The sequence below is a fragment of the Schistocerca nitens genome, chromosome 6 (assembly GCF_023898315.1).
Source record: "Schistocerca nitens isolate TAMUIC-IGC-003100 chromosome 6, iqSchNite1.1, whole genome shotgun sequence".
Taxonomy (NCBI): Eukaryota; Metazoa; Arthropoda; class Insecta; order Orthoptera; family Acrididae; genus Schistocerca; species Schistocerca nitens.
Window position 1 is genome coordinate 691,792,183 of NC_064619.1, and position 72,089 is coordinate 691,864,271.

The following is a 72,089-nucleotide window of genomic DNA, read 5'->3' on the forward strand; positions in this document are numbered from 1 at the left end:
AGATTCTGTTTACAGCATCATGATGGTCCCATCAGTGTTTGGCGACATCTCGGTGAACGCACGTTGGAAGCGTGTATTTGTCATCGCCATACTGGCGTATCACCCTTCGTGATGGTATGGTGTGCCACTGGTTACACGTCTCGGTCACCTCTTGTTCGCATTGACGGCACTTGGAACAGTGGTCGTTACATTTCAGATGTGATACGACCCGTAGCTCTACCCTTCATTCGATCCCTGCGAAACCCTAAATTTCAGCAGGATATTGCACGACCGCATGTTGCAGGTCCTGTACGGGCCTTTCTGGATACAGAAAATGTTCGACCGCTGCCCTGGCCAGCACATTCTCCAGATCTCTCACCAATTGAAAACGTCTGGTCAATGGCTTCTCACAATACGCCAGTCATTACTCTTGATGAACTACGGTATCGTGGTGGAGCTGCATGGACAGCTGTACATGTACACGCTATCCACGCTCTTCTTGACTCAATGTCCAGGCGTATCAAGGTCGTTATTACGGCCAGAGGTGGTTGTTCTGGTTACTGATTTCTCAGGATCTATGCACCGAAATTGCGTGAAAATGTAATCACATGTCAGTTCCAGTATAATATACACTCCTGGAAATTGAAATAAGAACACCGTGAATTCATTGTCCCGGGAAGGGGAAACTTTATTGACACATTCCTGGGGTCAGATACATCACATGATCACACTGACAGAACCACAGGCACATAGACACAGGCAACAGAGCATGCACAATGTCGGCACTAGTACAGTGTATATCCACCTTTCGCAGCAATGCAGGCTGCTATTCTCCCATGGAGACGATCGTAGAGATGCTGGATGTAGTCCTGTGGAACGGCTTGCCATGCCATTTCCACCTGGCGCCTCAGTTGGACCAGCGTTCGTGCTGGACGTGCAGACCGCGTGAGACGACGCTTCATCCAGTCCCAAACATGCTCAATGGGGGACAGATCCGGAGATCTTGCTGGCCAGGGTAGTTGACTTACACCTTCTAGAGCACGTTGGGTGGCACGGAATACATGCGGACGTGCATCGTCCTGTTGGAACAGCAAGTTCCCTTGCCGGTCTAGGAATGGTAGAACGATGGGTTCGATGACGGTTTGGATGTACCGTGCATTATTCAGTGTCCCCGCGACGATCACCAGTGGTGTACGGCCAGTGTAGGAGATCGCTCCCCACACCATGATGCCGGGTGTTGGCCTGTGTGCCTCGGTCGTATGCAGTCCTGATAGTCCTGATTGTGGCGCTCACCTGCACGGCGCCAAACACGCATACGACCATCATTGGCACCACGGCAGAAGCGACTGTCATCGCTGAAGACGACACGTCTTCATTCGTCCCTCCATTCACGCCTGTCGCGACACCACTGGAGGCGGGCTGCACGATGTTGGGGCGTGAGCGGAAGACGGCCTAACGGTGTGCGGGACCGTAGCCCAGCTTCATGGAGACGGTTGCGAATGGTCCTCGCCGATACCCCAGGAGCAACAGTGTCCCTAATTTGCTGGGAAGTGGCGGTGCGTTCCCCTACGGCACTGCGTAGGATCCTATGGTCTTGGCGTGCATCCGTGCGTCGCTGCGGTCCGGTCCCAGGTCGACGGGCACGTGCACCTTCCGCCGACCACTGGCGACAACATCGATGTACTGTGGAGACCTCACGCCCCACGTGTTGAGTAATTCGGCGGTACGTCCACCCGGCCTCCCGCATGCCCACTATACGCCCTCGCTCAAAGTCCGTCAACTGCACATACGGTTCACGTCCACGCTGTCGCGGCATGCTACCAGTGTTAAAGACTGCGATGGAGCTCCGTATGCCACGGCAAACTGGCTGACACTGACGGCGGCGGTGCACAAATGCTGCGCAGCTAGCGCCATTCGACGGCCAACGCCGCGGTTCCTGGTGTGTCCGCTGTGCCGTGCGTGTGATCATTGCTTGTACAGCCGTCTCGCAGTGTCCGGAGCAAGTATGGTGGGTCTGACACACCGGTGTCAATGTGTTCTTTTTTCCATTTCCAGGAGTGTATTTGTCCAATGAATGCCCGTTTATCATCTGCATTTCTTCTTGGTGTAGCAGTTTGAATGGACAGTAGTGTATATCTGAAGATGCTCGCGTAGAGTGGTTTTTAACAGTAACCAGTAAAACAAAACAAGGGGTTTGACAGTTTGTCTGTAGTACATTAAATACGTAAGAAGGAATTACATAAGAGACACTCAACATGTCAAAGTAGTAAGGTGTACACAGCGCTGGCTGCAACTGCATTCAAACCAACCACTCACTCCACGGCTGTCTTAATTCGACATGATGCTGTGTGGCAGAACGGAGCAGGTCTGTTTCGGCGCCCTCTATGCTCAGGTGGGATGATACGTCTAGAAGGCGGAGACAGAGGACACGCAGCTGCGCCGCCACAACCCTCTTCTTCACCCCACCCCCCTCCCAACACTCACTCACACCCCTCTGCCCCCTTACTCAGAGCGCGTGACGGGAAGAAAAGTTTGTGTTCACCGTTGCCTGAGATGAGATCTCCGATTCGCCGAAGTTCTTCTATAAATGAGTTTTCCAGCGACACTGCTTAGGCCGAATCGATGTTCTCGTCGCCCTGTTTCCTCTTCCTGTGCTCTGTGGAACGCTACGGAAGCTTCTTCCTTGCAGACCTGCCACATTTGCATATTTCAGAAAATATTCTCTGGGCTGTTTTTGGTGAACAGAAGAATCAGTTCCTAAACTACGTAAGAAAGTGTATTTTATTTATTCAGTGACAGACGATACATCGTAACAGCAAGATTACCAGACTGATTCCAGTCACAAAAATTCTCCATACCATATTGTGCAACTAGAGTTTGACTTGGCGTACAGAACGTTCAACAACTTACGGAACGCACTTCCAGCTATTGAGGTAGTACGGATTGAAAATACCGCATGAATTATAAGATATATTTTATTTTTCAATGGTTAAACGATGACCAGTTTCGGGGTATTACTTGCCCATCAACACATGTGATACTGAAAGTAAACAAGAGCCCGAAGCTAATAATTTTCACACGAACAAGCGGAAACAACGAAAAAGTACCAAATAACATATAGAAAACAGAGGTCGGGATAGGTGCAGTAAAGCATGAGTCAATGCCAAAGCGATACCGGACAGTAAACGGGTGAGTGCTTGGGTAAAGAAGTTTGGAATGATCACCAGGACAGTTACATATTGTGCTGCGATCCCGAGCGCTGAGATGGAGAGTGTAGGATACAGTGTACCACCACGTAGTGCGCACGAAGGAGGAAGTATACTGGTAAATCAGACTGGCAACAGTACTATTAGTTTTAGTACTACTGCCAGTCTAGTTTATCAGTTTACTTTCACCTCCATGCACCCTACTCTGTGGTGCTACACCACATCCTACACTCTCCAGCGCAGCGCTAGGGATCGCAGCACAAAATCTTTAGTATCACACCTGATGATGGTTACATAATAGCTCGAAACCTATCGTGGTCTAAGCACTGAAAAATTGAAAAAATGTCTTACAACTGAAGCAGTACTTTCAATCTTTACTATAATATTAAGTTGCTGGTGTTTCTCTGATAACATACTTTATATTAGGATATTATTATTGTAGAAGCTTTTGAGATTAAATCAGTAAATAACCTTATGAATAGAGACGTAAGATTTGCGTAAGTTATGTTTTGAATCCTACTGCCCCCCACCCCCTCCCGGGTAAGAAAACAGAGTTAATGGTACTTGCTCACTTGTAGGTCTTTGATATTGACTATCGACAAGCGAAAACAAAGAAGAAGTGCCAAATAACATATCTAGAGAACAGAGGTCGGGAGTCGAAAATTTAATAGTCATGGGTGACTGGAATTCGAGAATAGGAAAAGGGAGAGAAGGAAACATAGCAGGTGAATATGGATTGGAGCTAATAAATGAAAGAGGAAGCCGCCAGGTAGAATTTTGCGCAGAGCATAACGTAATCATAGCTAACACTTGGTTCAAGAATCATGAAAGAAGGTTGTATACATGGAAAAACCCTGGAGATACTATAAGGTATCAGATAGATTATATAATGGTAAGACAGAGATTTAGGAACCAGGTTTTAAATTGTAAGACATTTCCAGGGGCAGATGTGGACTCTGAACACAATCTATTGGTTATGAACTGTAGATTAAAACAGAAGAAACTGCAGAAAGGTGAAAATTTAAGGAGTTGGGACCTGGATAAACTGAAGGAGCCAGAGGTTGTACAGAGTTTTAGGGAGAGCATAAGGGAGCAATTGACAGGAATGGGGGAAAGAAATACAGTAGAAGAAGAATGGATAGCTTTGAGGGATGAAATAGTGAAAGCAGCAGAGGATCAAATAGGTAAAAAGACGAGGACTAGTAGAAACCCTTGGGTAACAGAAGAAATATCAAATTTAATTGATGAAAAGAGAAAATATAAAAATGCAGTAAATGAAGCAGGCAAAAAGGAATACAAACGTCTCAAAAATGATATCGACAGGAAGTGCAAAATGGCTAAGCAGGGATGGCTAGAGGACAAATGTAAGGATGTAGACGCTTATCTCACTAGGGGTAAGATAGATACTGCCTACAGGAAAATTAAAGAGACCTTTGGAGAAAGGAGAACCACTTGCATGAATATCAAGAGCTTTCATGGAAACCCAGTTCTAAGCAAAGAAGGGAAAGCAGAAAGGTGGAAGAAGTATATAGAGGGTCTATACAAGGGCGATGTACTTGAGGACAATATTATGGAAATGGAAGAGGATGTAGATGAAGATGAAATGGGAAATATGATACTGTTTGAAGAGTTCGATAGAGCACTGAAGGACCTGACTCGAAACAAGGCCCCAGGTGTAGACAACATTCGATTAGAACTACTGACAGCCTTTGGAGATCCAGTCCTGACAAAACTCTACCATCTGGTGAGCAAGATGTATGAGACAGGCGAAATTTCCTCAGACATCAAGAAGAATATAATAATTCCAATCCCAAAGAAAGCAGGTGTTGACAGATGTGAAAATTACCGAACTATCAATTTAATAAGTCACAGCTGCAAAATACTAACGCGAATTCTTTACAGACTAATGGCAATGTTGACTGGAATACTCTCTTTCAAATTCTGAAGGTGGTAGGGGTAAAATACAGGGAGCGAAAGGCTATTTACAATTTGTACAGAAACCGGATGGCAGTTATAAGAGTCGAGGGACATCAAGGGGAAGCAGTGGTTGGGAAGGGAGTGAGACAGGGTTGTAGCCTATCCTCGATGTTATTCAATCTGTATATTAAGCAAGCAATAAAGGAAAGAAAAGAAAAGTTCTGAGTATGTATTAAAGTCCATGGAGAAGAAATAAATACTTTGAGGTTCGCCGATGACATTGTAATTCTGCCAGATACAGCAAAGGACTTGGAAGAGCAGTTGAACGGAACGGACCGTGTCTTGAAAGGAGGGTGTAAGATGAACATCAACAAAACCAAAACGAGGATAATGGAATGTAGCCGAATTAAGTCGGTTGATGCTGATGGAATTAGATTAGGAAATGAGATACTTAAAGTAGTAAAGGAGTTTTGCTATTGGGGGGAGCAAAATAACTGATGATGGTCGAATTTGAGAGGATATAAAATGTAGAACGGCAATGGCAAGGAAAGCGTTTCTGAAGAAGAATAATTTGTTAAGATCGAGCGTAGATTTAAATGTCAGGAAGTCGTTTCTGAAAGTATTTGTATGGAGTGTAGCCGTGTATGGAAGTGAAACGTGGACGATAAATAGTTTAGACAAGAAGAGAATAGAAGCTTTCGAAACGTGGTGCTACAGAAGAATGCTGAAGATTAGATGGGTAGATCACATAACTAATGAGGAGGTATTGAATAGAATTGGGGAGAAGAGGAGCTTGTGGCACAACTTGACTAGAAGAAGGGATCGGTTGGTAGGACATGTTCTGAGACATCGAGGGATCACCAATTTAGTATTGGAGGGTAGCGTGGAAGGTAAAAATCGTTGAGGGAGACCAAGAGATGAATACACTAAGCAGATTAAGGAGGATGTAGGCTGCAGTAGGTACTGGGAGATGAAGAAGCTTGCACAGGATCGAGTAGCATGGAAAGTTGCATCATACCAGTCTCAGGACTGAAGATCACAACAACAACATCGACAACTTTTGGTACCAGTCATCTTTAATTCCGTAGCGACCGTAGTTGTTTACGGCGGGTGTTTTTACTTCTGCATATGTCTTTCTTGGCCGGCAAAGTCCCGCCTACTGTAGGTTTAAATTTAACGCACAGCACACTCTCGCTGCGTTTGTGCCTCGGAAATGACGGTGTTTTTCACCTGTAGAAATATTGGTCGATGTCTACAATGTCACCCGGCTGCTTCCCTGTAAGTTGTTTCAACATTCTAATCTTGCCAGTTCAGGTTGTACGCCAGCAATGAAGAGTGTGGATTTGTAAGTTTTGTACAAAATATTTTATTCTTTTTTCTACTGTTAAAGGATACAAAATTTTCACCACTGTCGTTTCGAAAACAAATTTCGTTTCAATAATTGAGGATATTCCACAAATTAGTTACAATCCTCGTCGTTATGTAACTGAAGCTATAAATTCAAAATGGCTCTGAGTACTATGCGACTTAACTTCTGAGGTCATCAGTCGCCTAAACCTTATAACTAATTAAACGTAACTAACATAAGGACATCACACCCATCCATGCCCGAGGCAGGATTCGAACCTGCGACCGTAGCGGTCGCTCGGGTCCAGACTGCAGCGCCTAGAACCGCACGGCCACTACGGTCGGCCTATAAATGCAAAAAAATTGCTTTAGATTGAGGTTGATGGCAGTTCTGAAACGTTGTTAGATATTCCCTATCTGGAAATTGTGTTCTCGTCCTGCTTCTTATTCAGGTACAAGCGAAAGTTGTGATAGGTACATATTTATTAAATACGTCCATCCACTTTAGCGGCTCAGTTACGCTACATTACGACTGAGTTTTCCTTTAGTCCTCACACATGATTCTAATGAGGAAGTTAAAAGTGATGCATTAGTGTTTGCTTCACTGTCACGTCCTACTGCTAAGAATCAATCGTGTGACTTCCTTGCAGATAGACCACCGATACGACTATCAGCGCATTACTTTGCTAAATAAACACCATAAAAATTTCCAAGGAGAAATGAAGTTACAACGAGAAATTAGATCATCAGTACCCTTTCAGTGGAACCGCACAAATGGATAACTGTGACCGACATATTTCCGTCGCAGAACCTCACAAATTACGAAACAGCTTTCAAAAATCTCAGTTCGTTCCTTATTAAATTTCTTCGAAAACCGACCAGCTTGAAAATATTCTGTTGGAGTCGCGAAATTAAAAACTTGTCAAATTTAATTAAATTGGGGTGAAAGCAGGCTGCGACGCACGAAACTGACGGCTAGTTATATGAAAATCAGGGGAGGCGGCGGAGGCTGGCGTGACAGCCTTCCGCTGAAAGGCGGCGTTGCGCCCCGGACAAGTACTGACATTTACAACTGACCTCACTCTGGCGTTTCTCTCTGTATCTGTAGACACACACACTGGTATGCCATCTCCATATAACGTCCCCGCTTGTATCAAGCACCCCACATCCATTTCCATTTCCAAAATTGAACACTTTTAGCTGATATTCTATTCCGTGATCACTTATCTTAATATACGTCGTTTACGCATTACCAAGTAATGGCAATATCTACCATCACGCATTCCCAAGAGGCAATAATAAGTATGAACGACTAAGAACGAAGTGCTCGGATTAAAAAGGCTAAAGGACAGGAATGTAGTCTTTCGACCCTACTGTTCAATCTGTACATGGAAGAAGCAATGATGGAACTAAAATAATGTTTCACGAGTGGAATTAAAATTGAAGGTGAAAGGTTATCAGTGATACCATTCGCTGATGACATTGCTATCTTGAGTGAAATTGAAGGATAATTACACGGCCTGCTTAATGGAATGAACGATCTAATGAGTACGGAATATGGACTGATGGTAAATCGAAGAAAGATGAATGTAATGAGAAGTAGTAGAAGTGAGATCAGCAAGAAACTTGACGTCGGGATTGATGGTCACGAAGTAGATGAAGTTCAGGAATTTTGCTACCTGGGCAGCAAAATAACCAATGACGGACGGAGCAAGGGTGATATGAAAAGCAGAACAGAAATGGCAAAAAGGTCTTTCCCGGCCAAGAGAAGTCTACTAATATCGAACATAGGCCTTGATTTCAAGAAGAAAGGTCTAAGAATGTACGTCTGGAGTACAGTATTGTGTGGTAGTGAAACGTGGACTGAGGAAAACTGGAACAGAAGAGATTGGTTCAAATGGCTCTGAGCACTATGGGACTTAACAGCTGTGGTCATCAGTCTTCTAGAACTTAGAACTACTTAAACCTAACTAACCTAAGGACATCACACACATCCATGCCCGAAGCAGGATTCGAACCTGCGACCGTAGCGGTCGCGCAGTTTCAGACTGAAGCGCCTAGAACCGCTCGGCCACGCCGGCCGGCTTGGCTTCATTCAGGCGTTGTTTGTCAACAGGGATTTCACTTCGATTAAGTCGGCTATTGAACATGGGATCTTTCACATATCTCACAATCTTGATTCATACGTACTGAATGATGTTTATGAATTTCATCCATTTGCGCTCCATTTGTTAGTCCAGAAAATAGAATATTTGCCGTTGGCTACTCAGACACTTTGCGGTTTGACTACTGTCACTCGTGCTAACCATAATATTATCCTACCTTTCTAAACACTCATGGTAACAGCAGTAGCCAGTGATGCTGTCACAGTCTTATGGTCACCTGCTCCATTCTCGACATCAACTGATTCGCAAACGGGTAGGTAAATTACCAGGAGGTCAAAGACATTGCCCACACAATTTTGTCGTTTAACTATCGGCTTGAAATAATATTCACATTGTACATTCAGAGCAATCACGTACGGGTCCTTTTCTCTGGTACCAGTTGTAGTTCCGTGACAGCCCCATGCACAGAGGACAAGTTGTAGCCTGTCCCTGTTACAATAATGTGATCAGGAACCTCATTCACGACATCTTCCAAATTGTCCCTGAAGCTCTCTACTACTACAGCACTTGACGCAACTTTTACACTTATTTTTACATAGGCATTTCACATTAGGAATTTGTAATAACATCACAGATATTATTATATTCTTTACCGCAATAATTACACCTCCTCGATTGGCATCTAGCGTATCCTTTCGATATATGTGGAAACTTCAAAAAGTAAGCTAAAATTATGGCAGGCTAAGTAATTTCTACTGAATGCTGCACTACAAAGTGATGCAAGTACATGACACTATTTTTCAACATAATCACTCTGCAAATAGCGGTTGGAACGTCCTACCGACTGTTCGGTTCCTCGACGATAGAAATCCGCTCCTTGGTCAGAGAGTTATTCGAGAACCGCTGTTTGAACGTCTTCATCTTTGGAAAATCTCTTTCCACGTTTTCCTGCTTGCTGAAAAGATGGAAAGAGCAGGATGGAATTTCTGGACTGTATGGCGGATCATCATCACCCGCGTCTGTCTAGCTTTGGCCAAATTGTTGGCACAATTTCACTTCGGCTGGGCACGAGATTGCAATTGACCCATATAATGCCAGAACTTCACGATGAATGTGTACAATCTTAGCTACAAGAACCGTACAGTGTCACGTACTTCAGCTTCGGATTGCATTTCCAGCTGCCACGCCATTTTGTTCTCTCGCTGTGATCCATACGTCATACGTACTGCAGCAGAACTGAGTCTACACAAAACTCGGAACATGTACGCTGTTCTGACAATGCGTAAGTTTAGTTGCGCAATGGTCGTAATGTGGGACGACATGTGTAACTTACTTTCTGATGACCTTATGTAGGTGCTAATCTGAATTTAGGATTTCGGTACTGTTTACACCCGGTTTCAAACAACTTTCGTTTCCTAGTACTCTCTCAGCATTATTACCTTAAATAGATGACACTAATTCTGGGACCTTACTATAGATGCTACTGCAAGTTTACTGATACCATATAAAACTTTTCTTTTTCCCATCTGTGAAAATGAACGTTTTCTGTGAACAATGTACCTGATCCCTGTTATTTTTCCGCAGGTAATTCATCGCTGATCATAAGGAGGGATCCCTCTAATTTAAAAAAGTGCTTGTGGACATCACACGTTCTCCGCTACCTTAGCAGCCGTTTCCTGCGTGTGGTTCACGCCTGACCTATTAAGAGTGATACAATATCGTCGCAGAACGGTCTGAGCCACTGGTTTAGACCTTCGATTCTGCTCTACAGGACAACTATCGACTCTGAATACAATATCCAGCATGCGTTGCTAGAAACCTTCACCAAATCAGCCAACCGCCGAAGGAAACCAAGAATTGCCTGAAAACGCAAGCGGCAGGCGTCATTCGTGCCGACACGAGCAACTGTCAGTAGATGATTGTTCGCACTGCGCACAAATTTAGTTGACTTAACACAAATGATCGAAAAATACGAAAAGTCTTACAGCTAAATAAATAGCACTACCAAACACAGACAAATAAACAGCTACTGCTGACTTCTACTCAAAATCAGGTAAGAATACTACTAGACTAAATGACGCGTACAGTCTGTGTAGAAAAATATGACCTGCGATATACGGCTACATACAGCCATATTCTTACATAAATTATTCACATAATATTAACTCTTTATCAGACAGTAACTCGATATTTTTGAAGCCATAAACCTCGTCTTTGCAGATCGACAACTTTAATTAGACCTATGTGGTAAAGACCTACAAAAAATAATTTTTCCTCGTTTGACGCATTACGATTTGTGTCTGTACTAGGAACAGTCATTAACTATTGCTGTTGTTCTAAACAAATGCGAAAAAAACAGGGAAATTAGTGTAAAATTCGAGTCTACGTCTTCGCTCAATGTGTAAACGAACAGCATCATACTCAATTTATGTGCCAATTACGACATGATGTTGACAACATGCTCAGTACGCTATCTCCATAAATATTTCTACTCGTGGGTGTTGTCAAAGATGGTTCCTCCCACGACTCAGGTAGCAATTGTCAGAGGCGGGCTGAATGCTCGTGAAGTTCGTTCGCGACTCGTAACTTTGACCGCTGCTCGGGACTGGGGAAGAGGAAAAGGTCTTGACTAGAGTACAAGAGGTGATGAGCGAGCTGACTTGCTCATAGTCGGATCGGAAGTTTGATAGTGGATTACTGTCAGTGGAAAGTTCACGCATGAGAGTACAGTTCTCATGTATTTCGATAGTTGAGTTTTCTTTCTGTATTGCTTAAAAATATTGTAGTATCGGAAAATAGCGTCAGTTTTCGTTCGTTGAACGTGGGCCTATTCATACTTTTCTATGAAGCCAAAGCAAAGATTTTTAAAAAATTTAGTATAAAAATTTATTTTACATTGAAGCTTCCGTTTTAAAATTTTTCTATATTCTTGAACCGTCCTCCATAACGAAGTTTTTAGCTTTATATGAAAACGAGATAACTTTAACAAGACTTTAAGAAAATAAATGCATCCGTTTCTACAATTTTAGCTGACCATTATTCATAAACTACAAGAGATGTGGAAATAAACTTGGGGGCTCCCGTTTAAATAAACTTACACTCCATCTTGCCATTATGTAGTGTAGGACTACGGCTGGTCTCCAAATTGTAATAATAGTTGCGCAACAGTCATTATTTTTATAACTTTATTTAAGTTAACAGCTTTGACTACTCAGTAGATTAATCGTCACGTCCTTTAGCACGAACGACAAAAAGCTTCCAGTCGTACATGTACATAAAAAGAAATCAATATTCGCGCCTTTTTTCCGTAGAGGACTTCTCGAGCAGTGTGTGCTTTTCTTACATGTAACAGCAACTGTTTGTTGTTGTTACTTTTGTGAAGAGTAGACACTGCTCGTGAAATCACAACAACTGTCTGTTGTTACATATGTGAAAACCACACGCCGCTCATGAAGTCTTCTACAAAAACAGGGCACTTTTATTGGTTCCCTGTTCTGTAGATGTACGACTGGACACTTTTTGTCGTTCAGACGACGCTCGGGATTAGCCGAGCGGTCTTAGGTGGTGCAGTCATCGACTGTGCGACTGGTCCTGGCGGATGTTCGAGACCTCCCTCGGGCATGGGTGTGTGTGTGTTTGTCCTTAGGATAATTTAGGTTAAGTAGTGTGTAAGCTTAGGGACTGATGACCTTAGCAGTTAAGTCCCATAAGATTTCACAAACATTTAAACATTTGAACTTTCAGAAATGAAAAATATTTCATGACTGTCTTCCGGGAAAATGGTGGTAACCTTTGTAGCACATCATCATCGGGTATTTTTTTCTTATTTGTTTAATAATACTGCGAGGAGGATGGAGGAGATTAGTGTTTAACGTCTCGTTGACAACGAGATCGTTAGATTCGGAGCACAAGCTCGGGTTAGGGATGGATGAAGAAGGAAAGCGGTCGTGCCCTTTCGAAGGAAACATCCCGGCATTCACCTTAAGCGATACAGGGAAATCAGGGAAAACCTAAATTAGGATGGCCGCACGCGGGTTTGAACTGTCATCTTTCCGAATGCTGTAATCCTGCAAACAGTTTATATTTGTTTCATACTGCTTCCATGTCTAGGGATATTTATGTTTAGGTACGTTTTGACAACCATTATACCATGATATGTGTTGGAATTCCTCCATTAGTCGAATAAGGTAATATGTAAGACGCCTTCTGCTCTTAAGTTTTTAATTTCCTTCTTCTGCACAATCCACTGCAGTTTTCTCTCACTTTGAAGTAAAGTTTATATTTACTGTATGACAATAAATGTTTAACATTATAAAAACGTGCGTGCTAATTTCGTAGGTCATACAACAATGTTTTTTTCTTTGTTATATCTCAAAACACTACCTCTGACCCTTAGCACGTATAGAATGTTAGGTCTACACATTTCCTTGGGCACGTCGTTCATTTACAATGAATGACACAAGCTGCCAACAAAATTAAATACCTTGTAGCTTGAAATTATCCTAGCTGCAAACATCCCGGCTTATTATCCGCCTGTCTATTGAGATGTGCGTGACACCTGTTAGCTTTCGTAGAACGTTCGCGTTCGTCGTCATAGCAGTGTGACATGAAGGACTCTGCTGTGGAGGCGGGCTCCCGCAGTCTCGCTGCGCCAGGTGCCCGCACCTCGTGGCCGCTCGTGTACGGCACTGCGACGGCGAGTCTGAGAGCTGTGGTGGCCGGCTCTAGTTATTACAGTCTCTGGTGCAGCGCTTGTCGAGGCATGACTCGGAGGAAGGCGAGGGTCAAGCGCTTATTAGCAGGGCGACGAGCCGCACCGCCGATGGCCGGGGTCGCACTGGTTGCCCCAGCTGCGGGGGCGGCGCGCTGCAGAACTCGGTGGCGACAGGTGGCGCGCCAGACAGGTGACGTCGCGTGGCGTGGCGTGGCGTGGCGTGGCGTGGCGTGCTGATCAATACGATGCCGTAGCACGGATGGGGGCAGCCTCCCTCCGTCCATCCCGTCTTAGCAGCCGCCCACGTCTGTCTCCTCAGCTACCCAACGCCACGCTTACCCTGTACCACTGCGCGACAACTCTGTCCCCTGGGTAAACATTAGACTCTGCGGAACGTTTCACTTCCGATCTCTGCAAGACCGTTTTGTTGTGTTCGCAGAAGAGCCAACACCGTGTTACTAGAGGAGGCCGAAAAGCATGTGTTTTAGCTCACGCAGGCTGGCGTGAGGAGGGAAGAACTATACTGACGTGAGGTCTGGAACATGACAAGGAATTAGAATTCAGAAAGCGGACGTAATTAGTTTGATACTTAACTTTGATCCATTAATGATGAACGTCGCTCTTGACGGTACATGATTCACAATATTTTCTGTTCAGAATACATAGTAACAGAATATGGCGCCTTGCTAGGTCGTAGCAAATGACGTTGCTGAAGATTACGCTAAACTGACGTCTCTGCAAATGTGAGCGTATGTAGGCAGTGAACCATCGCTAGCAAAGTCGGCTGTACAACTGGGTCGAGTGCTAGGGAGTCTAGACTAGACCTGCCGTGTGGCGGCGCTCGGTCTGCAATCACTGATAGTGGCGACACGCGGGTCCGACGTATACTAACGGACCGCGGCCATTTTAAAGGCTACCACCTAGCAAGTGTGGTGTCTGGCGGTGACGCCACATTCCTCCCCCGCAAATCGGAGGACGGTTGTGGTGTAAGGTCTCCGCCCCCCGTGGGGAGGACCCCATGTTGACGTATGCGTGGGGAGCCTAACAACAGGCCAAGCTGTGCCATCCGCACCCTGCCATTCGAACCGCGGGGAGCTAGGGAACGCCTGAAAACCTGCTCCAGGGTGCACGCCAACATGCGGTGTATGCGCCCGTAGAGAGACAGGAGGGACCGAAGGGTCGACCTCCATCGGGCCGAGGCACCCGGCGAGCGAATATTACATATGGTCCGGAGCGGGCAAGAGTTCCATGTCGGAGGACAACTGGTCACGGGAAGCGATCGGGGCACGTGACACATGGGGTCGCCCGGCGGCTACAGCGACGCGTCCACTGCGAGCGCCGGCACACGGCAGGTCTAGTCTAGAGAGACTCCCTAGCACTCGCCCCAGTTGTACAGCCGACTTTGCTAGCGATGGTTCACTGTCTACATACGCTCTCATTTGCCGAGACGACAGTTTAGCATAGCCTTCAGCTACGTCATTTGCTACGACCTAGCAAGGCGCCATATTCAGTTACTATTCTGAACAGATAATATTGTGAATCATGTACCGTCAAGAGCGACGTTCATCATTAATGGATTAAAGTTAAGTATGAAACAAATTACGTCCGCTTTCTGAATTCTAATTCCTTGTCATGTTCCAGACCTCACGTCAGTAGAGTCCTTCCCTCCTCACGCCAGCCTGCGTGAGCTAAAACGCGTGCATTTCGGCCCCCACTTGTAACACGGTGTTGGCTCTTCTGCCAACACAACACGTTTGACGACTGGCGAACGATATTTACAAGGTGCGTTCAGTAAATAATGACACAGTTTTTTTTTCTGAAAGCATACTGATTTTATGCAAGATTCAAACACACCATATTATTCCCCACACTTTTGGTTACGACACCGTATTTTTCAACATTATCTCCATTCAACTGGACGGCCTTACGACACTTTACTGGGAAGGCTTGTATGCCCGCGTGGTACCACACTGGTGGTCGACGGCGGAGTCAGCGTCTTGCTGCATCAGTAACATCTCCATTACCCACACTCTGCTTCCCGCAGAGTGCATCCTTCACTCTACCGAACTCATTGCTCATTATGGTCTTCTGTTAGGCGGCGAGCAATCCAGCGAGCACATACCTTTGAGTAACCCAACTTGTCGACGAGTAGGTCAGCATTACCAACAGAGACGTCCAATTTTGTTGATCACCTTGAATGACAGTGTCCACACGTTCCAACATTGCAGGAGTAACAGCTGTGTGCGTCCGGCTGGTACGCAGGAGGCTGGACAGATTTGCGCGACCTTGTTAAGACGATAACAAGTGCCTAGCCCAACGACTCGCCGTGATTTTGTTCACTGGCAGGTCTCCGTATACATTCTGCATGCTCCTATGAATATCTGCGATGCTATGGTTTTGCGGCGAAAGAACTTCTCAATGACAACTCTCTGCTTGGATCGCCCCTCCGCTACAGACGCCAGTTGGAAGGGTACATACAGCGCAGTCATCTATCTGAACTTCATAAAATGATAGGGGCTGGAGCCGGAGGAAGGGTACCTTTGGAGAAGCTAGAAAAGCCTGTGATTCGTGAAGAAGGAAGCAGCCTTATCAATAGTTACAGGAGCAGCAGTCTGAATGATGTACTGATGTAGCCTTGTAAAAAAAAATGGTTCAAATGGTTCTGAGCACTATGGGACTTAACATCTGTGGTCATCAGTCCCCTAGAACTTAGAACTACTTAAACCTAACCAACCTAAGGACATCACACACATCCACGCCCGAGGCAGGATTCGAACCTGCGACCGTAGCAGTCGCGCGGTTCCGGACTGCGCGCCTAGAACCGCTAGACCACCGCGGCCGGCTGTAGCCTTGTAACATAAGCCAATACGGTGTTCTTTGATGGTACTATAGACGGCTGAAAGCAGAGCCAGTGGTCTCTGTTGTCAGACTCCCTCGTAAGCTTGTCGCCACATTGTCGCATTCTCCCAGACACGAGGTGTTTTTCGGGGCAGAGTATTTCAGACGAAGGCCTAGGGGTGATCACGTCATGGGGAACAACTACTGTTTCAGATAAAATGTTTGCTTGCGTTTCCCGGTGAGACAAGGCGCAGTTTTATTATATTCGCCATTCCTGGAACGACAACATTTCACTAAACTAGCAGTGTCTACTAAGCAAATAAACTGAATCTGCGTACTGCCTACGCTAGTAAATGGGTAGAGCGATATTCAGCAAGAAGACCTTAAGAATGGATCTAAGAGGAGAAACACACTAAAGTGCTCAGGTTTGCGAAACCCTGTAATTGACTCCCATTGACTCCCATTGCAAAGCATAAGCTTGAAATTCGGCTCAATAGTGCCTACAAATTTCCTTTGTAGTGGTGCAAAAGCGTGGTGCCCTGCGACGTTACTCTCGGGCTGGACAACGCTTCAAGCAGCAAGGTGTCAAAACTACCTAAAAAAAAAAAAAAAGAAAGACACAGCTCTGAACTTCATTGAAATGTAAGGTAAGTTAATGATATCACATTGGCACCACATTTTTCCACAATTCTGTCCAAGGCCATCGTGGACGTATCACACGATTGGAAGTTCGTCACACTTCCTCTTAACCACGTCGTTTTATCAGGTTTGGCCGAGAACGTTTCACACACATCTCCGGTGAGAATTGACACGCAAAGCTGTCAGGAGGTGACATACAAGACGTCCTCGAAACTAGCCCTCCACTTCGGGCGTTGACTTCCACGTATTTCACGCCTGCAAACATCAAATCGATGTTCAGTAAGAAACAGTACGACATTCTTGACAACATTCGGCAATCCTTAGGTAGGTTCTCTGCCCTCAGGCGCTAGAGCAGCCACGAGGTACCACTCAGCTGAATGGGTGTCGAAATCTCTGACAGGTGATTTTTGAACGTGCTCACCAAAAGTGTGCGTGTGTGGCATCGCTTGTGTTACTTAACTACTGGATCATATAGGGGACCCTTTGCTGTTTTATTCACGTACGTCTCACTGTCGCATCTTACCTTGATGATGCCACAGAGGGGTGCGAAACATAATGGTTGAAGAAGCATTAAAATCCTTTTGTGCTTTGTATCACATCAACTGCTTTTCAGTGGCCCCTAGTGGTTCCAGCCTTTATGCCAGGCCAAACAATTATGGTCGCACTACACAACAAGGGGGGTGAGATCACTTCCTATGGTGTTGGTGCCTCACGATGTCCTTAGAGCAGGGTTCAATCGTCCGGGGAGCCGGGGGGAGGCGGGGGGGGGGGGGCGTCAGCAGTATCAAACGTTGGCAAGAATGTCGTACTGTCGTTTCCGACCGCGAAATGTGCGGGAATCAACGCCCTAAGGGAACGGGTGTTTTCATTGACTATGTCATCTCCTGAAGGCTTTTCGCGTTGCTTCTTAGCGGCGGTGGCTCTGATATATTTTTCTCTTCCAATCACAATAAAATCGCATGATTCCAACATTCGGGGTCGCTTTTCTGACCTCCATAGCACAGGCGTTAAAAGAAGGGGTGAAATGTGGATAAGGGGAGGTGTGACAGCCTTGCAATCGTGTGCCGTGTCCGCGACGGTTTTGGGCAGAGTTGTGTTAAAATTTAGTGCCATGCGACATTATTAAGCAACCTTGCAGCTCCCATAAGCTGTAGCCTTTTTTCTGCATGCTGGACACCGTGCTGTTTCAAGCCTTGCAAGCCAGAGGGGTCGTTGTTGGGCGCCACGATTTTGAACCATCATAGAGGAAGGTTGTAGGCAGCGTCGAGACAAATTTCAAACTTAGGATTCGCATTGGGGGACAATTACATGGTTTCGCAAAAGTTACGTTTAGTTTTGAGAAGTGTATTTCAAAAGCTCGGCCTACTGCCTTTCACGCGGAGCAGATGAATGGCTTATAGGCAACACACGTTACATACGGAAGCCACAGAGCGATTGCTCCGTGACGGATCTCAGTGGCATAATTACACTACTGGCCATTAAAATTGCTACACCACGAAGATGACGTGCTACACACGCGAAATTTAAACTACAGGAAGAAGATGCTGTGATATGCAAATGATTAGCTTTTCAGAGCATTCACACAAGCTTGGCGCCAGTGGCGACACCTACAACATGCTCACATGAGGAAAGTTTCCAACCGATTTCTCATACACAAACAGCAGTTGACCGGCGTTGCCTCGTGAAACGTTGTTGTGATGCCTCATGTAAGGAGGACAAATGCGTACCATCATCTTTCCGACTTTGATAAAGGTCGTATTGTAGCCTATCGCGATTGCGGTTTATGGTATCGCGACATTGCTGATCGCGTTGGTCGAGATCCAATGACTGTTAGCAGAATATGGAAATGGTGGGTTCAAGAGGGTAATACGGAACACCGTACTGGATCCCAACGGCCTCGTATCACTTGCAGTCGAGACGACAGGCATCTTATCCGCTGTAACGGATCGTGCAGCCACGTCTCGATCCCTGAGCCAACAGATGGGGACGTTTGCAAGACAACAACCATCTGCACGAACAGTTCATTGTCCAAATCTCTCACGAATTGAAAACGTCTGGTCAATGGTGGCCGAGCAACTGACTCGTCACAATACGCCAGTCACTACTCCTGATGAACTATGGTATCGTGTTGAAGCTGCATGGGCAGCTGTACCTGTACACGCCATCCAAGCTCTGTTTGACTCAATGCCCAGGCGTATCAAGGCCGTTCCTACGGCCAGAGGTGGTTATTCTGGATACTGATTTCTCGGGATCTATGTACCCAAACAGCGTGAAAATGTAATCACATGTCAGTTGTAGTATAATATATTTGTCCAATGAATACCCCTTTATCATTTGCATTTCTTCTTGGTGTAGCAACTTTAATGGTCTGTAGTGTAATTATTAAAGACGTCCAACGTCACCGAGAAGTATCGGCGAACATTTTGGTTTGTAACAGTAGCTATTCCCCATTATGTGATCAAGGATAGGTAGACTTTTCCTCGCAATGACTTCCAAATGCCTGTGGATCTGGCGTAGCGAGTTGCCAGTTCCCACTGTGCTCATATTGCTTTTTAGACCCATCGACAGTCGAACGCTGTTTGTCACAGCGTTATGACGACTAAGGAGGGCGTTTCGACTGTGCTCTTCCTGCTTTTCACTCTTATTGGCAATGGTGTGCTGTTAGTGACAGCGCTATGACGAAGAAAGTGAACTTTCTGCGAAAGTTAACACACGACACGTGCATTCTACTGGGCAGACACGAAATAATCCAGGTGGCTCACTCTACCTGCATATCTACAATATTCTGTAAACCACTGTAAAGTGCATGGCGATTGACAGCTCATTGTATGAGTTGTTACAGCTTCTTCTTGTTACATTCACGTATACAGTGCGGGAAATATTGCAGACCTTACGTTCTACACTCCTGGAAATTGAAATAAGAACACCGTGAATTCATTGTCCCAGGAAGGGGAAACTTTATTGACACATTCCTGGGGTCAGATACATCACATGATCACACTGACAGAACCACAGGCACATAGACACAGGCAACAGAGCATGCACAATGTCGGCACTAGTACAGTGTATATCCAACTTTCGCAGCAATGCAGGCTGCTATTCTCCCATGGAGACGATCGTAGAGATGCTGGATGTAGTCCTGTGGAACGGCTTGCCATGCCATTTCCACCTGGCGCCTCAGTTGGACCAGCGTTCGTGCTGGACGTGCAGACCGCGTGAGACGACGCTTCATCCAGTCCCAAACATGCTCAATGGGGGACAGATCCGGAGATCTTGCTGGCCAGGGTAGTTGACTTACACCTTCTAGAGCACGTTGGGTGGCACGGGATACATGCGGACGTGCATTGTCCTGTTGGAACAGCAAGTTCCCTTGCCGGTCTAGGAATGGTAGAACGATGGGTTCGATGACGGTTTGGATGTACCGTGCACTATTCAGTGTCCCCTCGACGATCACCAGTGGTGTACGGCCAGTGTAGGAGATCGCTCCCCACACCATGATGCCGGGTGTTGGCCCTGTGTGCCTCGGTCGTATGCAGTCCTGATTGTGGCGCTCACCTGCACGGCGCCAAACACGCATACGACCATCATTGGCACCAAGGCAGAAGCGACTCTCATCGCTGAAGACGACACGTCTCCATTCGTCCCTCCATTCACGCCTGTCGCGACACCACTGGAGGCGGGCTGCACGATGTTGGGGCGTGAGCGGAAGACGGCCTAACGGTGTGCGGGACCGTAGCCCAGCTTCATGGAGACGGTTGCGAATGGTCCTCGCCGATACCCCAGGAGCAACAGTGCCCCTAATTTGCTGGGAAGTGGCGGTGCGGTCCCCTACGGCACTGCGTAGGATCCTACGGTCTTGGCGTGCATCCGTGCGTCGCTGCGGTCCGGTCCCAGGTCGACGGGCACGTGCACCTTCCGCCGACCACTGGCGACAACATCGATGTACTGTGGAGACCTCACGCCCCACGTGTTGAGCAATTCGGCGGTACGTCCACCCGGCCTCCCGCATGCCCACTGTACGCCCTCGCTCAAAGTCCGTCAACTGCACATACGGTTCACGTCCACGCTGTCGCGGCATGCTACCAGTGTTAAAGACTGCGATGGAGCTCCGTATGCCACGGCAAACTGGCTGACACTGACGGCGGCGGTGCACAAATGCTGCGCAGCTAGCGCCATTCGACGGCCAACACCGCGGTTCCTGGTGTGTCCGCTGTGCCGTGCGTGTGATCATTGCTTGTACAGCCCTCTCGCAGTGTCCGGAGCAAGTATGGTGGGTCTGACACACCGGTGTCAATGTGTTCTTTTTTCCATTTCCAGGAGTGTAACGCGCAAAGGGTCAAAGGTAGTGTTTTGAGATATAAAAAAGAAAAAAACGTATGATGTACGAAATTAGCACGCACGTTTTTATAACTTAAGCATTTATTGTCATCCAGAAAATATAAACGTTACTTCAAAGTGAGAAAATTGCACTGGATTGTGCAGAAGAAGAAAATTAAAAACTTGAGAGCAGAAGGCGTCTTACATATTACCTTATTCGACTAATGGAGGAATTCCAACATAGATATCATGGTATAATGGTTGTCAAAACGTACGTAAACATAAATATCCTAAGACATGTAAGCAATATGAAACAAATATAATCAATTTGCAGGATTATTGCATTCGGAAGGATGATAGTTCAAACCCGCGTGCGGCCATCCTGATTTAGGTTTTCCCTGATTTCCCTGAATCGCTTATGGCAAATGCCGGGATGGTTCCTTCGAAAGGGCCGCTTTCCTTCCTCATCAATACCTAATCCGAGCTTGCGCTCCGAATGAAATTCAAATGGTTCAAATGGCTCTGAGCACTATGGGACTCAACTGCTGAGGTCATTAGTTCCCTAGAACTTAGAACTAGTTAAACCTAACTAACCTAAGGACATCACAAACATCCATGCCCGAGGCAGTATTCGAACCCGCGACCGTAGCGGTCTTGCGGTTCGAGACTGCAGCGCCTTTAACCGCACGGCCACTTCGGCCGGCTCGCTCCGAATCTAACGATCTCGTTGTCAATGGGTCGTTAAACACTAATCTCCTCTCTCCTCCTAGCAGTATTATTAAAAAATAAGCAAAAAAATACCTGATGCTGATGTGCTGCAATATATATAATTTCGTAGTGTCTTGTGTCCTATATGACTGCATATAAGTACACCGGTTTCTTTTTGTTAGCAATTCTATTGACGGTACTTTTAATAAATTTCAGAAGACTGGACAAAGATGATGCTATGTTGCTAGCTCCATGAGACCCTTCCCCCTCATGCCACAAATTATTGTCTCAATGAATGCTGAAGTTGTAAGATAAAAGCTGTCGTAAACAACACTTATTGCAGATCGACTGATAATGTACAAGTGTTACTTCCACAACACGGCAACAAAGTGGCACAATATCTCGCGTTAAACTGATGCGATTCTACGCTGATCGCCAATCACGTTTAGAATCAAGAAGGCCTTGTAGCTAGCACCGACACCTTCTGTTCGTCACTGTTATGACCTTCGTCATATGAATAAACACTGTTAGTATAATATACTCGTATGAATGTAGCATCGTTAGGGCCAATAAAACATTTTTTTAACGGGACTTAGCAAGTTTAGAATGTTAGGTCTTCAATTGCTGCTTTAAATGAATTTGTGCGTGCTCTAAGTAATCTAGTCTTGTCTTCAAGAAACCTGCGAAAGTCATACATAGGGGGTTTTAGCTTATTCCGAGAGTCATCATTTAAAGCCGGTTGTCGAAATGTTTAAGTATGATTTAGCCGGCCGCTGTGGCCGAGCGGATCTAGGCGCTTCAGTCTGGAACCGCGCTGGTGCTGCGATCGCAGATTCGAATCCTGCCTCAGGCGTGGATGTGTGTCATCTCCTTAGGTTATTTAGGTTTAACTAGTTCTAAGTCTAGGGGACTGATAATCTCAGATGTTAAGTCCCATGCTGCTTAGAGCCAAGAAGGATTTCTAGCGATTGCTCGCGTCTACCTTCAAGTGTCTGCCAGTTTAGTTTCTTCAGCACTCTGTGACACTCCCCACGGATCAAACTAACCTGTTGCCATTCGTGTTGCCCTTCTCAGTATACGTTAAGTATCCTCTGTCTTATTTGGTACAGGTCGCACACACGTGAGCAATAGTCTGCAACGGATCGCATGAGTGATTTGTAAGAATCTTCTTTGTAGTCTCCGCTACATACCATTGGGTAGCTTGCGAAATATAGGTGGGGGGGGGGGGGGCATGTAGATTGCATGTCTCTAGTGTTCTGACAATAAATAGAAGTCTCCCCCCCCCCCCCCTAGAGCTATTATACGTACGACTGATCCGCGCAGGGTAGCCGCGCCGTCTGAGGCGCCTTGCAACAGTTCGCGCGGCTCCCCCCGTCCGAGGTTCGAGTCCTCCCTCGGGCGTGGGTGTGTGTGATGTCCTTAGTTTAAGTTAGATTAAGTAGTGTGTAAGCCTAGGGACGAATGACCTCAGCAGTTTGGTCCCATAGGAACTTACCACCACCTACGATTGAGCTATGTGATTATTTATTTCTTATCCCTGCAAAATTTCATACCGTAGCAGATGTATGAGTTTACAAATTCAAACTATGACTCACTAATTTTATACTCGTAGGATACTACGTTTATTTGTTTTGTGCAGTGCTCAATTTTACATTTTTGCACATTTAATGGTAGATACCAATCCTTGCACGTTTGAAATCTTACCAGTTTCTAACTGTATATTTGTAGATATTTTATTTGACAGTGCATCTTTATAGGTAACTGACTCATCTGCGAGGAGTGTGAGGTTACTATTAATACTGTCTGCGATGTCATTCATACACAACTTGAACAGCAAGGGTCTCTAAACACTTTTCTGAGATGCACCTGAAGTTAGTTTCACATCTGTCGATGACTTTTATCGAAGATAATTCGCTGTGTCCTCCACACCAAGAGATATTCAACCCAGCCACAAATTTTACTTGATACCCCATAAGACAGCACTTTTGTTGATGAGTGTAGATGTGTTATTACCTACTATTCTTTTGGGAAATCGAGAAATACTGAGTCTACCTGGTAATTGTAATTTACTAGTTTCTTAATTTTATTGGCATTTTAATGTCTGATAGATGAGGTGCGTAAGCGAATTTTATTGGATTTTCCTGAAGTCTTCCTGCTTCACTCTCACAACCTTTGTAAATGAGACGGTTAGCACACTGGACTCGCATTCGGAAGGACGACGGTTCAATCCTGCGTCCGGCCATCCTGATTTACGTTTTCCGTGATTTCCCTAAATCGCTCCAGGCAAATGCCGGGATGGTTGCTTTGAAAGGGCACGGCCGACTTCCTTCCATAATCCGAAGAGACCGATGACCTCGCTGTTTGGTCTCTTCCCCCAAACAACCCAACCCCTCTAAATGTTAGTGCCTAAGTTTATTTGCACACTTCTTATAGTTTCTAAACGGGGCATACTAAAATTATGAAAGCTGGTGTATTTCTTTTATTCAATGTCTAATTAGAGGTATTTCTAATGCAATGAAGCTAAGAAGCTCAATTTTTGTCGAAGATTTGGGAATATCGCCACATGTCGGCTTGCAAAGAAGGCAGAACGGAAGCTGGTACCTAAAATAAACTTTGTTAGCAGATTTAGAAAAACCCTTGCTTTGAATTGGTAGGAATTCTAAACAGTATTTTTTTATTCACAGGAAGAACTTTCCAAGGTTCAGCATGGGATTATTATTTGAATTTTTTGCTTTCTAGTTTCCAGAAATTTTCTTCATTATTTTAATGTGATACGAGAACGACATAGGGAGTTGTATTCGACAGAGTGAATGTTTTTTAACAGTATTTTTATTTAATTTTAGATTGTAGCTGCAAGAAATACTTGCAGTCCTGTGGGTAGCTTTAGTTGGCAAAGAGACGGACGCGAAGCATTACTTGTATGTCACATCTTAAAGAGTATAGTTTCTTCCACTTGTCACGAAACAACTACATTTACTGAGTGTGACTATTTCAGACAAAAATTTTGGTTTCAGGCATCTGCTCAACGAACGAAAAGTGAGACTATTTTCTGATATTAGGGCAAGAAAATGCAAAGATCAAAATATTACTATGATGAATTGATGTGTTCATTATACTTGTACCCGTCAAGCAAGTTCCATTGCAGGTTAGTCATTATCTCATTTCACTGATTTCCCTTTGACTATGACTACTCTGGTGACGCGTCGGTCATGTACTGGTGCACTGGAACGAGGTAGTAGTTTCTGGCTGCGCCACTCCCCAGCATCTGCTGAGGTCATGGGCACCGTCCGAGCTTGACGCTCGCGCTAACCGCCTCTGGTTGAAAGCATAAGCAAACTACGGGCGTTCTATTTCTAAAGTAGACGCAGCTGTACTCTATGGTTTAGTGATTGGTCCAAGTAAACAAAAATTTTCTGCAGGTGTTCGCATCTCCGGATGGGAATTACTCAGAAGAATGTTGTCATGAGGAAAAACAAAGCTGGTGCTCTACGCGTCGAAGCGTGGAATGTTAGATCCGTTAAAAATGCAGGTATATTAAAGAACACAAAAGAGAGGAGCTAGTCTAAAGTTCTTCTACGTAGTAGGAATTATTGAAATGTGGCAGCACGAAGAACAATATTTCTTTTGAAAACAGGGTCACTAAGCTCAAAATATGGTACGGATAACGCAGGTTTACGACTAACAATGAAAAAGAAATGGTGAATACGGATGACACATCGTGACCTATAGAGGCCGAAGGCCATGATCCACCACATTAGAACAAGTGTACATGCCAAGTACTTTCGTAAAGGATGAAGAGCCTGAAAAAGTGTACGATGAGATCAAAGAAATGTGTACATTTATATTGATTGCAAAAGGTACAATAAGTCAACAACAATGGTCAGAGTCGTAACAGACATAAACTACATATACACTTACGTTGTACTTGTCCATAAATCCGTAACAGTACGAGTGGGTGGAGATCTCTTCTGTACAGCACGTTGCAAGGCATCCTAGATATGCTCAATAATGTTCATGTCTGGGGAGTTTGGTGGCCAGCGGAAGTGTTTTAAATCAGAAGAGTTTTCCTGGAGCCACTCTGTAGCAATTCTGGACGTATCGGGTGTCGCATTGTCCTGCTTCCAGCTGGACAATATACAATAGACATGAATGGATCTAGGTGATCAGACAGGATGCTTACGTGCGTAGTACCTATCAGAGTCATATGTAGACGTATCTGGGGTCCCATATCCCCCACAAGCCCCACACCATCACAGAGCCTCCACCAGCTTGATCAGTCCCCTGCTGACATGCAGGGTCCATGGATGAATGAGGTTGTGTCCACACCTGTACACGTCCGTCCGCTCGATACAATTTGAAACGAGACTCGTCCGACCAGGCAACATGTTTCCAGTCATCAACAGTCGAATGTCGGCGTTGACAGGCCCAGGGAGACAAAGCTTTGTGTCATGCAGTCATCGTGGGTACACGAGTAGGCGTTCGGCTCCGAAAGCTCATATCGATGAGGTTTCGTTGAATGGTTCGCACACTGACACCTGTTGATGGCCTGGATCGAAATCTGTAGCAATTTGCGGAAGGGTTGCACTTCTGTCACGTTGAACGATTATCTTCAGTCGTCGTTGGTACCGTTCTTGATGGATCTTTCTCCGGCGTCAGCAATGTCCGAGATCTGATTTTTTATCTGGTTCCTGATATTCACGGTACAGCCGTGAAATGGTCGTACGGGAAAATCCCCACCTCATGGCTACCTCTGGAATGCTGTGTCCCATCGCTCGTGCGCCGACTATAACGCTACGTTCAAACTCACTTACATGTTGATAACCTTCCATTGTAGCAGCAGTAACCGGTCTAACAACTGCGCCAGACATTTGTTCTCTTATATAGGCGTTGCCGACCGCAGCGCCGTGTTCTGCCTGTTTACTCGTCTTTGTACATGAATACGCATGCCTATATCAGTTCCTTTGGCGGTTTAGTGTACATAGTGAAAAGTATGTAGTTTGTATGAGTCAAGATGTTACAGTAACATGTAAAAATCTAACGTAAATCGGAAAGGTATGTTTTGAGAAATTTTTGTAAAAATGTTTTTCCTATGTTGTGTCAAAGCAATCGCCAAGAACTTTCGGAGATACACGATTCTGAACAAATGAACATTCAAAATTTTATTTGTATAGATTAAAAGGTACACAAGAAAAGGACTGCAAATAAAGAAATGTATTGCTTAACTTTTAAAAGACAAAGACCGTAACATTTTCCTATGAATACTGTACAAGTTGTAATCAGATACACCAGAGAGCTGGGATAGCGTTTCAATGTTTTTATACGTGTTGAAGGTTCTAAAAATAAATAACATTTCGATATGACATTCCGCTACCGTGTTATAAACCTTCCTAATCGTTGGTGCTAGTGTGGCACTAACAGCAGGCGGGAACGACCGTTTACTGTTTATTTGTGCGAGGTTAATAAATACGTTTTATGAATGGAAAAATGGTTGCCTTATCGAAACTTACGGGTAGGTAACCGACTTTTATGCAAAGTTCGTGAATTATGCTTCAGTGCTAAAATGATACATCATGTTTGACGGTAGACTAACGAATATTTGTGAAGAACGATTAGTCCTATCTGCAGTTGCGGTTGACGAACGCAGACCAAGGATTGACGAAAAAATTCTGCAGGAGAGACGTTTCGCTATCGGTGGACTGAGATTCTGCTTTCCTGCACTTTCCAGACCAGTTCTTTATTAAATCGACACAGATAATTTAGGCTATAGAAAAATGTGTACCTTGTGGTTTCCACCAATTTTGCCCCGTGAACACAGAAACAACGAATGGGAGCTGCACCAATTTTCCTCACTCGGAACAAGCATGTCGGGCAGTGTTTGAATAACACTGTTACTGTTGACGAGAAGAAAAAAATCCAGCAACAAAACGCCAGTCTATGGAATGGCGTCATTCATGATCCCACCGAAATAAAAAAGTCAAAATAAATTTTGAGCACCGAAGAGGTTATGCGCACAGTGTTTTAGTACTGAAACTACGTCCTGTAATACATAAGTCTAGAGAAGGTTTTTTTTTCTTTGGCTTGGTGGCAACTGAATATACAGAACACGTAGTAAAGCTTGTGGAAAGCTACCACTAATGTTTCAGTTCGAACAGCCACTAAGTTACGATGTAAAATAAGTTTTCTTGTATTATACTGAATGACTCCCCTAAACACGTGAGCTGTACCTCGTCCCATACTACTTATACAGTTCTTTCGGGTAGTCAAGACGATATCTCGCCTGCATAGTTCAAAGCTGAAGGCGGTATTGAAACGTGCTAAATATTGTGCCGGTAGATGTGGTCCCGACTTCACTGCCAGGACTAATTGGACGGTGCTCGATATGCGAAGAGGAATCTTGACGTCACTACAAGCTGTACGAAAAATTTAGAGAATCCATGATAGTGGGTGGCACGTGCAGTCTGACACATCTGACAGCATCGGAGTCGGTTTAAACATACAAATGATACTGAACTTTGACCCCTTTGTTTAGGGTTATAAAACCTGGTGGACTAAGCATCGAATCTTGGTGGAAAGGTAGTGCAATTCGAGTTTCACATTCAGTGTGTCATTACATTGCTTTTACGGAACTTTCAGCGTTGCTGTTGGAATTTACAACAATTCACTTTAAGGTAGTGGTGATTTGTGTCAGAAAAAGTAGCATTACAGAGAAAGCATTCAACCTGTCTCAAGCAGGATTCAGTTTTTGTTGAAAGCAGTAGGAGAGTGTTATCTGATAATTCTGCACGTCAGTTGTTCTGTGCTTCAACATAGCTGTGGCAACAAGGTAATAAAAAACAAACAATGGACTCGACAGAAAATATTTATCGTTATGCAGTATGATCGCAACTATTAGCAGAAAAAAATTCCTTTTCTAAGCCAATATCGAATGAACTTTATTCAGTTTCTGGATGAAGCAGAGAATATATTTTCTAGCAAGACTCGTTCCACATGGATGTATCATTTATAGTTTTTGGTTACGACGTTCACTGTTGAAGTTCGCGTAGATGTGGATCAAAGACATTCTTAGCATCCTTTCCTGGACTCACGGTAAACCAAATTCGATTTCGAGACTGACTATGATATCCTTTATTCCATACAGGTTTCTCTGGATTTGTACAGAGTATTATGTTTACTTCAGAACGTAAATGAATCACTCAGTGCAGATATATCAGTGAATGTGGTATAAAATAAATGTTTATCTTCATGTTTGTACCCTTGCGTTGGATGAAACTTTTACTTCAGATAATGGTTATATGCCTTTTAAATTTATCATGGGACTAATGGCTGTGGAAGGAGGGTTCTAGAGTACTGCTTCTCTACAAAATCTTCATATTATTCTAATAAAAGTAACTATATGGAAGTTCTCAGAAAGAAAAGGAGGAGGCAGAGTAAACAGAAAAATAACCAGGAGAAAAAGTAGAAATGTATTTACAGCAAACGACTACGGATATAGCTCGTTTTCTTATGTGAAGTTTGTGTATGTTTCTTTTAATGCTTTTATTCGCAAAACTTTTTCTTATGTAAGCTCGATTTTCTCAAAACCTACTCGTCAATATTTACTGAAATTTTGTGATCAGCTTGTTATTGTTCCCAGTTATTATCCAACGAATCTATTAAGTAAAATTTTAAACGCGAAAAGAAAAAAATTGAGATAATCATGAGTTACGCTTTAGGAAACATAAGCGCACCAAACACGCTGTTCTTAAGAAAAATCAAGCCCATTTTCACAGGATTTGTCGACCTGGAAAAACCGTTCAACAGCGTAAAATGGTGCAAATGTTCTAAATTCTGCAAAATAGATAAATAAGCTATAGGGAAAGGCAGAGGGAACAATAAGAATGGAAAACCAAGAATGAAGTGCTCGGATTAAAAATGTTGTAAGACATGAATGTAGTCTTACTCCCCTACTGGTCAACCTATACATCGAAGATGCAATGATGAAAATAAAATTGTTCAAAAGTGAGTTTAAAATACCGGGTGGAAAGATATAAATGATGAGTTTCGCTAATGAAATTAAAGAAGAATTACGTGTTGAATGGAATGAACAATTCAGTGACTACAGAATATGGATGTCGAATAAACTGAAGAAAGAGGAAAGCAGTGACAATGAGCACAAATGAGATTAGTGATAAACTTAACAAGAAAGTCAAGGCCCACGAAGTAGGGGAAATCAAGAAATTCTTCTGTCTCGGAAGCAAAACAACAGATGAACGACAAAGCATCGACGATGTAAAAAGCTGATTAGCACAGGGAAAAAGGGCATTCCTGGATAAGAAAGTCGTCTAGTATGAAACGTCTGCCATGACCTGAGGAAGAAATTTCTGACATTGTGCGTTTTGAAGCACACTATTATATGGTGGTGATTCATGGACTTTGAGAAAACAGATAAAGGAAAGAAAGCGTTTGAGACGTGGTCCTGCAGAAGAATGCTGAAAATTAGGTGGACTGGTAAGGTAAGGACTGAGGATGTAAGAGCGCACCAACAGCCCACTTGCGGTCATGTCACTTGAAAATAGCCATGGAGTGCTTGGCAGAAAGCTCGTGTAGTTTTAAGCAATTGAAGCGGTTGGAAACCCGACAACATTTTGTTCAATATTATTGCCGCGAGACTCTGCATCCATACAATGACTGAGGATGTTCCACGCAGAATCGGCGAAGAAAGGAGCATACGAAGAACCCCGAAAAGAGGAAGGGACAGGATGATAGGATATGTTTTAAGAGAACAGAAAATAACTTCCATAGCACTAGAGGGAGGTGTAGACTGTAAGAGATTGAAATACACTCCTGGAAATGGAAAAAAGAACACATTGACACCGGTGTGTCAGACCCACCATACTTGCTCCGGACACTGCGAGAGGGCTGTACAAGCAATGATCACACGCACGGCACAGCGGACACACCAGGAACCGCGGTGTTGGCCGTCGAATGGCGCTAGCTGCGCAGCATTTGTGCACCGCCGCCGTCAGTGTCAGCCAGTTTGCCGTGGCATACGGAGCTCCATCGCAGTCTTTAACACTGGTAGCATGCCGCGACAGCGTGGACGTGAACCGTATGTGCAGTTGACGGACTTTGAGCGAGGGCGTATAGTGGGCATGCGGGAGGCCGGGTGGACGTACCGCCGAATTGCTCAACACGTGGGGTGTGAGGTCTCCACAGTACATCGATGTTGTCGCCAGTGGTCGGCGGAAGGTGCACGTGCCCGTCGACCTGGGACCGGACCGCAGCGACGCACGGATGCACGCCAAGACCGTAGGATCCTACGCAATGCCGTAGGGGACCGTACCGCCACTTCCCAGCAAATTAGGGACACTGTTGCTCCTGGGGTATCGGCGAGGACCATTCGCAACCGTCTCCATGAAGCTGGGCTACGGTCCCGCACACCGTTAGGCCGTCTTCCGCTCACGCCCCAATATCGTGCAGCCCGCCTCCAGTGGTGTCGCGACAGGCGTGAATGGAGGGACGAATGGAGACGTGTCGTCTTCAGCGATGAGAGTCGCTTCTGCCTTGGTGCCAATGATGGTCGTATGCGTGTTTGGCGCCGTGCAGGTGAGCGCCACAATCAGGACTGCATACGACCGAGGCACACAGGGCCAACACCCGGCATCATGGTGTGGGGAGCGATCTCCTACACTGGCCGTACACCACTGGTGATCGTCGAGGGGACACTGAATAGTGCACGGTACATCCAAACCGTCATCGAACCCATCGTTCTACCATTCCTAGACCGGCAAGGGAACTTGCTGTTCCAACAGGACAATGCACGTCCGCATGTATCCCGTGCCACCCAACGTGCTCTAGAAGGTGTAAGTCAACTACCCTGGCCAGCAAGATCTCCGGATCTGTCCCCCATTGAGCATGTTTGGGACTGGATGAAGCGTCGTCTCACGCGGTCTGCACGTCCAGCACGAACGCTGGTCCAACTGAGGCGCCAGGTGGAAATGGCACGGCAAGTCGTTCCACAGGACTACATCCAGCATCTCTACGATCGTCTCCATGGGAGAATAGCAGCCTGCATTGCTGCGAAAGGTGGATATACACTGTACTAGTGCCGACATTGTGCATGCTCTGTTGCCTGTGTCTATGTGCCTGTGGTTCTGTCAGTGTGATCATGTGATGTATCTGACCCCAGGAATGTGTCAATAAAGTTTCCCCTTCCTGGGACAATGAATTCACGGTGTTCTTATTTCAATTTCCAGGAATGTATATCCAATAAATAATTGACGACGGAAGTTGCAAGTGCTACATTGAGATGAAGAGGTTGGTACAACAGAGATATTCTTGATGGGCCACATCGAGCCATTCAGACGACTGATGACTCACTAAATCATAAGACTCGGCCTTGTTTTATTAGTAGTGTTCATAAGAGTTGTATACAATAATTCATCAATGGCAGTGAAACAGGTAACACTGAGAAAGAAACTTGGTAGCACTGCAGTACGATGGATTGCGGTATTTTTGTTAAAGAGATTATTGTGTGTCTATTATTTCAGCAAACTATTAGACAAAATACCGAGAAATCTTATGAGAAAGTGAATTTGTAACGTTGTTGAAAAAATTGTGTTCACAGACTGGGTAACGCTCCCTTTGTTTTCGCAATCGTTTGAATAATTTACGCCGCGAGGTCTAGGGCGTCTTGTCACGGTCCGCGCCGCTCCCCCCGTCGGAAGTTCGGGTTTTCCCTCGTGCGTGAGTATGTGTGTCGTTCTTAGCGTAAGTTAGTTTAAGTTAGATTAAGTAGTGTGTCAGCTTAGGGACCGATGACCTCAGCAGTTTGGTCCCATAAGACCGTACCACAAATTTCCAGTTTCCAATAATTTACGTGTGCCTATAATCCCCTTTTTTATCTGCGTTTTGGTCTTCGGGCTATGATTTTCTTTTGTACGCAGGGAAACGCTATAATGATCAGCGCGGGCAAAATCCCAATTGCGGGTTGTGAGTCCAACATCTTTCAGTGCAACTCTTTCTCTCTCTCTCTCTATCTCTCTCCCCCCCCCCCCCTCTCTCTCTCTCTCTGTGTGTGTGTGTGTCTGTCTGTGTGTGTGTGTGTGTGTGTGTGTGTGTGTGTGTGTGTGTGTGTGTCCTCGTTCCCCCTCCCTATGTCCATTTCCTCCTCTCCCTCTCTCTGATCCTGACCCTTGTTTACTGTTATCGCGAATTCCAATTCCGTAGTAGTATTCCAATGAAAAGTTGGTAAGCCATAAAAACAAGTTTTCTGTTTTCTTTAAGAACCGACTGCGAGGAAGGAAAAAAAAACAGCACATAGTTTTGCAAACAATTTTTGTTTAATAATATATGCAGCGAGAAAGAATATGTACAGAATAAACAATTTGTCTAATAGCGTAAATCCACTTACTATCGCAGTTAAAACTGGTTACGAGAAAGAAAACAAAACCGCGTACACTGATATCAGAGAAAACCACAGGCTTTTCTTTATAGCAATTTCTGTTAACGGAAAACGTGAAAATTTTTATTTAAAAGAATATAAGAATATATAGCCTATCTTCTTATGGGATGCTTATTAGAACGTCCTCTAAAAAAACTAAAGTAAATTAATCGAGAACTTTTCAGTATTTTGATAAAAAAGTTTCCCCTTTATATATATACAGGGTGTTTCAAAAATGACCGGTATATTTGAAACGGCAATAAAAACTAAACGAGCAGCGATAGAAATACACTGTTTGTTGCAATATGCTTGGGACAACAGTACATTTTCAGGCAGACAAACTTTCGAAATTACATTAGTTACAATTTTCAACAACAGATGGCGCTACGATCTGGGAAACTCTATAGTACGATATTTTCCACATATCCACCATGCGTAGGAATAATATGGCGTAGTCTCTGAATGAAATTACCCGAAACCTTTGACAACGTGTCTGGCGGAATGGCTTCACATGCAGATGAGATGTACAGCTTCAGCTGTTCAATTGTTTCTGGATTCTGGCGGTACACCTGGTCTTTCAAGTGTCCCCACAGAAAGAAGTCACAGGGGTTCATGTCTGGCGAATAGGGAGGCCAATCCACGCCGCCTCCTGTATGTTTCGGATAGCCCAAAGCAATCACACGATCATCGAAATATTCATTCAGGAAATTAAAGACGTCGGCCGTGCGATGTGGCCGGGCACCATCTTGCATAAACCACGAGGTGTTCGCAGTGTCGTCTAAGGCAGTTTTTACCGCCACAAATTCACGAAGAATGTCCAGATAGCGTGATGCAGTAATCGTTTCGGATCTGAAAAATGGGCCAATGATTCCTTTGGAAGACATGGCGGCCCAGACCAGTACGTTTTGAGGATGCAGGGACGATGGGACTGCAACATGGGGCTTTTCGGTTCCCCATATGCGCCAGTTCTGTTTATTGACGAAGCTGTCCAGGTAAAAATAAGCTTCGTCAGTAAACCAAATGCTGCCCACATGCATATCGCCGTCATCAATCCTGTGCACTATATCGTTAGCGAATGTCTCTCGTGCAGCAGTGGTACCGGCGCTGAGGGGTTGCCGCGTTTGAATTTTGTATGGATAGAGGTGTAAACTCTGGCGCATGAGACGATACGTGGACGTTGGCGTCATTTGGACCGCAGCTGCAACACGGCGAACGGAAACCCGAGGCCGCTGTTGGATCACCTGCTGCACTAGCTGCGCGTTGCCCTCTGTGGTTGCCGTACGCGGTCGCCCTACCTTTCCAGCACGTTCATTCGTCACGTTCCCAGTCCGTTGAAATTTTTCAAACAGATCCTTTATTGTATCGCTTTTCGGTCCTTTGGTTACATTAAACCTCCGTTGAAAACTTCGTCTTGTTGCAACAACACTGTGTTCTAGGCGGTGGAATTCCAACACCAGAAAAATCCTCTGTTCTAAGGAATAAACCATGTTGTCTACAGCACACTTGCACGTTGTGAACAGCACACGCTTAGAGCAGAAAGACGACGTACAGAATGGCGCACCCACAGACTGCGTTGTCTTCTATGTCTTTCACATCACTTGCAGCGCCATCTGTTGTTGAAAATTGTAACTACTGTAATTTCGAAAGTTTGTCTGCCTGAAAATATACTGTTGTCCCAAGCATATTGCAACAAACGGTGTATTTCTATCGCTGCTCGTTTAGTTTTTATTGCCGTTTCAAATATACCGGTCATTTTTGAAACACCCTGTGTTACAAAAAGGTACGGCCAAACTTTCAGGAAACATTACTCACACATAAGGAAAGAAAATATGTTATGTGGACATGTGTCCGGAAACGCTTACTTTCCATGTTGGAGCTCATTTTATTACTTCTCTTCAAATCACATTAATCATGGAATGGAAACACACAACAACAGAACGTACCAGCGTGACTTCAAACACTTTGTTACAGGAAATGTTCAAAATGTCCTCCGTTAGCGAGGATACATGCATCCACCCTCCGTCGCATGTAATCCCTGATGCGCTGATGCAGCCCTGGAGAATGGCGTATTGTATCACAGCCGTCCACAATACAAGCACGAAGACTCTCTACGTTTGGTACCGAGGTTGCGTAGACAAGAGTTTTCAAATGCCCCCATAAATGAAAGTCAAGAGGGTTGAGGTCAGGAGAGCGTGGAGGCCATGGAATTGGTCCGCCTCTACCAATCCATCGGTCACCGAATCTGTTGTTGAGAAGCGTACGAACACTTCGACTGAAATGTGCAGGAGCTCCATCGTGCATGAACCACATGTTGTGTCGTACTTGTGAAGGCACATGTTCTAACAGCACAGGTAGAGTAACCCGTATGAAATCATGATAACGTGCTCCATTGAACGTAGGTGGAAGATCGTACTGACGAAACTAAAATGAGCTCTAACATGGAAATTAAGCGTTTCCGGACACATGTCCACATAACGTCTTTTCTTTATTTGCGTGTGAGGAATGTTTCCTGAAAGTTTGGCCGTACCTTTTTGTAACACCCTGTATATAAGACGCTCCAGTAGGTATACAAAACATGCGAGTATTCGAATGCAACGTTGTGTCAATATTTCAGAGCAATCGGTGAAGAACGCTAGGGGATTTAAGATTTTGAACAAAAGCACTCTTACATTTTTATTTATATAGATTACCCGAATTAAAAAGTTTAAGAGGCTGTAATAATCTGGTCAGACGCAAAAGCTAGTTTTACAACAAATTTGTAATTATGAAAAACAGGTGATGCGTATGACGGTATTAACGGAAGGAAATACAGAAGAGGGAAACTCTTAGAAACTACATCAAATACTCGTGCTAGTTCACTTTTGTATCAAATTGTTGGACCTACGTCGCAGCTTGATTTGTGTTTGAACTACTTCTCTATCTTCGAAATAAGATCTCAATAAGTTGCGGTCTGCGGTGTCAGCGAGATTGTTATTCTTCAGAAACGTTCAGCTGCACGACTTTCACTCCGAAAGAAAAGAACCGTTGCAGCCAATTATTCAAAATTAAGGAGAGATTTTCCAACTACGCGAACGACTTTGACATTAAATGTGAAATGTTTTGCCTTAAGAAGTATTAGAATCCATTAATAAAAGCAAAATCTTCAGTTCCAGTTCTCGCTTTCTATGGGAAACTCTAACAAAGCGAACTGTGCGCTATGAAGCTGAGTAACTACATTAACAAAGGAAACAGGCTGAACTAGAAACAGTGACGTAAATCGTGCATAAGGCATGAGATTAAGAGCGAGATATTAGGTACCGATCCGTACAGACTGAATATCCGTCGGTGTACAAGAAACTGCTCATCTCTCGTTCTAGGCAATTAATTATCAAGCAGGAAGGATTAGATTTCCTCCAAGGTGGAATGTTGGTGAAAGCCGTTGCAAAGATAGGTAGAATGTTTACCTGTTAGCATTTAAAGAGAGAAATTATTGACACAGAGAACTGTGCAATAATCATTTATATGGTCTGTGATTCTCTTTCCATTTTGAAACACTTTAAACCAGTGATTTTCAAACTCTTTGGACGTGCCTGGCGGAACATACCCTCATCCGCTCCTATTCTTGCAAGCTTCTGCCACCTGCACACTTGTGCAGATTTGTTTGTGAGGTTCACTATATTTATTCAGTTCTTAGAAGAGTTCCTTTTCTTCTATTATGCATAAGACATTAATTAAAGACGATGGCACCAAATTGATGAACTAGCAATATTACTTCCTCCATGATCAGACTATGTGTTTCTAATATCGGTGTACAGTTAGATAAACATCACTGACTAAAAAAAAGAAAACTTTTGTATTAATACTTGTTTGAAAAATCGCACACAACCCTATTCCTTTTAACTGTCAGTTCTCAATGCCACGTGCGCATGTTGTATCTAGATCTCAAATAGAAAGCTTATTCCGTTCTGAATTCATTACATTTGCTATATCGTCCGTGGTTAAGTGTGGAGAAAGAAATCAGTGTAAGGTTTCCTTATTTCACAGTACGTTTCAAAGAAACGGTTCACTACAAGCAGTGAATGACAAATCACCGAGAATACCAGCCACTCGTGTACTTGGAATGTCATATTGTCATTAAAACAATCGTCGGCCGAAGGTCCAGAATCAGACGCCTCTAAGGAATATGACACACGAAGGACAATCCACTTCTGAATTATGTGAACGCTTCCTGCATTTCACTCTTCATTCTCCCTCACCCTTAACCTCTCGGACTGCTCCGGAATTTTTTGAACGGATTTCTTACCCTCGTGCACGTACACATCATTGACGTTTACATTCTGATTAACTTCTCATGGTGAGGGTGCACTGTCAGGTAGATTTTTTTTAAGGAAAACGGCAGATATGACGTCCTTTTAGAAATGTTTATATAATGATTACAGTTGCAGTAGAAGCGGACCTTGGGGAAGATCAGTTTGGATTCCGTAGAAATGTTGGAACACGTGAGGCAATACTAACCTTACGACTTATCTTAGAAGAAAGATTAAGAAAAGGCAAACCTACGTTTCTAGCATTTGGAGACTTAGAGAAAGCTTTTGACAATCTTAACTGGAATACTCTCTTTCAAATTCTGAAGGTGGCAGGGGTAAAATACAGGGAGCGAAAGGCTATTTACAATTTGTACAGAAACCAGATGGCAGTTATAAGAGTCGAGGGGCATGAAAGGGAAGCAGTGGTTGGGAAAGGAGTGAGACAGGGTTGTAGCCTCTCCCGGATGTTATTCAATCTGTATATTGAGCAAGCAGTAAAGGAAACAAAAGAAAAATTCGTAGTAGGTATTAAAATTCATGGAGAAGAAGTAAAAACTTTGAGGTTCGCCGATGACATTGTAATTCTGTCAGAGACAGCAAAGGACTTGGAAGAGAAATTGAACGGAATGGACAGTGTCTTGAAAGGAGGATATAAGATGAACATCAACAAAAGCAAAACGAGGATAATGGAATGTAGTCAAATTAAATCGGGTGATGCTGAGGGAATTAGATTAGGAAATGAGGCACTTAAAGTAGTAAAGGAATTTTTGCTATTTAAGGAGTAAAATAACTGATGATGGTCGAAGTAGAGAGGATATAAAATGTAGACTGGCAATGGCAAGGAAAGCGTTTCTGAAGAAGAGAAATTTGTTAACATCGAGTATAGATTTAAGTGTCAGGAAGTCGTTTCTGAAAGTATTTGTATGGAGTGTAGCCATGTATGGAAGTGAAACATGGACGATAAATAGTTTGGACAAGAAGAGAATAGAAGCTTTCGAAATGTGGTGCTACAGAAGAATGCTGAAGATAAGGTGGGTAGATCACGTAACTAATGAGGAGGTATTGAATAGGATTGAGGAGAAGAGAAGTTTGTGGCACAACTTGACTAGAAGAAGGGATCGGTTGGTAGGACATGTTTTCACAAATTTAGCATTGGAGGGCAGCGTGGAGGGTAAAAATCGTAGAGGGAGACCAAGAGATGAATACACTAAGCAGATTCAGAAGGATGTAGGTTGCAGTAGGTACTGGGAGATGAAGAAGCTTGCACAGGATAGAGTAGTATGGAGAGCTGCATCAAACCAGTCTCAGGACAGAAGACCACAACAACAACAACATACAGTTGCAGCTCTCTATGAGAGGTAGAACGTCCACCAGAATAAATTAGCGTTGTTAGTGTTCAGTGCTGCTACCAGGCCTGGTATGATACGTAAGCGTAATGACCAGCGTCACATGTTGAGGGATCACTATGCGGGACATAGAGATGCTGTGTACTCAGGTGAGACAGTGTTATCAACATCTGATAGAGAATGAAAGGGTCCCCATTGTGGGTTTCCATTTGGCCGGTGGGTCGAATCGTGTAACGTCCAGATTTATTGCGCATTGTGATGTGACAGTGGCCGTATGTTGGACTGCATGGGAACGTGAGGGCAGGCGTATTCGTCATCAAGGTTCCGGCTGGCCACGTCTGACCACAACAAGGAGGATCGCTGTATTGTGAACCCAGCACTTCGTAACACCTTAACATCTGTGCCCTCCATCCGAGAACAAGTAATGGACCCTATGCAACGTTCTGTGTCACCCAGCACTATTCTAGTCACTAGAAGCTACCGAATAAGGGACTTCAGTCATGGTTCTGCACCAGCATGGGTTGTCAACGCCGGCGAGTGTGGCGGTGGCGTGGGGAGAGGTGCCATTCTTCTAATGTTTTGGAAAGGCCCAGAGGTGTTACTCCCGTCGCCAAGGTGTGGGGAACCATAGTGTCATGTCTCTACGTTGCCCATCTCACGACAGAATCGTGGTGCCATTTTCCAAGAGGACAATACTCACCCACACGTGGTACGTTTCACTATGAACTGCTTGCGTGATGCTAAGGTACCCCCTTGGCCAACAGCACCCTCGAATCTGTCCCTGACGGAAAATATATGAGACCAGCTCGGACATCATATACGTCCCAATGCCACTATCCTGGATATTAAAGGGCCGTAACAACAGTAGTTGGCCATATTACGTCACGAGAGAATAAAATGGCTTTATGAAACCCTTCCATACTGGATCAGTGCATACGTCCAAGCAAGACGCGGTGGAATTTCATACTGAAAAGTGGGCTCCTACCGTCAAGTTCTTTGTAAATGATGCTCGGTTTTGAAACCATTGAAATAACAACACATGTCTCCTAAAGCCGTGATGTTTCATTTCGTTCACTTCTCCTCTTCTGTGTACGTCACTTTTTTGTCACCTAATGGATTTTTCGAAGGGTCTGTTGGGTTATTTCGTGCAGTACATCGTTCTCCACATATCTGACAATTAGCAACACTCGTATCGCCTCTGGTCGAAATTCGACAAATTGCGTCAGTGGTCCTGATCTGTAATAGCAGATGTGATGTATCTTGAAGTGGCTGAAATTTTAGCCGCAGAACTGATCGGTGGCAAAAGCTGCATTGTAGCTATGCGTATTCTTGAAATAACTATTTGATTTCTCTTTAACTGTCGATGATTTGAAGTGAGTCTTCGATACACTGTTCTGAAAAGTAAATTTTGTTTGAATGGCGGATAGTTAACTTTTCCCTGTAATAACACAATTTACATGCCATTGTATCGCGTAAAGTCACTTCAGATTCGAAATGATTTGCATTACAAAATCTGCACTGTAAATTCACCAAACCTCATTTGCAATTCTCAAGATTATTTAGAGTTATGTTCCGTGCACAATATAATGTATTTTTCATAGTGACAATAGAATTATTGTTATTAACATCTGCATTATTCCTAGTACTCTTCGTGTTTCAGTCCGACCCGTTAATATTCTTCGAGGCGTAGCCTAAAACAAATATATAAGTTACTTATAATAAGGGACGTTGTGCCTACTCAAAATGAAGATACTGAAAATTGAGAACACACTAAATTTTGTGATGACGGTGGCAAACGAGTAAACAGTTAGTTCCCTTTACTCTTAGATCAAAGTAAGTGAAGAAACGATGCCAATAAACGTTTGTTGTCTCCCACTGCTTCGTTGTTACGTTTCGTTTTCCACTGTTGACAACATCAACGACGTACCAGTAACGGCATTGTAGCTGTCCGGAATACGTGTGTTACTGCAAATGAACTATCTGCAACATTTAAACATGAACGTCCCTAGAATCCAACTTCGTGAAATGTTGGTACTTACGTGTGTCGTTTCTACCATAACATCTGATCGTTACGCGTGGTACAAGTTGGTAGCAATGTCGGAGACAAAGGAAAACTTTTCTCGTGTGTGTGTGTGTACTTCTATCCTCAGTGGCTATTTTCGCACATGATTTTTTTTTCTTTTGTGCACATCTACGACGAATTTCCTTTCGAACTATATAAGTTTCGTTGGCCTCCTTATATAATTAATTTAAAAATTGGTACTTCAATTTTCTATGCTCACGTGTTAATATTATGATCGCTAAGTAAAATAGATTCATTATCATTATGAATGTACATAATGCTATTACTCTCTCTCGCCAGAAATTGTATCCGCTTAGAAGCGCGTCTTTCACAATGACCTGTTAGCATTCTCCTTCTAGGCATACCCCAAAACAAATACACTTTCCGCATAATAAGGGAAGTCGGAAGTCGTAGTTATTTGAAGAAATTAAAATTTAGGAACTTACCTCAGATTTTATACTAATGGCAGCAAATGAAACAGCTACATACACGCGTTATTTTTCTTTGTGCACGTCTATGATAAAGTGCCTTTCTAATTATATGAGGGTCATTTGCCTCCATGTAAAATTAATATTAAAAATCGGTACTTCAATTTTCGTGTTCACGTATTAATATTATAATATTTTGAACAGATTCGTTTGTGTCTAATTTCAAAGATAAGAATGTAGTTTATAAAGATATACGGTACATCTATATCAACTTCCGCCTTTCATAATTATTGTGAGGTTTATGGGCGAGGGTGCTTTCTGTTATATTAATTCAAGGAGTACGTGTCGAATGACTGTAATGCCACAGTTCGTACTGTAATTAATCGAATCTAGTCTTTGCCGTCCCTAGGACTGTAGTGTATTGCTCGTTTCCTCACATAGGGGCTGTACTATATTGCTCGATTCCTCACACAGGGGCTGTGCTATATTGCTCGATTCCTCACATACTGGTTCTCAAAGTTTTGCGAGTAGAGTTTCATGGGATGACATTGAAGGTAGAGCAACATCAGCTATGAGTAATCATGTTGAGTATTAATGAATCGTTTCAGCTGTATTTTGTCCCTTATTTTTAGATCAGTACCTGTTTCGTGACACTAAAAGCCACATCTTCAAACGAAATCTGCATAACCACAAATAAAGGAATAACGAGCCTGACACATCCACTGATGTAACTTTCTAAAATTGTTTCAAGACTTTTAAAATTGTTTAAAAAGGGTGTAAAAACTTTTACACAAGAATATTAAAATATTTATACTCACATAAATGCAACATTAGAGCTAAACCTTGTATCCAACATTCGTTGTACGTCAGAGCAAACATCGCTGAAAGGCGGTATGTTGTTGAGTAAAACAGTCAGATTCCGGTCCAATATTGTGGATGGGTCCTAAACAGGTTATACCATAGTGATCGATTGGTAAGGTAAAAATAAATGAAGAACTAATACGATGTAATTCGCTGCTAGCATGAAAAACCAAGAAGTTGTTGCAACAAAATGGTGGAGGGATGTTTCACTTGGACCAAACCTGTCAAGGAAATAGCTGATGACGGAAAAGCTGAACTTGAGAACCGCACTTGCCGCTTCTGCAGTATATACGAAAGCACGAACTGGAGCCGCGGCCTCGTGCTGTCCCTTACTGACGGCAAGAAACTAAACAGCTTGCCTACAGAAAGCTCGCGCATGCGCTGATGATGAGCGGGGTCAACCGAATGATTAGTGGTCTGCAGGGGGACAGACGAATGGTGAACGAAAACTGTGATTATTGGGATAACAAGAACAAAAACGTTTTTCGAAAAGCAGTCCGTACAATATATAATACTGACGGTTGACATTTACTTTATTAATAACTCCCGTTAGTTATGCTAACTTAAAGGAATTCTTGGATCTTTAATTACTTAAAAGAGGAACATCAAATGCATGTATTACGGCAGCGAAACATATCTGCCGAGAGTCCACTGAAAAACTTTAAAAACCTTTAACAACTTTAAAAATATTCTAAAAAGTTATCATGTTTTTTAGAGCTAAAAGGATCAAAGACTTTAGTGAACTCTGATACTTATCTGCAGTTGTACCCCTAATACCACACATATACACTACTGGCCATTAAAGTTGCTACACCACGAAGCTGACGTGCTACAGACGCGAAATTTAACCTACAGAAAGACGATGCTGTGATATGCAAATGATTAGCTTTTCACAGCATTCACACAAGGTTGGCACCGGTGGCGACACCTACAACGTCCTGACATGAGCAAAGTTTCCAACCGATTTCTCATACACAAGCGGCAGTTGACCGGCGTTGCCTGGTGAAACGTTGTTGTGATGCCTCGTGTAAGGAGGAGAAATGCGTAACATCACGTTTCCGACTTTGATAAAGGTCGGATTGTAGCCTATCGCGATTGCAGTTTATCGTATCGCGACATTGCTGCTCGCGTTGGTCGAGATCCAATGACCGTTAGCAGAATATGGAATCGATGGGTTCAGGAGGGTATTACGGAAAGACGTGCTGGACCCCAACGGCTTCGTATCACTAGCAGTCGAGATGACAGGCATCTTATCCGCATGGTTGTAACAGATCGTGCTGCCAAGTCTCGATCCCTGAGTCAACATATGGGGACGTTTGCAAGACAACAACCATCTGCACGAACAGTTCGACGACGTTAGCAGCAGCATGGACTATCAGCTCGGAGACCATGGCTGAGGTTACCCTTGACGCTGCATCACAGACAGGAGCACATGCGATGGTTTACTCAGCGACGAACCTCGGTACACGAATGGCAAAACGTCATTTTTTCGGATGAATCCAGGTTCTGTTTACAGCAGCATGATGGTCGCATCCATGTTTGGCGACATCGCGGTGAACGCATATGGGAAGCATGTATTCGTCATCGCCATACTGGCGTTATCACCCGGCGTGATGGTATGGGGTGCCACACGTCTCGGTCACCTCTTGTTCGCATTGACGACACATTGAAGAGTGGACGTTACATTTCAGATGTGTTACGACCCGTGGCTCTACCCTTCATTCGATCCCTGCGAAACCCTACATTTCAGCAAGATAATGCACGACCACATGTTGCAGGTATTGTAAGGGCCTTTCAGGATACAGAAAATGTTCAACTGCTGCCCTGGCCAGCACATTCGCCAGATCTTTCACCAACTGAAAACGGCTGGTCAATGGTGGCCGAGCAACTGGCTCATCACAATACACCAGTCACTACTCTTGATGAACTGTGGTATCGTGCCGCGCGGGATTAGCCGAGCGGTCTTGGGCGCTGCAGTCATGGACTGTGCGGCTGATCCCAGCGGAGGTTCGAGTCCTTTCTCGGGCATGGGTGTGTTTGTTTGTCCTTAGGATAATTTAGCTTATGTAGTGTGTAAGCTTGGGGACATAAGATTTCAAACACATTTGAACATTTTGTGGTATCGTGTTAAAGATGTATGGGCAGCTGTAGCTGTACGCACCATCCAAGCTCTGTTTGACTCAATGTCCAGGCGTATCAAGGCCGTTATTACGGCCAGAGATGGTTGTTCTGGGTACTGACTTCTCAGGATCTATGCACCCAAATTGAGTGAAAATGTAATCACATGTTCTAGTATAATATATTTGTCCAATGAATACCCGTTTATCATCTGCATAACTTCTTGGTGTAGCAATTTTAATGGCCAGTAGTGTAATTAACGATTGAATGGTCGGATATTAGTGTCCAACGGGGACAGTAGTTCAGCAAATGACTGTGTATGCTACCACGTAATTTTCATTTTTCATCATGTAAATCCTATCAATGCATCGTCAAAATGTTAAATCAATATTTATTACTAAATGGAGTGTCACAGAATAATTGTTCAGTTTCTTAAATACCTGTTGTCGCAAATATGTGATATATCCACCTGATAGATACATCATCTGGTAGATTTCAACTTGTGTACTTTATAAAATTTCATTAGTATTTACTAAACTTTTTTTCATGTTTTCTTTCACGTACATCCCATTTGTAGCATTAAGTGGTAAACTGCGAATGCATAGGTCCGTAGTTTGAAGAGCAGTCGAGAGTGTAATACCCAGCCAAAGGTTTTTTGCATATCAAGGGAAACAAACATAACTGATTTTCGTCTTATAATTGATGAGACATACATTGAATAAGACACTCCGCTTCCGTCGGCGTGTTCTGCTTACTTCGGTCTCGCCTCCACCACGGCACCAGCCAACGGGATAAGAGAGTTGCCCTGACCTCGTGATGTACCACCTACCATCGCAGATCAGTGTCTGTCTAATATCGGTAAGAGTCCCATATTTCGCCTTCGGCGTCTGTGCCCCTGCTGTCTTCGCCGGATACAAGATCGCAGCAAAGCAATGAGACTAACAGATCATACGATGGAAATGAAGACGAACTATCGCACGGTAGTACACAAAAGGATTTCCATTTTCCACGGGAGACGGCCGCAGTTTCATCGCGATTTCAATTAGCGCTGGAGCCTGTATTATTCCGTCTGTGGAAATGAAACTCGCCGCGGCGGCGAACAGCGGCGGATATTGCGGTGCCACGTTTGATGATGTGCGACTAGCGGGCTGGCTCTGGTGTGGCGCGAGTCGCCGCTCGAATCCCGGGAGGACAACGCGTCACTCGCTCGCACTCTCCTCTCTGCCTGAAATCCCCTGCTGTTTTGGCTTTAACGCAGCGCCACGACACTCAATACTACCTGTCGCAGATCCGTGGGAGAGCTAGAGTTATTGAAGCCACCAGTCGGTCACACGTGCGTCGGAAAATAGTGATATGTGTGTCTGATCACAGAGACAGCGTTCTGGCTCACAAAGAGGTGCTTTGTGGAATCGTGTTGCTGTTTGCTTTCCTTCGACGAAGTGGTCTCGCACGAATGGGAGCCAGTGACTGTATCAACAACGAATACAGTGCAGGGGTTGGATAAAAATAGGAGAACACCGAAAACATAACATACTACCATGCCTAATATTCAGTTGGTTCAACTTGTATAGCCATCCATGAACGCAATTTACAACATATCTTGTAATTGCACAGCAACTTTCAGAACACTGTTTGAGTCACCAGAGAACCTAAAGCTATCTATGCGTCCACCTTTCTCCTTCCTAGCAAAGAATGACTTGTGCGGGAACATTTTTCGACACAAACGCTATATCACTAAAAGCTTTTAGTGAAATAAGAACTAGATCTATTACACTGTTTTAGCTTGTAATCTCCCCCCCCCCCTCTTTCCATCTTACATCTATTGTCCACATTAAACAATGCCCAGTACAAGTAATTAATAAGCAAAGCCTTTTATGAAGATTCGAGAGGAGCGAAGATTATAATAAACTTTCAATTTACTTAGCTTGTCACGTTGAGATGGTTTCATTTCTTCTTGTACAGGAATCTGATTCCTGAAGCTGAAAATCTAGCATCAGGCCTTCAGGGTTGCTTTGAACTAAATAAGTTGGAAGATTGTTGTTGCAATTTTTTTTTACGTAAATATATTTTTCACTCATTTTCTCAAATTTTAGGATATCATACAGTATTTTGATTTTTCACGTTAACAGAGCCGAAATTACATTGTTCGCACCTATTATACAAAAATATGTCCATTCACATCAGAGGCAAGTTTACGACTGCCTCACTCTGCGGAAATAACAATATTCCAAAGAGTTTAAATTTTTTCTTAACAAATGAATTCCTACTAGCTTTCGTTACATTATTAACTTTTATTGTTATTTCATAAATGAATCCAGAAATAAACTTAGCAAACAGTACAGGACTGCGTAATTAATAATAGAAATTTTAAGCCTGCAAGTAATTCGTAATTTCAAATATTTCTAAACAAAATATTTTTAACCATACATTCAGACTAGAACTTAACGATTATAACATCGAAACTAAAATATTTTATAAAGTAACTCCGTTTCATGAATTTTATCTTGAATTATGACATACTGAGTATAAAATTATACGAAAGTTTTCCGAAAAGTAACTGAGATAATATTAACCTGTCCAAAACTCGAAAAATAAATCTCATGTCAACAACTACTGTTGAGGAAAAGTAATGTTAGAGCAGGATGTCCCGTTACAAACTTCACTAAAACAATATCCGACAAGGAACCCCTAGAGTGCAAGGTCACAAAAGGCCAGCGATGTTTACGGCGTTCAAGTCCCATATATTGGATAGCATGGAACCACAATATTGGCGGCTGATGGCAACAGTGACCGGACTGGGGCACCCAATGGTGAGCACAGAATGAGGCTACGGAGCGTAGTTGAACTGCAAAGTCAACGAGTAACTCACAACAGAGCCATAGTGTTGAAGGGGTTGACACATAGCAATGGCAACAATAATAAAGCAAATATTGCATTATATCTACAGCAACAGTTGCCAAATCTGTCATTTCGTCAGGAAGAACCAGACGAATTTCGCAGTGTGAGAAGAAGTGGCAGATGAAATGTTAGCGTCTTTTCGAGTGAGTCATGGGAATGTGTGGTGTCGTATACGCTCAACTGTGCGATCATGAGAGGTACAATGATGACGATACGTGCTTAACAAGTGAAAGTGATACTGAAACATGTAGTTTATCATCCTTGTCGGACAGGGAGCCACAAATCCCATCTCCAGTGAAACGTAGTAAAGGACGATCGTTGTATAAGGAGCAGGTACTAAACATAATTACATACATGGAATATCATCCGTAGCATAGTAAAATATCAATTATGAAGAGACTTCGAATAAATTCGCATCAGTATGACCGTGTTGTACGTAAGAAAAACTACAGATATTCAAGAGAAGACAAGGCGCACTTGTTACAAAGCTGGTGGTTGCGCGTTTCAAGAATGTGCATGATAGTGACCTATGTTATGCGCATTAGATTGCGTGTAACATAGATTACAGTGATTTCGAGCGAAGCAGTAGTTGGTTGCATAACTTCAAAGACGTAAGATAATGAAATTTCAAATAAAGCGTCAACTTCACGATGCACAGCTACTTGCGGAGTCGGCCCGAAAATTTGTAGTTGATGTAAGCCAGCTTATCCCATCGTTCAGTAAATTTCTCATCGCCCGTTGCACCAATATGATTCTATATTCATTCTTTAACCTTTGCCTACCTTCTGGCCTCAGAGGACCGTTTGTAATGTTTCATATCTTCACTGTTAGTAACTATACATTTTCTTTTAATGAAATTTTCTGATTTTTTTATAATTTGTCAAGTAGTCATGGTTTTCGAAAAAATTATAAAAATTTAGCTATGGATTTGTGTTCAAGTGTTTTTGCACATTTCCTCCCGTACGGGCCACGCAGGCCCTTTCGGTTAGAAGCAATTTTTCAACAACTATATGTCTGTTTGCGCAGCGTTTGTTGCATCACTTACCATTGTTGGCTCTCTCTGTTATTCTTTCAGTGTCCAACAGTCCTCCTTGTGATAAACACAGGTTTGTTTTGGTGGTTTATTTCATAACAGTTGCCTGTTTTACGAAATGAAAATGTTTGGGAGAGGAGGAATTAAGATCGGGAGGTAAAGGAATTGTTGGACCAGTCTTCTGATTCTGAAAACCCACCTAGGGTATGTGAATCTTGCAGTGATGATGATGACGTAGATGTCGCTGAAAACTCAGAACTACACAGAGATGATGATCATGAAGAATCCCTTTACGAAGGAGGAGGAGAACAATTTAGCGCGAATTCAGTTGAGTGTGACTTATTGTTTTCTCGTAATGGGAACGAAATATGAGCTACAGCTACTCAGGTGGAATTTCTGGTAGGCGGAGCAAAAAGGATGTATTGAAAGAAGACCAGGGCGCTACAAGTTATTCGATGAGTAACTGTGATAATGAAGCACCTTGTTTTATGTTCTTCTTTCGTGTACCCTCAATGACAGAGCGTGTATGTGGACCAACAAGGAACGTCGAATTGTTTACGAGGACTGGGCAGATAAGCATTAAATGAAAAAGTTTCTTGACGTTCTGATCTTGACTTGAGTTAACAAGTCAAGAAATGAAGGCATCAGTCAGCTCTGAAGTCCAAAGAATGGCCGACCACTGTTCAGTGAAATTATGTCTCGCAGCCGCTTCCATGCTATTCTGAGGGTGTTACGCTTTGACAATGCAACAATCCAATATCAACATAGGTCAACTGGAACCAGTCAGAGAAGTTTTTGAGTTGTGGGAAATTACCCTTAGGGATGCCTAAATTCCAGGACGTTGCGTGATCGTGGATGAGCAGTTGGTCACATTTCGAGGTCGCTGTCCATTTCGACAATACATTCCATCAAAACCTGGTAGATAAGGAATGAAGTTATCAGCAATTTGTGACTGTGCAAAAAGTTACTTCTGGAGGAAGACAGTGTATTTGGGGGAGGAGAAAGTAACCGGAGCCGTGTGACTTTGAGACAATGTCGTGGAAACTCTGGTGACTGAACCTGAAAAGTCTGGACGTAATATCACCTGTGATAATCTTTTTACATCTCTCAGATTTATCTTATTATTTGACGTCAAAAGATCTGATACTAGTCGGTACTACTCGGAAAAACAAAGTTGAACTGCCTGCTGATTTTCTTACACCTAAAAGACGTGAAGTATACTCTACACTATTTCGTTTTCAACCAGATGCGATGATAGCCTCTTATGTTCCAAAGAGAAACAAAATTGTTACCCTCCTTAGCTCTCTTCATGGCCAACCGATGGTGTAAGCCTAAAAGTTATAATGACATACAATGCCACAAAGAGCGGCGTTGACACCATGGACCAGAAGACGCGATGTTGCAGTTTGAAGAAAAAATAAGGAGCTGGCCATTTGTGGTTTTATTCATAATGATCGAAGTGTACTGAATGCATATATAATTTTGATGATGTTGGCTACCAATAAAAAATGAGACCGCGGAGTTTCATCATCAATTTGGGAAAGTAACTAGCAGGGGTAAAGAAGTCAACGAATTCATTAGTAGCACCGGGTCCAGGAAGGGCAGTGAAACCACCAACTAAGAAAAGAAGAGGATGCACATATTATGCACAGAAGGAAATTTGGAAATTTGTGGTAAGATCCTATGGGACGAAACTGCTGAGGTCATCGGTCCTTAGGCTCACACACTACTTAAGCTAATCACGCTAAGGACAAAACACACACATACATACACACACACACACACACACACACACACACACACACACACACACACACACACACACACACACACACACACACACACACACACAGGCCCGAGGGAGAACTCGAACCTCCGACGGGGTTAGCCGCGCGAACCGAGGTAAGGCCCCTTGACCGCGCAGCTACCACGCGCGACGTGCACAAAAGAAAGATAGAAAAAGTCAAATTATATGCTATAAATTTACCAAACCTGTATGCTCGGAACTTTCTGCTACTGTTTGTAGACCCTGCGCAGATTTGCAATATGAGCAAAAGGCACCGGTAAAGGTATAAAACTGTGTTTTTTAAAATGTAAACTTTAAATTAATAAAATTATTTTAAAAGTGTTTATACCTCAAAAATGTTTCACGTCATAAGCAGCAAAAATAGTGTCCGTTTGTATCAATTTAAAGAACGCAGGCCTGAGTTGCCCCACTGGTAGGCAATATTATAAAGATTTTCTGGTAAGTAGATGGTTAAGAGTGGATACATAGCTGAACGCTCTGCACGGTTTGTACCTCCCAAGGACCTCGCCTTCGGTCTTGATGGTGCGAACCTTCGTAATCACCGTGGCACGCCGTTCAACATTCGGTATTTATGGTACATGTTAATGGTTTGTTTTGAACATTTCTTGAATGTCGACGATGTCCGTTTTGTGATATGTAATACATGCATCCCATCGAAGGTTGATCTCTGACTCTCTCAGACACTTATTTTCTGTCGCCTCGAATTATAAATGTATATTCATTGTTTGCACTCACAAGGAATCCCTTGAGTGCGAGCAGTCCAGTTTCAACAACAGCTTCACTCAGGTTGTGTTTCGGCACTGTAGTAACATGCCACGTAGAGACGAACAACATTTTGCTTCGATCAGGTCTTACGCAGCAAGACGTTGGCGATCGGCTACATGTCACTCGAAGTAGTTCGTCTGAGGTGTGGAGAAAGTACAGGGAGTTGGTAAATGTGAACGATAGACGTCGCAGGACACGTCCCTCGTATGACAAGATCAATGCAGGATCGTTTCCTCCAACAGTCGGCAAATGGGCACACATAATCACCTACCAGGCATTCTGGGCAACAGGGATTCGTATCTCAGATCAAATAGTGCCCAGAAGATTGCATCATGGTGGTCTTCATTCCAGAAGACCAATGAGAAATTTTCCACTGAACCAACGGAAGCGATGCAATCTAAGGAAATGTGCTCTTGTACATCAACACTGCACCATTGCCGAATGGAGTAATGTCATGTTTGCTGATGAGACCGGAACTGGTTTGCGACCGAGCACTAGACGTTTTAGGATTTGGAGAAGCGCTAGACGACACCAAGAACGGCGATACGTTCAGGAAGTCCATCCGTTTGCAAGTGGGAGTGTAATGTTCTGGGCAGCAATAATGATGGGATGGCAGACCCCACTAATTCCAGCCTACGGCAATTTGACTGGTCCCCGATACCTCCAAGAACCCTACACAAGTGGAGGAGGAGGAGGAGGAGACAACGAGGTCATTAGAGACGGAGCACAAGCTAATTTTGATTTTAGTATTAGCCGCCGTGTAGACAAATTGTCCAATATGAGCACTGAAGACGTCGACGAGATGCCGTGCAGCGTTAGAGTTGCACCTAGTGGACAAAATTGGATCTAATTTTTTAAGGGGCTCCGGAAAGGCTCAAAATCATGAAAAATTCAATTTTTAATTTTTTGCGTTTTCTGAATCTGCAGACTATTACCTTTTAAGAGATATATAATTTATTCAATTCCGAATACTACAACTATTTTTAAATTTTTTTTGAAATGTGTTCTACATGGGCGTGACCCACTGTGGCGCTGTTAAACTGCTGTCAAATGGTGTTATTATTAACGTCCGTGTTCATCAGGTACATTTTAGTGATGTGAGATAAAGTATGTGTTGTGGCTAACCTGTGATGGTTCAATATATATCGCTGGTGTGATTGTCGATTGTTTCATGTTTATTTACTCTGTCGTTATCTCGAAAATATTCGTAATTAATTCTGTTTCTTGAGTCTCTGTTTTGTTGAAGTATAATAATGAGTAAAAGTAAAGTTATTAGAAATCCTCTGAAGGCTTTTAAGAAAAGGAGAAATGTTGGAAAGCCAATGGTATTTAGAAATATGGGAATGAAGATAGGTTCTAACATGGTACGAGCGATGCTTGCTTCAGACAAGGAACGCCTTCGGGCTGCAGACAGGGCTGTAAAGAGTCTAGAAATACAAGCAAGAGTAAACAGGAGGAGGAACAAGAGGAAGCTGGAGGAGGAGTTTGCAGAGGATGAAGATAATCCATCCTATGGACCTGGAATGCACTAAAAAGTTAATCCAATCTTTGTCGCTCGATTCCCAAAACTTGTATTTTCTCATACTAATTACATGTTTTCTAAGGATCTTCCAAACATATTTGTTTCAAACTTTCAGTAAATGTTACACAGTACCTTATGCATAATTTAACACAGCCTTTTTCCAAAAAATTGTATATTTTTGAATATATAAATAAAAAATTGCAAAAAAAATGTTGTGAATTTTCATTACAATTGAAAAAAAATCATCTTTAATAACTGAACTAAAATTTTGTAAAATCCCTGTGTTAAGTTGTAGCCCATATTCCAATAAATAATCTGTAAAAAGTTCAACTTCTTACCTCAAATACTTTGTGAGGAAAGATGTAATTTATAAGCGTTATTTTAACATTGCAAGTATAGGGCGTTCCGGAGCCCCTTACAGCTTGAATCGGTTCCGCATTAACGCATAGCATATCTACCAAGTTTCGTTGCCATATCTTAATTACAGCCCACACTGGAGCTGCACTTTAATTGTACCTACGAGCCTTTTTCAGGTTCTGGGCCCTACTTGTATATCATTAGCTACTTAAAATGTGCGATGCTGCCTATTCGTCGCTTATAGGGATGCAGCGTTCTCGAAATGCTATACAACAATTCAAGCAGATCGCATTAACCGTTTTTATTACAAATAAGCAGATTAACAAAACTTAACTTTGAATTCACAACGGTGTAGCGGCAATGGGCGTCATGAAACTAAAGTAAACATGTAAGTAATTGGTATGGATCACACGTCACTGATGTCGTAGTGCTCTCCTAGTGCTGTGCGAATACTGTCCGGCCGAGGCTGGCAACAGCGGCGCTTTTATTCCCTCCGGCTAGAGGGCGCTCCTGTCTTGGTGCGGTCCATGTCAGCGGGCTGCTGGCTGACGTCGTCTCACAGCCTTCTTCGCTCTTGCCTTCTTCATCTTCGTGCTGTCGCTTATCGTTAAGACGGAACGAACAAAGTATGTTCTTAAGAAAAGTTAACAACAATTAACGACATCTGAATTTCTAATTTCTCTGTGATGGGCATGAAGTACCTCCCTTCACCTGCCCTTAGTAGTACAAAAATGGTTCAAATGGCTCTGAGCGCTATGGGGCTTAACTTCTGAGGTCATCAGTGCCCTAGAACTCAGAACTTCGTAAACCTAACTAACCTAAGGACAGCACACACACCCATGCCCGAGGCAGCATTGGAACCTGCAACCGTAGCGGTCGCGCGGTTCCTGACTGTAGCGCCTATAACCGCTCGGCCACCACCGCCGGCTTAGTAGTACACGTTATGGAAAATGAATAGATATTACTTGTGAACGAATTATCCGATAGCGACATCGAATAGTCAGTTTCAGCCTTTCGTAATTCGTGCCACAATTCCCAAACGCTGTTTCTCTTTCTCAGAAGTGCTAATTTCTGAGGAACGCACATCTCTGTACACACAGGAACAACATCCTTCTCTGCTCTAAGGAAAATTCCCATGATATACAGGAGTTGGAAAGCAACCCGCGTCATGTTATCACATGGGTTGGAATGTCATCACGATATCATGGGCCCTATTTTTCGTAAGAGCACTTGAATGGAAAACGAAATCCTCCACACGTGACTAATACTCCGGTTCGAGGGCAAAGTAACCATGTTTCAACAAAACTAAGCCCGCATCTCGTGGTCGTGCGGTAGCGTTCTCGCTTCCCACGCCCGGGTTCCCGGGTTCGATTCCCGGCGGGGTCAGGGATTTTCTCTGCCTCGTGATGGCTGGGTGTTGTGTGCTGTCCTTAGGTTAGTTAGGTTTAAGTAGTTCTAAGTTCTAGGGGACTTATGACCACAGCAGTTGAGTCCCATAGTGCTCAGAGCCATCAACAAAACTAAACTCATGCACACTTTACTATTCAGTTGCACGAATTCCATGGCGAACAATTTCGAGGCCGCAGTATTGAGCCGTTATGGCGAATTATTATGCGTCATGAACTACGGTCGACTTGATGCAGGGGAATTTTCAATGCACAGTGTGGCGCTAGTGCGGACTGGCGCCAACACCGCTCGCGTACGGGCGCCAGACGAGGTACGCTGGCGCCCCGTATAATTAGGTGTATCGGATGACTGTTTGCCGCGCACTCGGACGGCGGCGAAGCCGAACGTATTGGGTGGCGGTTTAAACAGACTCCAGATGGACTGGCGCCATTGGGTGACGCACGTTTGTCTAGTGGGGCTCCGCCCAGCGGCCCGGATTTGATGGAATACAAATAGCGTGGGCCGGCGGTGCGATCACTCGAGCTTCACAATGCGACACCGCACTGGCGCCACCGACAAAGCGCCGCGCACAGCCGCCACAGGTGTGGCTTCCACAGACCGTATTTACCGCAAACAACAAATCCTGCAGGTAATGAATGTTGTTTCTCATTTGAATTAAGAATGCAGCATGTACAATTACGTATTCCATTTACTCGTATTTTAGATAAAACTAGATGCTTTTGCTTTGAGTTGTCGCAGACAAATACTATCAAGGGAACCTCATCGAGTGGTCGTCTGCGATTTTATTCACATTTGCACAATGCGTAGAAGGGTGCCCTCGCATCAGTTTTCTAAAACAGTACGACACAGTTGTCAAAAAAACTCTAAATCGCCTTCGAGGATAACAAGATTTCCGAGCACTGTGAACTACAGAAAATTTATAGTTTATTAACGTACGGTATTCGTTGGTAGCGAAACACAGCGTAACAGCCGGCAGCTGTGGCCGAACGGCTCTAGGAGCTTCAGTCCAGAACCACGCTGCTGCTACGCTCGCAGGTTCGAATCCTGCCTCGGGCATGGATGTGTGTGCTGTCCTATGGTTAGTTAGGTTTAAGTAGTTCAAAGTTATAGCGGACTGATGACCTCGATGTTAAGTCCCATAGTGCTCAGAGACATTTGATTTGAACAGCGTAAGATAAAGCCGCCACGTAACTCAGCGTATTCGTTCCGGAAACCGCCCACCTTCTGTGATATAAAAAGAATAAAATAAAAATTAAAATTAAAAATAAAAGAAGATGAAAGCTCTGATCGAAGGAATTTGAGAGATGGCACGTTACATCCGCGCAGAACCACTGACGAAAAAAAAATTATAAAGAAACAGATCGAAAGAAAAAAGACGAACAACAGAAAAACTGATGCTAGGGGTATGGTCTTTGGTTGATAAACAGAAACCTCGTAGATCGGTTACGGGCTCGATCCCTGCCACTAGTAAATTTTAAAAAATAAAAAATAAAAATTAAACAAGTTTGTAACGGTATCGTGAAGTCGCTGGTTCGAAACGTGCTTGTAGCAGTTTCTTTTACTTCCTTTTATATTTCATACATATCAGCAAATTGAAATAATAGTTAAGAAATTTTGAATCGTTATTTAAAAAAGAGAAAAAACCTTTTTGCATTTTTAATTACTGGGCGTATGGAGACAAAATTTAATTCAGACATGAGAAATGACTATATTAAATGAAAAAGATTGTATAGATCATCAATACGATTCAGCTTCTAGAAATAAGAAAAACATTTCATTTTATATTTGATGTTTCGCATTTTTGTCCCAGAGTATAGTTTCTTGTGGATATCCGCATTTTCTTGCGGTATGCAACTAAAAATAACAAGATGCTTTTTGACTGAAAATTGTGAGTCAATATTTTGTAAGTTTTTCATTTCTTAATATTCATGGCACTTAAAAAACGCTGCTCGATTTGAACTAATGATTTTACGGTTAAAATTCTATTACGCTGCACATTCACACACAGATGAATATGTTACTAAATTCTAAATATTTTGTACTTAAAAGCCATCGAAAGTTTTCTTATCGTCAAAGGTGATTTTTTTGATCGTTGAGTTGTGTTGCTTCAGGAAACTGATTTATGGGCGCTGAGCTTCAAGTGCCATATGTGTGATGAAAATCGAAGTGAGAATAGCAGTCAGTGAGGGCCCCGTGTAAGATAAAACACAGTAATTTGTCCCATGCTTGACTGCAGAAGAAATTACACGAAACACATACCACTGGGTTTGTGCAAAATGGTATTTGTAGTTAAGTTTATTAATATCAATGAAAAATTCAATAGAGAATATTAATAAACTGTGAGAAAGACTTGCTGATTAGTGGTTACCATTACAAGACGGGATGTGTAGAACTGCTTTCAGTCACACACAGGCAAATAAAAGATAAAAGCGGCCCGAATGAGTGAATACGACTGGACGTGAATGTATCTATGTACTGGAGGAGGGAACGACCTAATGTTACTTCCAACAGGATGGGGCAACTGCCCATACTGCTGGCCGAACCTTGTAGCACATTTACACACTCAACATGCCTGATAAGAGTTGTTAGCAGAGGACAGTTCGGTCGCAGCGCGTATCAGCAAGCCTTATTAAAGGTGTAGCAAGTATCACAACTGATTAACGGATCTCTCACTCCAATATATGAAGATGTGTAACTCTTCAGGCTTTCCCGGCGATCTAATGACATCTTGGGTTGTCGGGTGTTGTGCCGGATACCAGCGTCATATTTGCACGATATTTCGGTCACGTAGCTCGTAACCTTCATCATGTGCGACCTGAGACTGCTCCTCGAGTGGACCTGGTCCAGTATTTATGCCTGTGGCCTTCCCCCTCCACCAACGGCTGCAGGCGCTTCCTCTGTGGTCCGCGCCCATTCCCTGCGACCTGCTGGAGCGTTGCTGCTCTGTTTTCCGTCCGCTGCGGTTCTAGGTGTTCCCTCTGCGGTCCGCGCCCACCAAACCCGCTCCTGGGGGTTTCATCGACAGTCTGGGGTACCAAGCGTTCCCCCTGCGGTCCGCGCCCGCTCACCACGACCTGTTGGAGCGTTGCCGCTCCGTTTTTTGTCCGCTGCGGCTCTGGATGTGCCCTCTGCGGTCCGCGCCCACCAGTCCCACTTCTGGGTGTTCCATCTTCGCTCTCGTGAGCCTGGCAGTCCGTCAGGGGCGGAGGGATTCACCATCCCCCTCAAGACGGCGCCCCGCCGCCACCTTACTGTGCCGCCGACAGTCCCGGTGCACAACCAGTTTGCGCCGATTTCTGACGGCGCGGCAGACACTCCTCCCCCCCCCTCCCAGCCCTCCCACCCCAAACCTCCGCCGCCCCCTCCCATTCTGGTGGAATATTCAGAACCTTACACAAATCTCCGAAAACTCCTCGACCACATCACTGAATCCGACTACCGTGTGAGGCAGACTGGCGAAGACCTCTACCGCCTCTACCTACAATTCCCCGCCGACTTCGTGAAGGTACTTCGTGTCTTTGGAGACCAGAACATCGGCTGCTCCACCTCCCCACAGAGGTCGAGGCGGCTCCGGGTTGTTGTCTGCGGCCTCCCTTTTAAATATGCCGCCGACGACCTCCGGGAGGCGCTGCTTGCCCTCAACATTACCCCCGCTGTCATCTCCCGTGTCGTCTCTCCCCGCACCAAACTCCCCACCCCCCTTTACTTTGTTTCTGTCGACGACACACCGGAAAATAGAGTCCTCATGACTCTACCTGCCATCGACCGATGTTCGGTCACCATCGAGAAGCCCCGTTCCCGGCGCCTCATTCTCATTTGCTACTGGTGCCAGGGCCTGGCGCACTATGCGAGTGATTGCAGTCGTGTGGTGCGGTGTGTCAAGTGCGCCGGTGGACATGAATCCACCTCCTGCTCTAAACCTTGGGATGTCCCCCCCACCTGTGCTCGCTGTGGTGGCGCCCACACAGGTAACTACCAGGGCTGTCCCAAAATTAAGTTGTTTCGCGCCCATCAGCGACGCTCTGCGGCCCCTTCCGTTGTGGAGCGCCACAAGGTTGGCTCTGCAGGTCCACATGCATGGTCACGTCCACCCGGCCCATCTTCCCTCCCGCCCTCCCGTCCCCCCATCTCCCGCAACCTTCCCACCCCTCCCCACCCCCCTCCTCGCCGCCCCCATTCCCCCCTCCTGCCCACCTCCCCCCTCCCCCTACCCACAGCCAGCCCCATTCACCCCAGCTCCCCCCCAGCCCCCTCCCCTGTGCCCATCCTGGTCCTTCCCCCCACCCTCCCCTCTCCTCCCCTGTCCCCCTGGTCTTTGGAGACCTTATCTCCAGTGTCGTGGATGCTTTGACTCTGCGATCACTGGGGCCCTTGACGCCCTCCTACATTCCATTCCCCAACAAATTGCAGCTGCCCTTTCCCACTCCCTCTCCCCCATCACCGCCACCCTCCCCACCCCCCCCTGTCATGGCTGTTAGACTCCATGGCCTCACCGTCCTCGTCTGGAATGCCAATGGCATCCACCGCCAGCAAGGGGAATTCCGGCAGTTCCTGCTTGACGAAGGGGTCGATATCTGCCTCCTCACCGAATCCCATCTTAAGCCGGGGGTCAGTGTCCGGGTCCCCAATTTCTGCTGCTACCGGACCGATCGGCTAACCGGCTTCGGTGGAACCGCAGTGTATGTCCACACATCCCTCCGCCACCACCAGATTACTCTCCCCGCCCTTCCCACCCTTGAGGCCACCGGCGTCGTCGTGCACACTGTGCGAGGCCCTATAACATTTGTGGCCCTCTACCGACGGCCCCGTGGCCTCCTCCATGCCCCTGACTTCGCCACAGTCCTATCTTTAGGCGGCGACCTCTTCGTTGGAGGCGACTGCAACGCCAAGCATACTGCCTGGCACAGCCGCCTCACGAACACCCATGGCCATCGCCTCCTTCGCGTGGTCGAAGCACATGGTGCCCGCATCGTTAGCCCATTCGACCCCACCATATTCCCCCATCGTGGCCCTCCGGATGTCCTCGACATCACCCTCGTAAAAGGTCTCCCCCTCCCTATCACCGCCTCCTCTCGTGCCGCCCTAGCCTCTGACCACGTCCCCGTCATCTACTCCATCGACCTTGTCGGGTCCTTGGAGCCACCCCGTGCCTCCTTGGACTTGCGGGGCATCGACTGGGACTCCTATCGGTGACGCGTCGAGGTGGCTCTGCCCACTATCCCCGACGCCGCCAGGGTGGGGGCTGACCTCACCCTCGCACACTTCACGGATGCTGCCGTAGCTGCTGCTGTTGCTGCCACCCCTCCCCATCCCCCTCATCCTCCTAACCACTTGCGTCCTCTACCCCCGGCCATCTGTGCCCTCATCACGACTAAGAACCGGGCCATCTGTGACTGGCAACGCACCCGTGACCCTGCCACCAAGCGGCATGTGAATCGAATGCAACGCGAGATACGAGCCGCTATTCAAGCTCATCGCAATGCAGCCTGGGAGGCAAAGCTCTCTGCTCTCAATCTCCACGAAGCATCTGCCTGGCGCCTGGTCTCCCAGTTCCTCCGGAAGCGTCCCCATCTTCCCCTCCTGGTCGGTGCTGACGCTAAGGCCAACGCCTTAGCTGACGTTTTCACGCGCAGCTTCACACTGGTCGATGACCCCCGCCCATGTCCACTTGGTCACGGCCCGTGTCCACCGGTTCCTCGACACCCATGACCCTGAGAATATCATCAACCCCGCAACGGATGAGGAGGTCGCCCGGGAGCTTCGGTACCTCCATTGTCGGAAAGCTGGCGGCCCTGACACCTTGACCAACCAGCTTCTCGAACAGCTTCCCCCACCCTCCATTCCCATCCTTACCTTCAATTCCATCCTCTCCACCGGGCAATTCCCTTCCACTTGGAAACATGCAGAGGTGATTGCCATCACTAAACCTGGTAAAGACCCTCGCTCCCCTTCCAGCTATCGTCCCATCAGCCTCCTTCCCGCCCTCTTCAAGCTGATTGAGCAGCTGTACCTCAAGCGAGTCCTAATCCATGTCGCCCAGGAGCGCGTGCTCCCCGACGTTCAATTTGGCTTCCGCCGTGGTCATGCCACCACGCACCAGCTCCTCCGCCTCGTTGAGGAGGCACTGGACGCCATCGATCGTCGGGAATACTTCAGGGCCATCTTCCTCGACGTCTCCTGGGCCTTCGACTCAGTCTGGCATGAGGGTCTGCTGTATAAGCTCTTTGACCATGGCTTCTCCGCCTCCCATGTCCGTCTCATCGCCACCTACCTTGAAGGCCGCACTTTCCACGTTCGAATCCCGGGAGGTACCTCCCCCAGGAGGTGCATCAGGGCGGGTGTTCCGCAGGGGAGTGTGCTCGACCCCGTCCTCTACAGCCTTTTCACGGCCGACACGCCCACCACTCCGCGGGTTCATCTCGCCCTGTATGCCGATGATACGGCGGTTTATGCTCGCTTCCGGAGCAAGGGCCTCCTCAGACAGCATCTTCAATCAGCCATTGACACTCTCATGGAGTATGCCAAAAAATGGCGCCTGGCCTTTAACCCTGCCAAAAAGCAGGCTCTCATCATGTGTCGGCGCCGGTGGCCCATCAACTATCCCCCCGTCACTGTCCTTGGCACCCCCGCCCCATGGGCAGGGACCGCCAAATATCTGGGGGTCACCTTGGACAGGGCCGTCACCTGGCGTCCCCACATTGAGGACATACGGCGCAAGGCCTTAGGGCGCCTCAGTCAGCTCTATCCTTTCCTAAATCCGTCTTCCTCCCTTCCCCAGCATTTAGGCGTCCTCCTCTACACGTCCATGATCCGCCCCATCCTGGAATATGCTTCTGTTGTGTGGGGCAATTCCGTCCCTACACATCTCCACCGTCTCCAGATGATGCAGAACCGTGCTCTCTGGCTTGCCCTACGCCTCCCGTACCGTTTCCCCACCCGGAAACTTCATTTGTATCCCCCTTCTTCACGACCGTGTCAGCTCCCCTGCCATTTCCTTTTATCACCACTCCCGCCAATCCGCCAATCCTCTCATCCTTTCCCTTGGCACCCGCCTCCATCGCCTGGCCACCACCCGCTGGCCTGACCTCCTTGCCCACTGATCCCTGGTCGCCCCTTTTTCCCTTCCCCTCCTCGCTCCCCACGTTCCCCTCCTTTCCTTCTCCCCCCCATCCCTACTGGCTACCCCACACCTCTTCTACGTTCTCTCGTCCTTCTTTCCCTCCTTGTTCTAGTCCTCCACTTCCTCCATATGCTTTCCCCCCGGGACCGCTCCCCTCCCACTTATAAGCTCTCCGACCCCTCATTCTCCGCGTGTCTGTCTCGTCGTCCGAGTCAACGACCGGCTCTGTTGGTATTCGTTTTTCTAATCTTCTTCTCTCATTCTCTCTTCTGCTTCTTCTCTTCAATCTCATAAACGACCGGCTTGTCAATTGAGCCTTTCGTCTTCCTGCTTCTCTTACTGTCCCTTCTACTATCCTTTTCTCTTAAAAAAAAAAAATAAAACCCACACCGGGCCAGCCACTTGAGGCCTTTCGTTTTCCTCCACTTTTACTGTCTCTCTCTCACTCTCCTGTCTTCTAGCAACATGCACACCGCCAAGCGATTCTCTACCGCCAAGACTCCACTCGCCACACCGCCATGAGGAAGGCGAAGCGCTCCAGCGCTAGAACTTCCTTCTCAAGCCGAGGGTCCACCCTCACCTGTGCAGCGTCAGCGTCAGCGTCGAGGAGCAGTCTCAGGTCGCACCTGATGAAGGTTACGAGCTACGTGACCGAAATATCGTGCAAGTACGACGCTGATATCCGGCAGAACACCCGACAACCCAAGATGTCATATGAAGATGTATCTGTTCTTTCGTACATGTCCGAAAGTGCAGAAACCATATTCATATAGATAAGACTCACCAGCCAATTGTGTTCTTCAGTGTGGACGCACTCACACTGCCTGAACTCGGCAGATTGAGTGGCGCGAGTAATGAGTATAGTGGGCAGGGGCACTACAAATATAGTGTGTGGACACTAAGCTGGGAGTGTCGGTCTTACGAGGAGCGTGCCAGAGATGAGTCCCTGCAGTCGCACTGTCCTCTGTGTCCTCGGTGGCTCAGACGGAGCCAGCACGGTAGCTCAGCGTGTCCGGAGAGAGAGCGTGTTGGTCTCTGTAATAAAAAACTGAGCGAAGGGATCAACAACGAACTTCAACGGATGTCATATGACGTCCGCCACACCAAACACAACGAACTATAACGAACAACATGAAAAAAAGACGGATAGAGCGTCTTCCATGTAAGCAGGAGATCCCGGGCTCGAGTCCCGGTCGGGGCACACATTTTCAACCGTCCCCGTTGATATTTATCAACGCCTGTAAGCAGCTAAATGTCTGGATTTCATTGTAAATTTATTCTTACTCGAATGTCGGTAGCTTCTTTACTTGCGTGGTGCCAGAAGCTAGATGTCTCTGTCAGAACCTTAGTATGGTAGTAATCCACTCCGTGTAATTTTGATAGGTAAAGTTCGGCGACTGCGCAGTTCTTAACTACCGTGTAGTCACACGCCACATTATAGAAACGGCGCTAAAAAGTTGAGATGGGGGTCCAGTATCAAGTATTGCTTTTTACAGAAGCTGTCAGAAGCTTACATGAGCGTAGTTAGAGGAAAAAGCAAAACGTAAAAATAAGTACACAAACTTATGCTATGAGTTTACAAAGCACAACTCTGTGTTAACTGTTTAAAGATTTCAAGAATTCCGGAAGGCATGACGTCAGCAACTTAAAAAATGGTTCAAATGGCTATGAGCACTATGGGACGTAACTGCTGAGGTCATCAGTCCCCTAGAACTTAGAACTACGTAAACCTAACTAACCTAAGGACATCACACACAGCCGTAACCGAGGCAGGACTCGAACCTGCGACCGTAGCGGTCGCGCGGTTCCAGACTGAAGCGCCTAGAACCGCTCAGCCACACCGGCTGACCGTCAGCAACAATTCTAGTTAAACTACTTATGCAAAAAACTGCAGAGAACAGTCTAGGTTGCAGTTTTAGTTTCCGTTAATTTCCTGTCTTACCGTGTCGTGCTAATTTGTGCTGTAAGTTTATCTACACTGAAGCGCCAGATAAACAGGTATAGGGATGCGTATTCAAATACAGAGATATGTAAATAGGCAGAATAGACGCTGCGGTCGGCAACGCCTATATGAGACAAAAACAGTTGTTAGATCGGATACCTGCTATAATGGCAGGTTATCAAGATTTAAGTGAGTTTAAATGTCGGCGCACAAGCGAGGGAACACAGCATCCCCGAGGTAGCAATGAACTGGGGATTTTGCCGCACGACCATTTCACGAGTATACGGTGAATATCTGGAATCCTGTAACACATCGAATCTCCGACATCGCTGCGGCCGGAAAAAGATCCTGCAAGAACGAAACCAACGACGACTGAAGAGAATCATTCCGCAAATTTCTGCAGATTTCAGTGCTTTAAAAATAACAGCTGTTGCAATGTTATTTCTACAGATCAGTATACACCTAGACGGATGTGGGAAATCGCCAAAAAGCCGTGTACGGATTGGCTGGCACATCGGCCTCCCTCGTTAACGCACCGGGCGGATTCGATCCTACGCCAGCACGCTTCAGCAAATACCGAAAATAGCGTGCTAACACTTGTGGCTATTCGGATCGATTGGGAAGGAAGCGCATAAAGACATTATTAATCAGTCATTGGCTATACCCGTCTGCAAAAACGCCTGATGCATAACTGCACCCAACTTCACAAGGCCGTATATTCTACAAGAATGATTACAACTTGGGTTAACTATCAACAAACGCACACGTCAGTATAAGCGCAATCCGATTCATTTGAACCTACTTATCTATACATAACTTCGTCTCGCTGTGCCATTAGCCGGCCGCTGTGGCCGTGCGGTTCTAGGCGCTTCAGTCCGGAACCGCGGGACTGCTACGGTCGCAGGTTCGAATCCTGCCTCGGGCATGGGTGATGTCCTTAGGTTAGTTAGGTTTAAGTAGTTCTAAGTTCTAGGGGACTGATGACCTAAGATGTTAAGTCCCATAGTGCTCAGAGCCATTTTTTTCGCTCTGCCATTCTTTCCTCGGCCCCAATCCTCCCTATTCAGCTCGGTTACGAAACTGAAGATCCTTCGTGCATCAGGAGCTCTTCTCTCAACCGATACCTCTTTTGGTTCTAGTTTTGCGATTAAGTTGTTTCTACTCGAGTTCGATTCAGTATCTTCTCTTTACTCACTCGATCTACCTACCTAACCTTCAGCGTTCTTCTAGAAAACCGAATTTCAGAAGGTTCTGTTTTCTTTGATCTTTACTGCTTGTCGTCCACAATTTACTTCTATGCGGGCTTACATTCCAGACAAATAACATCAGTAAATACTTCCTAACAAATTCATATTAGATATAAAAAACTCTTCATTCTGGGAAATGCTTATTGTAGCCTTTTAGAATTTTATATTCTTCTACAAGGTCACCGTCATGACCTTGCTGCGCAAGTAAGGAAACTCCTACTACTTTTGTGTGTCATTTCTTAATACAATTCCCACAGAAACGCCTCATCAAATTTGGCTGCATTCCACTGTTCTTATTTTATTTTTATTGACATTCATCTTACAATTTCTCTTCAAGACACTACACATCCTGTTCAGATAATCTTTCAAGTCTTTACCGTCTATGACGGATTTACAGTTTCATCGGTTATCCTAAAAGCTGATTTTCCCCCGGCCGTAGTGGCTGAGCGGTTCTAGGCGCTACAGTCTGGAACCGCGCGACCACTACGGTCGCAGGTTCGAATCCTGCCTCGGCCATGGATGTGTGTAATGTCTTTAGGTTAGTTAGGTTTAAGTAGTTCTAAGTTATAGGGGACTGATGACCTCAGAAGTTAAGTCCCATAGTGCTCAGAGCCATTTGAACCATTTGTTTTTCCCTTTTTTAATCCCTAAACCTTTATTTTCCTTCATAATTTATCATTGTTTTCATCAACTATTGATTTAATGACGACTGGGTAGGCAAGAACCCTGTCTTTTAGCCTTCTCAAACACTAATTCTCGTAAGTCCTTCGACTCTGATACATGCATCCTGGTTTCTGTACAAGTACCGTTCGCTTCTTGTATTTTATCCGTACTACCTCCAGAATTTCAAACAGCGTATTCGGGTCTGCGTGGTCGCCTAACCATTCTGCACTGGCACACTCTCTAGCTTTAGTGCGGTTTTAAGTCTGTTTTCCACGCTCATTTAGGCAAAAACTGCGTTTTTCCCTTTCTTCCACCTCTGAGAGTATGAAATACAAACAGTTAAAATAAGCTAACACACGGAACAAAGTATACACAATTAACAGACAGATGGTGCACACGAATTCTCTTCCTCCTGTTGTTTTGACGATGTGACATGATTAAGGGATTTCTGTCAAAAGAGGTAAAAAATAAAATGAAACGTGCCATGTTCTGAAAAGCGAAGCCGTAGTAGGCGGGTGAAATTGTAGGAGAAAAAAGAAACTGATCCTCCTCGAGGCCGGCGCCTGTGAATTGAAATTATTCCGGTCTCCTTGAAACATGAACGTATTTCGCCTGTCTGATACATGCCTCGCACACCAGATGGAGTTCTGCTGTGACGGCTGGCTCTCTCAAGGACCTCAATAATTCTGAGGAGTGTGTTTCGATTACGTCTGCCAGTGCTCTGTCAAGTTCATTTCGCAGTATCGCGTCCCCCAACTCATCATAATATTTTTTTCTTCTTTTATACAGTTTTATTTTATAAGTTCGCGATTTGTTTACAGAAACGGATGCGTGGGTACACGTAAACAGTTATTCTTGCAGAGATAGTTGAAGTTTAAAACTACAGTCTTTAAAGCCAGCATTAGGATAAGAAACGTTAGGCACAGAAACATGCCCATATAAATTAAGTCATCAAGGCTATAACATTAACTGCTGAATTTTTTCCTTGGAGTTTTTCGTCTTATGACTCATTCGATGCGACGAATACCTCTGACGTGCCAGCCTCTACAGCTCGTGGTAGTGTTTGCGCCACATGTCCACAATTATTTGTTGAATGTATTTCATTCTCTGGTGTTCCTTCCGATTCTGACATCTCCACTTCCCTCTTTTTTTTCCATTGCAGTTATTTCCTAACGTCTCAAAACATGTCCTATCACTCAGTCCTTTCTAATTGTAAGTATTTTCCGTTCGTTCCTCTCTTCGTCAATTTCGTGGAGAGCCTCGTCGTTCCTTGTTTTATCAGCCTACATAATATTCAAATATCCCTGCAAAGCAACACATGTCAGACGCCTCGAATGTCTTCTTTTCCAGTTTTCCCGCAGTCCGTCGTTCATTAGCATACATCGCTGAGCTGGATATGTTCATTCTCAAAAATTTCCTCCTCAGATTAAGGCCGATGTTTTATGTTAGCACAGTTAGTTTAGCCAGTAATGCCGTCTTTGCTCGAGCTGATCTGCTTTTCTTGTTCTCCTTGCTTCGTGATGTATTATTTTACTTCTGAGGCAGCAAAATTCCTTAACTTCGTCTTCTTCGTGGTCCACACTTTACATGTCAGGGTAATCAGAAACCTCATCTCTGCTGCTCCTCATTACTTTCGTCTCTCTTCAGTTTACCGTCCATGCATATTCTGTATTCATTAGGCTGTTTATTGCATTCGATACGTCGTGTAATCTTCTTCACTTTCGCAGAGGATAACAGTATCATCATCAAATCTTAGCATTGGTATCACTTCCATCTGAATTTTAATTCCAGTCCTGAACCTTTCTTTTATTTCCGTTATTGCTTCTTCGTTGAACAGATTAAAGTGTGGTGGCCTGAGTACGAGGTGTGTGAGGGAAGTAATGAGACTGAAAACTTTGCGAGCGGTCTGGAAATGGTGCGTTGTTCTACAAGCATAGACCGGTGAATTCATCCCTTCCAGATGCTCAGTCCGAGTTTCACCTCTGTACAGCCATTGTGTTACTTAAGAGCGCTGTCAGTGGTGTTCTTGTCATGTGTTACGAAAATGGAAAAGCGGAATTTAGAGCAAATTTAAGCAATCATATTTTGTACTAATCTTGCCGATTCCTCCAGTGTAACCTTTGAAAAGTTGAAACGGGCCTATGGGGAACAACCCTTATCAAGAGCACAAGCTTAGCACCGGTGCAAATCGTTTTTGAAACGCCGAGAAAGCGTTCAAAACGAACTTTGCACTGGGAGACCAACTTCAAAAACCGACGAAAACATCGAGCATACAGAATTGGTTCCTCCTCGACAATGTGTAGTACAAGTATTTTACAGAGATTCCCTTGAAAGGCTCAGGAAAAGCGTGAATCGAGTGCGACCGGAAATTGCAGACAAGTGGATGCTGCACAATAACAACGTCCACATCCATCGCGGAATTTTTGACCTCAAAAGACATTCCTGTTTTTTCATAGCCCCTGCCTCCACTACTCACCTTATCTGACCCCATGTGACTTCCATTTCCCGAAATTGAAAAATGCCTTAAAAAGACGTCATTTTGCGAATCTGGAGAACATTCTAAGGAATGTGACCGGCATGTTAAAGGCCCTTATACTTGAAGATTTTCAGCGCTGCTACCAAGACGGGGAATAACGACTCCCCCAGTGTGTAGCTGCCGAAGGAAAGTACTTTGAAGGGACACTATTGTTATTTGAAAAAAATAACTCAAAACTTTGGTAGGTAAAAAGAAAGTCTCATTACTTTTCTCATACATGTCGTACATCGCTATCTTATATTTTCATTAATCGGAGCACTTCGTTCTTGGTTTTCCATTATTATTGATCCCTCTTGGTTCTTGTAGATATAGTATACACTACAGACCATTAAAATCGCTGCACCAAGAAGAAACGCAGATGATAAACGGGTATTGATTGGACTAATATATTATACTAGAACTGACATGAGATTACATTTTCACGCAATTTGGGTGCATAGATCCTGAGAAATTAGTACCCAGAACAACCACCTCTGGCCGTAATAACGGCCTTGATACGCCTGGGCATTGAGTCAAACAGAGCTTGGATGGCGTGTACAGGTACAGCTGCCCATGCAGCTTCAGCACGATAACACAGTTCATCAACAGTAGTGACTGGCGTATTGTGACGAGCCATTGACCAGACGTTTTCAGTTGGTGAGAGATCTGGAGAATGTGCTGGCCAGGGCAGCAGTCTAACACATTCTGTATCCAGAAAGGCCCGCACAGGACCTGCAACATGCGGTCGTCCATTATCGATCGAATGAAGGGTAGAGCCACGGGTCGTAACAAATCTGAAATGTAACGTTCACTGTTCAAAGTGCCGTCAATGCGAACAAGAGGTGACCGTGACGTGTAACCAACGGCACACCATACCACCACGCCAGGTGATACGCCAGTATGGCGATGACGAATACACGCTTACAATGTTCGTTCACCGCGATGTCGCCAAACACGGATGCGACCATCATGATGCTATAAACAGAACCTGTATTCATCCGAAAAAATGACGTTTTGCCATTCGTGCACCCAGATTCGTCGTTGTGTACACCATCGCAGGCTCTCCTGTATGTGATGCAGCGTCAAGGGTAACCGCAGCCATGGTCTTCGAGCAAAAAGTCCATGCTGCTGTAAACGTCGTCGAACTGTTCGTGCAGATGGTTGTTGTCTTGCAAACGTCTCCATCTGTTCACTCAGGGATCGAGACGTGGCTGCACGATCCGTTACAGCCATGCAGATAAGATGCTTGTTATGTCGACTGCTGGTGATACGAGGCCGTTGGCATCCAGCACGGCGTTCCGTATTACCCTCCTGAACCCACCGATTCCATATTTTGCTAACAGTCATTGGATCTCGACCAACGCGAGGAGCAATGTCGCGATACGATAAACCGCAACCGCGATAGGCTACAGACTGATGACCATAGATGTTAAGTCCCATAGTGCTCAGAGCCATTTGATAGGCTACAATCCGACCTTTATCAAAGTCGGAAACGTGATGGTACGCATTTCTCCTCCTTACACGAGGCATCACAACAACGTTTCACCAGGAAACGCCGGTCAGCTGCTGTTTGTGTATGAGAAATCGGTTGGAAACTTTCCTCATGTCAGCACGTTGTAGGTGTCGCCACAGGCGCCAACCTTGTGTGAGTGCTCTGGAAAGCTAATCATTTGCATATCACAGCATCTTCTTCTTATCGGTTAAATTTCTCGTCTGTAGCACGTCGTTTTCGTGGTTTAGCAATTTTAATGGCCAGTAGTATATTAAAATTGTAATTTTCAAGATTTTTTTTATTATCCGCCTTTCCCTATGGCTTACTCCTATTATTTCCTTAAAACTCCGAACATCTTGCACCATTTTACGCTGTCGAACGCTTTTTTGAGGGCGACAAACCCGTCAATGTGTCTTCACTTTTTTCTGCCTTGTTTCTTTTACGATAAGCAACGTTCAAACTTTCTCCTTTCCGAAAGGCAAACTGATCGTCATATATCGGATTCTCCATTTTCTTTTGCGTTGTTCTATATATTATGCTTGTCAGCAACTCGGATGCATGATATTTTGTTTATTGTGTTACAGCTCTCACACTTTGAGCGCGTATCGCAAATTAACGGCTTAGCGTGACGTCGCACAGGTTCGCGCGATGCGTGAATGCGGCAGGCGACGCGCGCATAGCCGGAGAGCAAACAGCGGCGCGTGACGGCAGCGACAGCTGCGGCCGGCTCAATGCGTGATTAATGGAGAGCAAAGCAGGACAGGGCAGGGCGGCCGCTACGGCTGTCGTACGCTGATGAACGGCCGCCGATCCGCGCGCGTCCACTTCATTGTGTCGCCGCCGGCAGGTGCGCACTGACGCACGTTCCTGGAAGCAGCGGCAGCGGCGCGAGCGGCCTCTGGGAAGCTTTTCCGCGCGAGAGGCCTACCAGCTTCCCGGTAACGCCTGGGCGCGCTCCTGTGCCCTGAGGGCCTGTTTACGGCGGCAGTTCCGCGGAATAACACAAGAGGCCGCGCCGTTGTCCTCCCAGTATACACGCTGCCATCGCTGCACTACACGCGGGGTAGTCGGCCGCCTCCGTGCCTGTGCGGGTCAGGATGCGGCCTCAACGCTTGCTAACTATGGGAATTACACTAGCGAGAGACTCCCGGTATGTGGTGTGCGTACTGTAAGACCTTCGGTAAACACACCGTCAGATTATTTTACCTGTCGCTCTAACGAAGTAGGCGAGGGTCAGCAATATGTCTCGTGGTCTTATCGTGGCGTGTTTATCTTCTGCCGTTAGGTCAGACGATAGAAATGCCACTTGCACGCTTAGAGTAGCAGATTGACGGCGACCGACTTTAAACAGAACTTGATTAATTTTCACACACATTTATTAAAATAATAACAAGCATAAAAATTACTTAACTTGGTTCTGGATGCTATTTGCAGTTGACAATCTGAAGTTCCTTTGGTATTGGTACCTTAATCTTATTCTCACATATATCGCTGACTTGACAAAAATGTCTATTTATTTATCTTAATGGCTATGTACAGGAATATGGTAATCTTATTAGGCGCAGACTGAAACTTGACTGTAGACTGGTACAGACTGGTACAGACAAATGCAGACTCACTAACCGGAGGTCTGTACACTCGTTGTAATACCTCGCGCGTTCATGTATCACTGCGCGAGTGTGATCCGCGAGGAGAAAAGGTTCTACGTTGGCAGCAATCTCATTGGCTGCGTTACATATTAATACGCGGATCGACGGAAGCAGAATTTGGTCCGTCTCTAGGGCAGCGCCATCTCGTAGTGCGGAGACGGACGAGCGCTGCGCCTGCACTGTTGTGCTTAGCGGGGCGCGCTCTAGTGGGAAAGTTGTGTACGCGCTGACGACGTGGAACTATGTACACAACATGGTACATAATCATAATCTACACTCCTGGAAATGGAAAAAAGAACACATTGACACCGGTGTGTCAGACCCACCATACTTGCTCCGGACACTGCGAGAGGGCTGTAGAAGCAATGATCACACGCACGGCACAGCGGACACACCAGGAACCGCGGTGTTGGTCGTCGAGTGGCGCTAGCTGCGCACCATTTGTGCACCGCCGCCGTCAGTGTCAGCCAGTTTGCCGTGGCATACGGAGCTCCATCGCAGTCCTTAACACTGGTAGCATGCCGCGACAGCGTAGGACGTGAACCGTATGTGCAGTTGACGGACTTTGAGCGAGGGTGTATAGTGGGCATGCGGGAGGCCGGGTGGACGTACCGCCGAATTGCTCAACACGTGGGGCGTGAGGTCTCCACAGTACATCGATGTTGTCGCCAGTGGTCGGCGGAAGGTGCACGTGCCCGTCGACCTGGGACCGGGCCGCAGCGACGCACGGATGCACGCCAAGACCGTAGGATCCTACGCAGTGCCGTAGTGGACCGCACCGCCACTTCCCAGCAAATTAGGGACACTGTTGCTCCTGGGGTATCGGCGAGGACCATTCGCAACCGTCTCCATGAAGCTGGGCTACGGTCCCGCACACCGTTAGGCCGTCTTCCGCTCACGCCCCAACATCGTGCAGCCCGCCTCCAGTGGTGTCGCGACAGGCGTGAATGGAGGGACGAATGGAGACGTGTCGTCTTCAGCGATGAGAGTCGCTTCTGCCCTGGTGCCAATGATGGTCGTATGCGTGTTTGGCGCCGTGCAGGTGAGCGCCACAATCAGGACTGCATACGACCGAGGCACACAGGGCCAACACCCGGCATCATGGTGTGGGGAGCGATCTCCTACACTGGCCGTACACCACTGGTGATCGTCGAGGGGACACTGAATAGTGCACGGTACATCCAAACCGTCATCGAACCCATCGTTCTACCATTCCTAGACCGGCAAGGGAACTTGCTGTTCCAACAGGACAATGCACGTCCGCATGTATCCCGTGCCACCCAACGTGCTCTAGAAGGTGTAAGTCAACTACCCTGGCCAGCAAGATCTCCGGATCTGTCCCCCATTGAGCATGTTTGGGACTGGATGAAGCGTCGTCT